Source organism: Amia ocellicauda, chromosome 2 (assembly GCF_036373705.1).
Source record: "Amia ocellicauda isolate fAmiCal2 chromosome 2, fAmiCal2.hap1, whole genome shotgun sequence".
In the NCBI taxonomy this organism is placed as follows: Eukaryota; Metazoa; Chordata; class Actinopteri; order Amiiformes; family Amiidae; genus Amia; species Amia ocellicauda.
This window is the reverse complement of record NC_089851.1, coordinates 59,711,683-59,783,771: the sequence shown is the minus strand read 5'-3', so window position 1 is coordinate 59,783,771 and position 72,089 is coordinate 59,711,683. Positions and strand designations below refer to the sequence as shown.

The window sequence follows — 72,089 nt, the reverse complement described above, 5'->3', positions numbered from 1 at the left end:
GATACATAGATAGATAGATGGATGGATGGATGGACGGCAAGGCAAGCATCTGATTGACAGTGGTCCGTGATCTGCTGTTATGCTACTATGCTACTGACCATTGGGGGAGCGATAGCAAGCAAGAGAGTTAGATATTGAGAGTCATAGATAGATAGATAGATTGATGGATGGACGGCAAGGCAAGCACCTGATTGACAGTGGTCCGTGATCTGCTATTATGCTACTATCAGCAGCAACAGTGGCAGGTTTGGCGCCGTGGCTTAGTTGGTTAAAGCGCCTGTCTAGTAAACAGGAGGTCCTGGGTTCAAATCCCAGCGGTGCCTTAGGCAGGGTTTGTGTGCTCCTTGTGAAGCTTGTGCTTCCGCTTTGTCGACCATCAGTTTTAGCAAGATAGGCTTATCGTAAAGCCATCAGAGGACGTAATGAACCGGAAAGCCAACTGGACAGACGCCGGTTTGTAAAGAAGAACCAGAACCCAAAGGACACGCGCTACGCGCACCTAACGGCCAACGTCCAATTCCCATTGCCGCCCCTGGACAGTCGCAACAGGGAGCTTGTTACTCCCGTCAACCTTACGTTTTCACCTCTGTGTGCTTCCTTTGTTGCAGCCTGCATCCAGATTTTGTTTTGTTTTGTTTTGTTTTGTTTTGTTTTGTTTTGTTTTGTGCCTTACGCCTGAGTATAGGCACTGGGGAACGGGAGAGTCCTGGCACCGTGTCTTAGTTGGTCAAAGCGCCTGTCTTGTAAACAGGAAACCATGGGCTTTACTCCCAGCATTGCTTTGGTTTACGTTGGCATAGGCAATGGAAAGGAAGTTTCTAAACGCTCAATACATTTTTGCAAGATGGCCGTCCGCAGCAAGCAGTTTAAGGTTACTGTAGCCGCAATCTGGCAAGCTGACCGCCAGAAGTAGAAACAATAACAAGGGGCGGGGGGAAAAGTGGGCCGTCCCTGGGTTGATTCGAACCACGATCCTTTTGGTTAATAGCCAAACACACTGACCGATTGCACCACAAAGACAGACTGAGGTGTTGTGGTTGCTGCAGTCGTGCAGTTCCTTCACAGTTGCCAGAAATCATTTCCAGCACACGATTTTCTTTGTCGTTGAATGCAACATACGTGACCATTGGGGGAGCGATTGCAAGCAAGAGAGTTAGATATCAAGAGACTTAGATACATAGATTGATAGATGGATGGATGGATGGACGGCAAGGCAAGCACCTGATTGACAGTGGTCCGTGATCTGCTGTTATGCTACAATGCTACTGACCATTGGGGGAGCGATAGCAAGCAAGAGAGTTAGATATCAAGAGTCATAGATAGATAGATAGATGGATGGATGGACGGCAAGGCAAGCACCTGATTGACAGTGGTCCGTGATCTGCTGTTATGCTACAATGCTACTGACCATTGGGGGAGCGATAGCAAGCAAGAGAGTTAGATATCAAGAGTCATAGATAGATAGATAGATAGATGGATGGATGGATGGACGGCAAGGCAAGCATCTGATTGACAGTGGTCCGTGATCTGCTGTTATGCTACTATGCTACTGACCATTGGGGGAGCGATAGCAAGCAAGAGAGTTAGATATCAAGAGTCATAGATAGATAGATAGATAGATAGATAGATGGACGGCAAGGCAAGCATCTGATTGACAGTGGTCCGTGATCTGCTGTTATGCTACTATGCTACTGACCATTGGGGGAGCAATAGCAAGCAAGAGAGTTAGATATCGAGAGTCATTGATAGATAGATAGATAGATGGATGGATGGATGGACGGCAAGGCATGCATCTGATTGACAGTGGTCCGTGATCTGCTGTTATGCTACTATGCTACTGACCATTGGGGGAGCGATAGCAAGCAAGAGAGTTAGATATCAAGAGACATAGATACATAGATAGATAGATGGATGGATGGATGGACGGCAAGGCAAGCATCTGATTGACAGTGGTCCGTGATCTGCTGTTATGCTACTATGCTACTGACCATTGGGGGAGCGATAGCAAGCAAGAGAGTTAGATATTGAGAGTCATAGATAGATAGATAGATTGATGGATGGACGGCAAGGCAAGCACCTGATTGACAGTGGTCCGTGATCTGCTATTATGCTACTATCAGCAGCAACAGTGGCAGGTTTGGCGCCGTGGCTTAGTTGGTTAAAGCGCCTGTCTAGTAAACAGGAGGTCCTGGGTTCAAATCCCAGCGGTGCCTTAGGCAGGCTTTGTGTGCTCCTTGTGAAGCTTGTGCTTCCGCTTTGTCGACCATCAGTTTTAGCAAGATAGGCTTATTGTAAAGCCATCAGAGGACGTAATGAACCGGAAAGCCAACTGGACAGACGCCGGTTTGTAAAGAAGAACCAGAACCCAAAGGACACGCGCTACGCGCACCTAACGGCCAACGTCCAATTCCCATTGCCGCCCCTGGACAGTCGCAACAGGGAGCTTGTTACTCCCGTCAACCTTACGTTTTCACCTCTGTGTGCTTCCTTTGTTGCAGCCTGCATCCAGATTTTGTTTTGTTTTTTTTTGTTTTGTTTTGTTTTGTTTTGTTATGTTTTGTTTTGTTTTGTGCCTTACGCCTGAGTATAGGCACTGGGGAACGGGAGAGTCCTGGCACCGTGTCTTAGTTGGTCAAAGCGCCTGTCTTGTAAACAGGAAACCATGGGTTTTACTCCCAGCAGTGCTTTGGTTTACGTTGGCATAGGCAATGGAAAGGAAGTTTCTAAACGCTCAATACATTTTTGCAAGATGGCCGTCCGCAGCAAGCAGTTTAAGGTTACTGTAGCCGCAATCTGGCAAGCTGACCGCCAGAAGTAGAAACAATAACAAGGGGCGGGGGGAAAAGTGGGCCTTCCCTGGGTTGATTCGAACCACCATCCTTTTGGTTAATAGCCAAACACACTGACCGATTGCACCACAAAGACAGACTGAGGTGTTGTGGTTGCTGCAGTCGTGCAGTTCCTTCACAGTTGCCAGAAATCATTTCCAGCACACGATTTTCTTTGTCGTTGAATGCCACATACGTGACCATTGGGGGAGCGATAGCAAGCAAGAGAGTTAGATATCGAGAGTCATAGATAGATAGCTAGCTAGATAGATAGATAGATGGATGGATGGACGGCAAGGCAAGCACCTGATTGACAGTGGTCCGTGATCTGCTGTTATGCTACAATGCTACTGACCATTGGGGGAGCGATAGCAAGCAAGAGAGTTAGATATCGAGAGTCATAGATAGATAGCTAGCTAGATAGATAGATAGATGGATGGATGGACGGCAAGGCAAGCACCTGATTGACAGTGGTCCGTGATCTGCTGTTATGCTACTATGCTACTGACCATTGAGGGAGCGATAGCAAGCAAGAGAGTTAGATATCAAGAGTCATAGATAGATAGATAGATAGATGGATGGATGGACGGCAAGGCAAGCATCTGATTGACAGTGGTCCGTGATCTGCTGTTATGCTACTATGCTACTGACCATTGGGGGAGCGATAGCAAGCAAGAGAGTTAGATATCAAGAGACATAGATACATAGATTGATAGATGGATGGATGGATGGACGGCAAGGCAAGCATCTGATTGACAGTGGTCCGTGATCTGCTGTTATGCTACTATGCTACTGACCATTGGGGGAGCGATAGCAAGCAAGAGAGTTAGATATCAGGAGTCATAGATAGATAGATAGATAGATGGATGGACGGCATGGCAAGCATCTGATTGACAGTGGTCCGTGATCTGCTGTTATGCTACTATGCTACTGACCATTGGGGGAGCAATAGCAAGCAAGAGAGTTAGATATCGAGAGTCATTGATAGATAGATAGATAGATGGATGGATGGATGGACGGCAAGGCAAGCATCTGATTGACAGTGGTCCGTGATCTGCTGTTATGCTACAATGCTACTGACCATTGGGGGAGCGATAGCAAGCAAGAGAGTTAGACATCAAGAGTCATAGATAGATAGATAGATAGATGGATGGATGGACGGCAAGGCAAGCATCTGATTGACAGTGGTCCGTGATCTGCTGTTATGCTACTATGCTACTGACCATTGGGGGAGCGATAGCAAGCAAGAGAGTTAGATATCAAGAGACATAGATACATAGATAGATAGATAGATGGATGGATGGACGGCAAGGCAAGAATCTGATTGACAGTGGTCCGTGATCTGCTGTTATGCTACTATGCTACTGACCATTGGGGGAGCGATAGCAAGCAAGAGAGTTAGATATCAAGAGACATAGATACATAGATAGATAGATGGATGGATGGATGGACGGCAAGGCAAGCATCTGATTGACAGTGGTCCGTGATCTGCTGTTATGCTACTATGCTACTGACCATTGGGGGAGCGATAGCAAGCATGAGAGTTAGATATCAAGAGACATAGACACATAGATAGATAGATGGATGGATGGATGGACGGCAAGGCAAGCATCTGATTGACAGTGGTCCGTGATCTGCTGTTATGCTACTATGCTACTGACCATTGGGGGAGCGATAGCAAGCAAGAGAGTTAGATATCAAGAGTCATAGATAGATAGATAGATAGATAGATGGATGGATGGATGGACGGCAAGGCAAGCACCTGATTGACAGTGGTCCGTGATCTGCTGTTATGCTACAATGCTACTGACCATTGGGGGAGCGATAGCAAGCAAGAGAGTTAGATATCGAGAGTCATAGATAGATAGCTAGCTAGATAGATAGATAGATGGATGGATGGACGGCAAGGCAAGCACCTGATTGACAGTGGTCCGTGATCTGCTGTTATGCTACTATGCTACTGACCATTGGGGGAGCGATAGCAAGCAAGACAGTTAGATATCAAGAGACATAGATACATGGATGGATGGATGGACGGCTAGGCAAGCATCTGATTGACAGTGGTCCGTGAACTGCTGTTATGCTACTATGCTACTGACCATTGGGGGAGCGATAGCAAGCAAGAGAGTTAGATATCAAGAGTCATAGATAAATAGATAGATAGATGGATGGACGGCAAGGCAAGCATCTGATTGACAGTGGTCCGTGATCTGCTGTTATGCTACTATGCTACTGACCATTGGGGGAGCGATAGCAAGCAAGAGAGTTAGATATCGAGAGTCATTGATAGATAGATAGATAGATGGATGGATGGATGGACGGCAAGGCAAGCATCTGATTGACAGTGGTCCATGATCTGCTGTTATGCTACAATGCTACAGACCATTGGGGGAGCGATAGCAAGCAAGAGAGTTAGATATCAAGAGTCATATATAGATAGATAGATAGATGGATGGATGGACGGCAAGGCAAGCATCTGATTGACAGTGGTCCGTGATCTGCTGTTATGCTACTATGCTACTGACCATTGGGGGAGCGATAGCAAGCAAGAGAGTTAGATATCAAGAGACATAGACACATGGATGGATGGATGGACGGCAAGGAAGCATCTGATTGACAGTGGTCCGTGATCTGCTGTTATGCTACTATGCTACTGACCATTGGGGGAGCGATAGCAAGCAAGAGAGTTAGATATCAAGAGTCATAGATAGATAGATAGATAGATGGATGGACGGCAAGGCAAGCATCTGATTGACAGTGGTCCGTGATCTGCTGTTATGCTACTATGCTACTGACCATTGGGGGAGCGATAGCAAGCAAGAGAGTTAGATATCGAGAGTCATTGATAGATAGATAGATAGATGGATGGATGGATGGACGGCAAGGCAAGCATCTGATTGACAGTGGTCCGTGATCTGCTGTTATGCTACAATGCTACTGACCATTGGGGGAGCGATAGCAAGCAAGAGAGTTAGATATCAAGAGTCATAGATAGATAGATAGATAGATGGATGGATGGACGGCAAGGCAAGCATCTGATTGACAGTGGTCCGTGATCTGCTGTTATGCTACTATGCTACTGACCATTGGGGGAGCGATAGCAAGCAAGAGAGTTAGATATCAAGAGACATAGATACATAGATAGATAGATGGATGGATGGATGGACGGCAAGGCAAGCATCTGATTGACAGTGGTCCGTGATCTGCTGTTATGCTACTATGCTACTGACCATTGGGGGAGCGATAGCAAGCAAGAGAGTTAGATATCAAGAGTCATAGATAGATAGATAGATAGATGGATGGACGGCAAGGCAAGCATCTGATTGACAGTGGTCCGTGATCTGCTGTTATGCTACTATGCTACTGACCATTGGGGGAGCAATAGCAAGCAAGAGAGTTAGATATCGAGAGTCATTGATAGATAGATAGATAGATGGATGGATGGATGGACGGCAAGGCAAGCATCTGATTGACAGTGGTCCGTGATCTGCTGTTATGCTACTATGCTACTGACCATTGGGGGAGCGATAGCAAGCAAGAGAGTTAGATATCAAGAGTCATAGATAGATAGATAGATAGATGGATGGACGGCAAGGCAAGCATCTGATTGACAGTGGTCCGTGATCTGCTGTTATGCTACTATGCTACTGACCATTGGGGGAGCGATAGCAAGCAAGAGAGTTAGATATCGAGAGTCATTGATAGATAGATAGATAGATGGATGGATGGATGGACGGCAAGGCAAGAATCTGACTGACAGTGGTCCGTGATCTGCTGTTATGCTACTATGCTACTGACCATTGGGGGAGCGATAGCAAGCAAGAGAGTTAGATATCAAGAGTCATAGATAAATAGATAGATAGATGGATGGACGGCAAGGTAAGCATCTGATTGACAGTGGTCCGTGATCTGCTGTTATGCTACTATGCTACTGACCATTGGGGGAGCGATAGCAAGCAAGAGAGTTAGATATCGAGAGTCATTGATAGATAGATAGATAGATGGATGGATGGATGGACGGCAAGGCAAGCATCTGATTGACAGTGGTCCGTGATCTGCTGTTATGCTAGAATGCTACAGACCATTGGGGGAGCGATAGCAAGCAAGAGAGTTAGATATCAAGAGTCATAGATAGATAGATAGATAGATGGATGGATGGACGGCAAGGCAAGCATCTGATTGACAGTGGTCCGTGATCTGCTGTTATGCTACTATGCTACTGACCATTGGGGGAGCGATAGCAAGCAAGAGAGTTAGATATCAAGAGACATAGATAGATGGATGGATGGATGGACGGCAAGGCAAGCATCTGATTGACAGTGGTCCGTGATCTGCTGTTATGCTACTATGCTACTGACCATTGGGGGAGCGATAGCAAGCAAGAGAGTTAGATATCAAGAGTCATAGATAGATAGATAGATAGATGGATGGATGGATGGACGGCAAGGCAAGCATCTGATTGACAGTGGTCCGTGATCTGCTGTTATGCTACTATGCTACTGACCATTGAGGGAGCGATAGCAAGCAAGAGAGTTAGATATCGAGAGTCATAGATAGATAGATAGATAGATAGATGGATGGATGGATGGACGGCAAGGCAAGCACCTGATTGACAGTGGTCCGTGATCTGCTGTTATGCTACTATGCTACTGACCATTGGGGGAGCGATAGCAAGCAAGAGAGTTAGATATCGAGAGTCATAGATAGATAGCTAGCTAGATAGATAGATAGATGGATGGATGGACGGCAAGGCAAGCACCTGATTGACAGTGGTCCGTGATCTGCTGTTATGCTACTATGCTACTGACCATTGGGGGAGCGATAGCAAGCAAGAGAGTTAGATATTGAGAGTCATAAATAGATAGATGGATGGATGGACGGCAAGGTAAGCACCTGATTGACAGTGGTCCGTGATCTGCTGTTATGCTACTATCAGCAGCAACAGTGGCAGATTTGGTGCCGTTGCTTAGTTGGTTAAAGCGCCTGTCTAGTAAACAGGAGTTCCTGGGTTCAAATCCCAGCGGTGCCTTAGGCGGGCTTTGTGTGCTCCTTGCGAAGCTTGTGGTTTCGCTTTGTCGACCATCAGTTTTAGCAAGATAGGCTTATCGTAAAGCCATCAGAGGACGTAATGAACCGGAAAGCCAACTGGACAGACGCCGGTCTGTAAAGAAGAACCAGAACCAAAAGGACACGCGCTACGCGCACCTAACGTCCACTTCCCATTGCCGCCCCTGGACAGTCGCAACAGGGAGCTTGTTGTTCCCGTCAACCTTACGTTTTCACCTCTGTGTGCTTCCTTTGTTGCAGCCTGCATCCAGATTTTGTTTTGTTTTGTTTTGTTTTGTTTTGTTCCTTACGCCTGAGTGTAGGCACTGGGGAATCAGAGAGTCCTGGCACCGAGGCTTAGTTGGTCAAAGCACCTGTCTTGTAAACAGGAAACCCTGGGTTTGACTCCCAGCAGTGCCTTGGTTTATGTTGGCCTAGGCAATGGAAAGGAAGTTTCTAAACGCTCAATACATTTTTGCAAGATGGCCGTCCGCAGCAAGCAGCTTAAGGTTACTGTAGCCGCAGTCTGGCAATCTGACCGCCAGAAGTAGAAACAATAACAAGGGGCGGGGGGAAAAGCGGGCCGCCCCTGGGTGGATTTGAACCACCATCCTTTCGGTTAACAGCCAAACACGCTGACCGATTGCGCCACAGAGACAGACAGAGGTTTTGTGGTTGCTGCAGTCGTGCTGTTCCTTCACAGTTGCCAGAAATCATTTCCAGCACACGATTTTCTTTTTCGTTGAATGCAACATACGTGACCATTGGGGGAGCGATAGCAAGCAAGAGAGTTAGATATCGAGAGTCATAGATAGATAGCTAGCTAGATAGATAGATAGATAGATGGATGGATGGACGGCAAGGCAAGCACCTGATTGACAGTGGTCCATGATCTGCTGTTATGCTACTATGCTACTGACCATTGGGGGAGCAATAAAAGCAAGAGAGTTAGATAGCGAGAGTCATTGATAGATAGATAGATAGATGGATGGATGGATGGACGGCAAGGCAAGCATCTGATTGACAGTGGTCCGTGATCTGCTGTCATGCTACAATGCTACTGACCATTGGGGGAGCGATAGCAAGCAAAAAAGTTAGATATTGAGAGTCATAGATAGATAGATAGATAGATGGATGGATGGATGGACGGCAAGGCAAGCACCTGATTGACAGTGGTCCGTGATTTGCTACTATGCTACTGACCATTGGGGGAGCGATAGCAAGCAAGAGAGTTAGATATCAAGAGTCATAGATAGATAGATAGATAGATGGATGGATGGACGGCAAGGCAAGCATCTGATTGACAGTGGTCCGTGATCTGCTGTTATGCTACTATGCTACTGACCATTGGGGGAGCGATAGCAAGCAAGAGAGTTAGATATCGAGAGTGATAGATAGATCGATAGATAGATGGATGGATGGACGGCAAGGCAAGCATCTGATTGACAGTGGTCCGTGATCTGCTGTTATGCTACTATGCTACTGACCATTGGGGGAGCGATAGCAAGCAAGAGAGTTAGATATCGAGAGTCATAGATAGATAGATAGATAGATGGATGGATGGATGGACGGCAAGGCAAGCACCTGATTGACAGTGGTCCGTGATCTGCTGTTATGCTACTATGCTACTGACCATTGGGGGAGCGATAGCAAGCAAGAGAGTTAGATATCGAGAGTCATAGATAGATAGATAGATAGATAGATAGACAGATAGATGGATGGATGGACGGCAAGGCAAGCATCTGATTGACAGTGGTCCGTGATCTGATGTTATGCTACTATGCTACTGACCATTGGGGGAGCGATAGGAAGCAAGATAGTTAGATATCGAGAGACATAGATACATAGATAGATAGATAGATAGATGGATGGATGGATGGACAGCAAGGCAAGCATTTGATTGACAGTGGTCCGTGATCTGCTGTTATGCTACTATGCTACTGACCATTGGGGGAGCGATAGCAAGCAAGAGAGTTAGATATCGAGAGTGATAGATAGATCGATAGATAGATGGATGGATGGACGGCAAGGCAAGCATCTGATTGACAGTGGTCCGTGATCTGCTGTTATGCTACTATGCTACTGACCATTGGGGGAGCGATAGCAAGCAAGAGAGTCAGATATCGAGAGTCATAGATAGATAGATAGATAGACGGATGGATGGGTGGACAGCAAGGCAAGCATCTGATTGACAGTGGTCCGTGATCTGCTGTTATGCTACTATGCTACTGACCATTGGGGGAGCGATAGCAAGTAAGAGAGTTGGATATCGAGAGTCATAGATAGATAGATAGATAGATGGATGGATGGATGGACGGCAAGGAAAGCACCTGATTGACAGTGGTCCGTGAAATAAACAATGTTAGAACAGTGTATGAATAACACTATAGACACTATAGAATGATAGAATAATGCTTGTGTGTATGTTTGTGTGTGTGCGTTTAAGCCTATTGATGTGGCATTCTCATATATGTAACGCCTGCTAACCTGATAATAAAATATTATATACACATGAATTATGTTTATATGTAGTTAATAAATCCATACATACAAACACCATTGTTTATCACGCGTTACATTTTTTATTCAGCACACACAAAAACCAAATAAACTAAAACAGTGAAACACCACTGATAATGTTCTTTGACATACAAACACAATAATAATAATAATAATAATAATAATAATAATAATAATAATAATAATAATACATTTTTTATTATCAGAATCACACAAGGATTTAACATTTTACAGATAACATTAATGTATGTATTTCTATAGCCTATATATAAACAAACAACAACCAAAATAATAATACAAAAAATAAAACCATGAGGACCCGCTTTACTGAGACAGCCATGGTAATTTCCCAAACAGCCGATGCTTTTTAGCTGGTTGGTCTCTTTTTGGTGTTTCGGGTGGGGCAGCCGCCCCCTCCATCGGAATATCAAAGTCTGGTTCAGGAGAAATAGGATTTCTCTGTATAGACATAGAACTGTCTCTAGTAGGTGTTGTTTTCAGTTTCTCCAACACCTCCCTGTTTATTCTGTTAGACAGTACCGAACCGGGGATGTTAATCACCGCCATCGCCATCATAAAACTGCCCCAGCCTTTGGGGGCTCTTCCTGTGGCCAGCGTGTGCGGCTGTGTGACAGCCCTAACCAGATCAATCACATGAGACCCACGAACAGGGCCCCCCTTGTACACAAATTCCCCATTCTCATTCCAGCTAGCTATAGAATTGTTGGACACCATTTCGGCATTTTTATTTTGCTTTTGTGGGATAGCGTCTAAAATATAATCGAAAACAGGCTCTGTGTGCGGTTTTTCGGCCGGGGTATCGGTGTCAGGCATCTGCAAAGTCAAAGTGGCTTTTTCAGATTCTGCCTGCCGCGTCAGGGCCAAGTACCTCTGCAGCGCTTTGTCATATTCACCCAATTGAGAGCTTTGCAGAATATCTTTCATTTCACCATCCAATTTATATGTGGCTATTTTTCTGATGTCATGTTCAACTGGAAAGTCCTCTTTAATTTGGCCCATCTGTTTCTGAGGTACTAGATACATTTTCTCAGTGAATTGCATTTTCATCTGGTCAGTAAGCCGGTAATGAGGGGAATGGCAATACTTAGCAAATTACCGATAAACCCCCCAGACTGATTCAATAGATTTCTCTTTCTCTTAACAGACACTGTCTTTTTACTAAGTGTTTTTATAATGTGGCCACTTTTCTTGAGTTTCTGAAATTGTTTAGCGCTCAAGCGGATGTTTCCTTTCAGTGTATTTAGAGCGATTTCTGACACGGCCTGTACCAGGTCGCTTCCAGCGGCGCACAGAATGGCCTTGTTGCGGCTTGGCTTTAACCAGCAGCTGCAGGAGAGACAGTTTTCTCTTCATACGCAGTGACATACTGACAGCCAGAGTCACAGACAGCAAATGTGCTCAACGCTGGAAAACCAGCGGCTTTTACTTTCTTTGTTTTTTAAACACATAAACCACCGGGATGTCAGGGGGGAAAAGACCCGTCCTTAAACGGTATTCATCAGGGGTCTTTGACATGACATCGACAAATAAGTATCCAAAATACTTCTTGGTGGCATCTTCAAAAGCTTCCAAAAAATATTGAGATTTGCCTGGATACATCTGTCGAGCTAACGTTGTAATCTGTAATTTATCTCTCGGTCTTTTACAGTATTCTCATCTCAAAGTGCCAGTCACGTTTAACACTTACTATCCCCGGTTGCCGCAGTGCAATATCTTTTATTTCACCATTTGCACCAGCCTACTTATCCGCATAGTCAAGTATCAAATCTTTTCGGCTATCGAAATTAATTTTCTCACTATTAGCCACGTTTAATGTGATACCCTTTACCTTGATACAGGCTTTCCCTCCTGAGAGCTTATATCCATAGGATTTAGGTCCTGTTGCAACAAACTCTGTAATGTGCTGATCCGGAGGCAGCTCACTTGTCAATTGACCCAGATAATCTCCTAACTTGGGGTCCCACTGTCCTGGCCTGCTTACATAAATGATTGAATCAGTGTCATAATACAAACAACGACCTTGTAATGAATCCAGAAGAGAGTACAGTTCTAACCTAGCATAGGCGGTGGTGAAACTGGCAATACAAATATTTACATTTGAAAGCTGTGTGTAGTGCTCTTTTCCCCGTTTCCAGGTGACACAGGCACATAAAATCATCGTCATCGTCAATAAAATCACAAGACGAGACCTCGTGGTATGGGGCAAACACGTATTTAAATAATTCGTTGGGGTCTCTCACAATACTGGTGTTTTGTAAATCTGGTCGTTGTCCAAATTTTCCCCATAAAGAATTCAAAAACAGTTTTGAAATCTGTCTTTTGGCCGGATTCTTAGTAATGTTGTAATGGTCCAAGTGTACCCCCTCTCTGTCATGATACTCTCTGATGTAGTGTTCACGGTCTGTGTCATTTTTGCACCACTGGGGGTAGCCTGAAGCTTCTTGTTTGCCGTTTAAATGCGTTTTAATATATTCACTAAACAACGTGTTGGTCGAGTGCTTAAAGTGCCAGATCTCGTATATTTCTGCTATTCTGTAACCCTTATCTGCAGCAGACAGCAGCTCTGGCGTGCACCAGACACCGGTAAGCGCTCTCTGCTCGTCGCTGTTTGTTCAGGGGGAGCCCTGCTGGGTGTCAGCGCACGTCCGACAGAGTGTAAAGAACAGTTTTTTACCAACCCTGGTCGGTAGCACAGGGAAAAACAACCTTCTAGGAGGGTAAACTTTGACTTTTGCGAGCACAAAGTAATTTTGTAAATCTTCAAAGCCCTCGCATATTATATCCGGGTGACCAACGGGGTACAATTTGGTTTTATTTACAAACGGGTACAGACTGGTGAAATCATAGTAACGGAGTTCCCAGCCAGGTTTTGGTTGATAATACAGGGTCACTGCATTCGTCCACCCACCGAATAGAGACTCCCTGGGGTCTAAAGGCGCTGGTAACTGTGATTCGGAAATAAATGCCCTAACATCCTGGTCTTCATTCAGCATTGTCTTCCATTTGTGTTCCCACATCACTTTAACATCAAACCCTTGTAATTTTAAGAATTCGGTTTTATACATTGTCTTTTGATATAGCCAGCCGAATGTTGTTTTGGTCACACTGTTAACGTCATTTTCGCTATAACAGGTTTCGCTACCATGAAAAAAACATCCATGGTACTCAAAAGCAGTGTACACACCGTTTATTACTGCAAAAACCATCTAGATAGTACGGGCCAAATTTATGCTCACCACCCAGCTTTAGTGCGTGTTGTATACTGATGTTGTCTGTGTGTTCAGTATACATGAGCCACTGAATAGCGGGGGTCGAGAACCGCTTTTTCTGGTTGTGATAATTGTCGTGCGGGACTAATGCTATGGTCTGCAGTCTGAGAAACATGTACCGGTACATGGTCATACACACAGAGGCTAATGTGATGTACTGAAACGGGTCAAGACTGACTTTAATCAGGTCTGAATCAGGGTCAGACGGACACTTCAGACGTATCTGCTCTGTCATACTTAAGATCTCGTTTCTAAATGTAGTACAAGCTTGTCTCAGTATGTCCACGTCCTGTCTACAATACCGCTTCAATTCATCGAGTTTGTGCTCATCGTACCATTCCTGAAACTGTGTTTTATCAGCACCCATCATGTAGTCTACCCCGTAAAATTGTTCAGCGGGTAAGGGTCCTACATAATTTTGGTTTGCGACCGTGTTAAAGAAGTGGGGGAAATGGCCTTTCTCACCCTCAAACCCCATTGCTTTTGGCATATTGCTCAGTTTCAGAGGCAAGAAATGTAATGAATCAATGAACCTGATGTTCAGAGCGGTCACTGTCATGCACATAATTTTACCTCCGTGTGTGATGAAGTGTGTAGCAACCTTTTCACGTATGAGCTCTCTAATGACCAAGTAGTTATCATAGCCTTTACCATTGTGTGAAATAAAAGTGTAGTTTTTAAAACACGTGTCAATGAAACATTTCACAAAGTCAGATAAGCAAGAATCCCCATAAAACTCCCATGTGCGTTTGTTGTTTATGTGTGAGGCATAAACATAATTTGGGATGTGTGTCCTGTTTCTTGCATGCATTCAAAATCAAAGAAAATGTATTTTTCCGATTGTTTGGGGATGTTTATTACGCTCATGTAGCATACATGATTGTCAGGTGTCTGGATAACACTTTTACAGCGCGGAAAGAGCTTTTCTTCGCAAGTGTGCATTATTGGGAGAAAAGTCCGGCACTCTGTACAGTAAAAGTGTTGAACACACTGAATCTCTTTGGTGGCAGCTATAGCCTTGTGTCTCCTGAGACAGACACCACCTCTACAGAATATTTTACATACATCGCATCTGGTGATGGTCTCTTTAACCTCAAAACAGTGGGGGTCTAAACACGCTCTGCACAAATTCCGACACGTGTGACTATTTTTATGCCCATATACTGCGTGGCAATAATCACAGAAATAGTTAACACCTATAAATGTTCTGATGTTTAAAACCCCGTAGTAATGCTGTTTGTGAAGTAAAACAAACATCTGTGCATTCTTTCCCTTTCCACAGGCGGTACACACTGGCGGCAAAATATAAATTGTTACCTTGGTTTTTGAAATCAGTGAGGCATGCCCTTTTCTTGTCTATTATCTTCTAAAACAAAATACCTTTTATACGTCTCCGTACCCCACCTTGCATATTAGGATTTCGGTGTGACTTTGCAGTAAATTAGCTATGCTCTCTAGGAAATCTGTTTCATCCAGCTCCCCCAAATGTTGCCTCCTCTAACAGAAAGCATTATTTAATGACCCCGAGCTCAGTCTAAGCTGTACAAAATCATTAGGACCCACATTGTGTGATATTTCATTTAACAGCCCTTGCACAGCACCAGTACGATTCTACCAGATCCAGATTCACAAACCTGAATTCTTCATAAAACTCCATTCCCCGGAACCTGTTAAGTTCCCGGTCATAGTGACGAATATGCTCCAAAAACACCCGAGGCGGGTCCCCGCCATCACCACACTCAACCATTTGTTCAGCATTTTCATTATTCACCTCTAACATTGCTACATCACCACCCCCAATCTGATTATCATTATTATTCGCTTCTAATGCTTACCCATCAGACACGTGCAAATCTATATATTCCTGAATTTCCAAGTCTGGTTGGTTATTATTATCAGCTTCTAATGCTAATTCATCAGACACAATCAAATCAATATATTCCTGAATTTCCAAGTTTGCTGGGTGGTCATCAACCGCCACTGTGCTGTAATGGTGTCTGTGATCCTGCTAATTGTGACACATCCATTCTAGATTTAAGCCTACGCAGCATTCTTTTGGCTACATTAATATTCTTTATCAGTACTGCCGTGATACGTGCAGACCGAGTGTCTTTGTGTCTTACTTGTTTCATTATTTGTTAATTGCGGTTTTCACTCACAGTGTGACGATTCAGCAAACTCGATGTTATACCCTTTTTGTTTTAACACATTTGTCAAAACATGTATTTTTCTATGAGCTGTGTGTAAATCTTCTACCAGTTGCCAACAAATGTGACATATTTTACTAAACAACAGGGCCATTGAATCATCAGAGGTCTGAATGCCTGTATAGGGTATTTGTTCACCTGACCTGTCTATCTCTTTATGCACACTCGGAGTGGGGTTAACTGTGCTATTTGTCTGCTTACCTCTTTTTACAGTAGCGGGCTGTCTTACTGCGTGCTTTTCTCTGAAACATGCACTCTACCTTCAAGATGGTTTAGTGACTTGTTAGAAAGTGTGGATGAGAAAGTAATGCAAATAGTTGAGAAGGTTATAAAAAACAAGGCTTATCAAGTGTTTTACAAACATAAATAAAATACTGTTTGTGCCTGCTCTGCTTTTCTGTGCAATAAGACATTATATTAATTCATATATTTTTTCAGATGTTTGCATATGTTTGAGGAATCTATGTTTGAAGATGTCATCCTCACTCTAATAGCTCACAAGTTTGGTGATTTGTATGATACTGGTAATTCTGATGTGAAATCGCTAGTTGCTGATGTTGAAAAAACAGTGGCGTCCCTCCCCAATGTGCTCAAGAGAATGCTGTATAAAGAGACACATCCTGGTGAATCTGCTTTTACATCTGTCCAAAAAGTTCTGCACAGTTCTTTTGGAAATACTATCCCTATCATGACCAAACCCAATTTCTACACTGTGCTAGACAGAATAGTGTCACTGCCCTGGCCAATAAACAAGTAGAGGGAGTAGCTAGTGCAGTACAGTTCAGTTGTTTCTTCCTGGCTGCTGTAGGTGTTGGGGAAGCGGGATCATTGGTCACCCGAGTCAGTATCTAATCTCACTGTCTACATCTGACTTGATGCCTTGTTGTCATTTTTAGAGCTGTCACAATAAAATATTGACATTGAAATATATTTTACTGAGTCTCATATTTTGAATGTCTATACCTTTTCTTTCTCTTTTATTTTTCCAACACTGTACCACCCCAAAAATAATCATAAAATATATAACCTAAAATCATCACACGCACATCACTAAACACAGTTTAAAATACTTTTTTATTAAAACTTTATGTTGTTGTTCTCTTTTTATTTTAATGTATTTTATTTTGCTAACAACTTATCATAACAAACCTAATCATAAAACATAACCTAACACAAATAATAATAAGTTTAAACTCTTAAACATTACACACACACACACACATACACCATCAGGGTGAGATGGCAGTAAACACTTGTCAAGATGACCTGTGCCCTTTCCAAAATGCCTGTCATCCTAACAAGATGGAGGTCATCCAAACAAGATGGCTGTCATCCTAACAAGATTACGGTCATCCAAACAAGATGGCTGACAGGAGAGGGTCAAAGGGTAAAACCTGTATCCTAACAAGTTGGCTGACTGGAGAGGATCAAAGGGTACAGGGTAAGGAGGGGCTTCCTGGCCCGTGGGGCTTCTGGGTAAGGAGGGGCTTCCTGGCCCGTGGGGCTTCTGGGTAAGGCGGGGCTTCCCAGCCCATGGGGCTTCTGGGTAGGGGTGGGGCCACCTGACACTTTGACATAAAGTGCCATCATTACTACTCATAAGCGCAATATGTACAATATCTTTCCCGTTCCTGAGAAAACTATGTTTGAAAACTGTAATTTTTTGCCTGGACTACAATCAAGATGGCTACCAAACCATGTGACATTATGCCGCCATTTTGCGATCTAGTGACCATGCCATAGACCCCTACATCCATTCAAAGTCTGGTGACTTTTTAGACTGCGGTTCAAAAGTTATAGGCATTTGAACATATTCTGGTGGAAGAGAAGAAAAAATAAGTATAATAATAATAATAATGACCAGTGACCATCACATTGCTTATGGGATCAATTCTGTCAAGTAACAATCAGTCCAATACATTCTAACATAGTTCCATACTGCACCATATGCATTTATTTGCAACTTGACCATCTCTGAAATTTGATTGGCTCATGGCGGCCATTTTGTTTTCTCAATCAACTTGCCTTGAACAAATCTGATAGAGGAGCTAGCCAAGGTCATGTGTACAAAATTTCATATCAATCAGACCAACCATTTCGGAGATGAAGATCTTTGAAGATTCTTGGCCAATCCAATATGGCTGCCAAACCATATGACTTATTGACTTGTTTTGAACAAATCTGAATTGAGGCCATAACATAACATCACACACCAAGTTTCACATCTGTCCCGTCTGCGGTTTCGGAGAAGAAGATTTTTGTATATTTTCCAAAATGTGTCACTTAAGCCACTATGGCCACCAGACCATGTGACATATGGCCTCCATATTGAATATGGCATAGTACTACATAGCCATCTATCACTGTATGAAGTTTCATGAGTTTTCATCAAGCATTGGTTTTTATAGGCTTTTGAAAAGATACTGCTGAAAAATAATAATCCTAACAATAACAATAGGGTTCCAGCAACTTCGTTGCTTGGCCCCCAACTTTTGAGGCTTCCAGGTGCTTGGAGTCGAGAAATGTATGGCTTTAGACTCATAAAAATATGAATCAGATGAAGACACATGTTGACAACAATTGTTGCTTAAAGGTTTTGATAAGTAGAGTATTCAAGGTCAAGTTCCCCCTCTTGTGGTCTAATATTTTAAGGAACAAGCCATTTCAATCTCAATAAACCAACTACACTTATTTGATTGAAATGTATCAATTTAATTACATTAGTAGTACCATCAATACTTCTAATATCATAATATAGTAGTAAACACTTTATTCTCTAAGTTTAATTTTGTGTACTTTAAAACACAATCTAACCATTTAAGTAGCTTTAGATTGCTGCTGCTCTCCATTTTTCCATTTACCTTCTCAAGCTTATTTAGTTGCATACCTGGTGTTTCATATAGTTATCACGTTGATTTCTGATGTATGCGTTATATATATTTACAGCTGGAAAAGCAAAGTATATCACTAAGGAGCAAATAGCTCCAATTAGTTTTTACTATTGCGCCTGACCGAGTATGTCTGTATGTCCGTATGTTGTCTTATGTTCAACTCTTTAGATCCAGCGATTAAATTATCCATTACAGAAATTATCCATTAGGACAAGGCACATCAGGAGGTCTGTGCAATAGGAACAGTCTGGACACCATTTTAAGTTCCGAACGGAATTAACGTCTTTACTATCTACATATTTATTTATTTATTTATACATTGTTTTTTTTTTTTGTTTTTTTTTTACATTTTGGCACAAATTATCCTCCATACTATCCATGACAAAATTAAAAATAAATACATGGAGAAAATAATAAATACATGAATTAATGTGGAAATAAATAGATGGATAAATAAACAGATTTTGAATTAAATACAATAATAAATAAATCTCCATGTATTTATTAGAACATGTATTTATTTATTTCAACATTTATTTATTATTTTCACTGTGAATTTGTTTAAAATTTTAATTACAGTGAAAATAATCAATACATTAATACATAAATACATGTTCAAATGGACATTTATTTATGTCAACACTACTACATTTATTCATTTATTTATGTAATGTGAAGCGATTCAAGTAATGAATAAACAATGTATTTGCTAAAATAAGTTTTGCTTAAACTTTAAGGGGAACTGCACCACAGTTTTATCTTAATTCTGTTATTTGTATAAATTGTTTTAAATATAGCAATGTCACAAATGTCTGAAGTGAAAATATATTTATTAATATGATTTTCTTAAGGAATAGGTGGCCATTTTCTCTCCACCAGACCCTCGGTAACAGTCTGTACTAGTATGTGTAAGACCTGTAGGCAATACAAAGTAAAAGCATAATAATAATGATGATATTATTTATAACTAGAATGCTAAAGTTCCATGAGAAACATTGTGGAAGTACAGTAAGCAGTATGTTTCAGTGTACATGTAATATATTAAGTACTATAGTACATCACAAGGTACTACAGTAAACTATAGTATACAACAGGGTAGTTCAATATTTGTCTAAGTACCGTAGGAGGCACTATAGTACATTACAAGATACTATAGTATATCACGTAACAAGAGTATACTATAGTATAACAGTGTACTATCGTATGTCACACATTATTCAGTATACCATAGTATAAAAATTTAGTGTGGTATACAACAGTGTCCTACAGTATTTGTTGTACTACTGTAGTAAGTACTATAGTATAATTGTATTGTTTTATTGTCTATCTTAATTGTAGTTTTAATATTTAATTAACTATATTTTCTTGTAAAGAGCTTTGCGATACACTATGACATTTCCATGGAATCCGAATGTGTTCAATTTCGTTGGATTTCATGAAATCCGAATGCATGAAATTGCATGATTTAATCAGGTGAATACAGATTAAATCGTGATGCAATTGCATGCTATATAAAGGGTGTTTGGGAGCGAGACTACATGGTGAAGTTTTGAGTTTTGAAAGAGAAAAGCAAGATCAAGAGTGTAAATATGTATAGGAATATTTAGTTATGGCAGCTTCTGCCATGCTGTACATTGGCAAAAAGAAGATGGCTTCACTCACATCTATGCAAGTGTACACTCAGTATTTGTTGCAGAAATTAATGAAAGCAATACTAGTTTCAGTACTGTACTTCGCAAAAACATATTTGCATATTTGTTCAAAACTTGTACTTTAATATTTTTGCGATATCTAACACTGATAGTCCTACATTGTTTCATGTGTGCATGTATTTAAACAAAACAAAAACAAACAAAAAACAACATTGTTCTCTTTTCTTTGCTAAAACTATTTTTGTTACATTGAATCAGGGGTATGCATACATCTGGAAGGCACACTATATGTAATGGTTAGTTACAACAACATAAATGACACAGTATATATATATATAATCATCACAGTATAGTTCTTAAAAGATCATTTATCAAGCAGATTTAAACAAATTAAAAATGTCTATTATAATGACTGGCTAGTATACAGTACACACTAGAAGCACCGACATTTCAAATTACCTACAAGAGCCAAAACTATAGTATAATAATGATCAAATAAAAAACTTTATTTGCGTTTATGCAGCTAAAATGCTGTAGGCATATTTAATACATATATTTAGGAAAAGTCAGGAATTGGTATCCATAGTGTATTCAGGAACACATAGTAATTCAAATTAAATCAGTCAAACTGACCAGCCGTGCACTTCTAGAGTTAAATTATAAAGGCAAATCATGCAAAAGATCACATCACGTGTACAGTATCAGCACACAAACTACAGGGTCACAAGCCGCTAATGGGAAACTAAACTTTGGATTCAAACTCGATTTGTAAGGAAATATTGAAGACAAAAAAAAGGTTTTCTGTTTCATTTGCATGCAATGCTTTTCTTACAAGAGCAGTGTAGTTTACAGTATAATTTGTGAGCACCCATTTGCTGTAGCAATTATAATTTAGTTTGCTTATTATAATGATTTGGTGTTTTTTAAATATATATTCCTATATATATATATATATATATATTTTACCATTCATGTTACAGCGTTGTTTTTATTTTAATAAGTGCCCGATTAATCAGCAATTGCCCATTGATTAACCGATCAAATATTTGAATGGACTGACAGCCTTAATATATATGTGTGTGTGTTATTGTAATGAAATGTATGGTTTGTATTATTATTAGCAACTGTACGCTATCCAAAACAGAGGTATGGAATATTTTGCTTTTGACAGCTTAAAATGAAAAATATGTGAACAAAGACCAATCAAGGCTAACTTACCAGTATACAAAATAACATTTATAAATATAAATGTAAAACTTTTTGAAGAGCCGGTATTAATGTTTTGTATAAACTGTATAATGTTTTATATTAATGATTGAAAAACATGTCAACAGAGCCAATTGTATTAATTGTCAAGCAAGCAAATTTTAGCAAGGCTGTTCTGACACTCCCAGCATCTCCTTCAAGATTTCTGTGGCTGATCTGTGGCTGGAGAGGTCACCTCATCATTATTGATCAACAGTTGCTTTGAGAACTATGAGACCAGACCTCTGCCAGTAGATCAAAGGAAGCCATCTTGATATGTTTATTCATTTATTTACAGTAGTTTACAATTAAGATTAAACATAAATTAGTACATTTTGTGCACCCCCAATTCCTAATATGAGGGGCAAAGCTAACGAACTGAGCTTCCGTCCCTCAGTCCCAACAGCTTTCATATGATATTATTTTAATATAGTGATACAACATTTTGTGACATTCCTGTTTTGGATGCCCTATTTTTCAAGTTTGATTGTAATACATGAGTGTTATTAAAGTTTTAACTTAGAGTTACAGACTACATTTGCTGGGCACATCTAAAGACTAGCAAAAATTTATATTTGGATTTCGTTTTGTGAAAATTACTTCACGCTGGGGAATGATTTATTGCAGGATTTACATATGGTAAGAACAGTATAATTATTAATACTATGTATGTGTAACAATGGAGATAAAGTGCTCAGTTTAATTTATTTAAAAATGTGTTATGCTAATTTAGGTAAGGTAGCTGGGGTTTATTAGGGTGTGTGCAGGGGTTTTAGAGTTGGTGACCACGTGTGCGGAGCAACACCTGGAACTGTGTGAACTTCTTCTGGGCAAGAGGCGCGTAGTTTTTTTCTTCAATAAATCTAGCAGCAAGTAAGCAAGCGATTTGTGGGCTACTTGTTTTCCCCCGCTGAAAATACTACATTGGCATCAGAAATGAGGATGGACACTTACGGCTCCTGGCCAGCAGACAGGGGAGGAGGGGGCGCAGGCCAGAGACTCCAGCTCTTCAGGCAGTGCCTCGCAGCCAAGCGTGAGCGGCAGATAAACCGGCAGTGTGTACAGTGTCGGTCTGCTGTGTATCGCTGTTTCAATAATTAAATTATTATTATTATTTATCTCTTGGCAGACACCCTTATCCTTACAATACAAAATAATAAATAATAATTCATAATAACCAATAAAATGCCCCCCCAATGCTACAGTATGTAAGTTACTATAAGTACATGTAAGTTATTGTTAACAGTAGTAAGCTACTAGTAGTAGTTTTTGAAAATAATCGAAACGTTAAACGATTTGAAAAAGGTGTTTAAGGAAAATAAGCTAAGGCTATTAGATAAGGATAATATAGGGAATTAATTGGCTGGTATGTATACTATGTTTCTACCAAAGTTGTAACAGGAGTTGGAATTTTGGGGGTAGAAGAAAAGCTGTAAAAATCCTCAGATTAAACTTAATGGATAATTATTTACTGAATATTGGCATATATCATTTGTTTGTACATTTTCTTATCTTGAAAATTATCAAAAAGAAATATAACAAACATTAGAATTAGAGTTACCCTGTGTTAGACTTGTGTCCTTAATTAGAGATAATTAGAGTTGCCTTGTGATAGACTGGTGTTGCTGCAGGGTTGGGCTTCGGAACACTTTAATTTTGTTAAAAAGTAAACAAAATTGGAAACATATATATACACACACATTTAATTGCATGTAATTAACTTAATTAAAAAAAAGTAAATTAAAAACTAAAACAGTAAAATATGTGTATACAAAAAAACAAATCAGTCTGTTACTATTTTTATATTATACATACTTATTTAAAATAACACATCATCCAATAGGCTTCTGGTTTGGAGCCAAACAATAGCACTAAATGCTACTCCTCATTGCTAATTGCAATAGATTGATTGCATTTTTTTTTTACTTTGGATAGTTATGTCTGCTACTACAGGGAGAAGCTGTTCGATCTCCTCCACAGTCTTCAATCCCATCTGCCGTAGAAGGTCCTCCACTGGGGCAAGCAATTGCTCCCCTTTCTCTGTGAACAGTAGGAAACCTTCTTCGGTGTCACAGAACCTCAGGATGGTTTTCTGTTTCTTTTCTGTTTTTTATGTTGACTCCTGAATGAGAATTAATTAGATGCTTTTCTGGTTTTACCCAATTTATCCTGATTTCTAAAGGAATTAACGGAATGTAAAAAAGATTTGGAGAGGTTGAGCTTGAGGTGGTGTGAGTGCATCCAGGCAGAGATAGCAGACAAGCAGGAAGAGATGCAAGAGGGGATGAGAATGTCGGAGGAGGGAAAAGACAGGAAGATCTGGGCATCATCGGTGTAAAAATGGTAAGAGAAACCATGGGATGCAATGAGGGGGCCCAGGGAGTGAGTGTAGAGAGAGGACAAGAGGGGACCCAGAATGGAGCCTTGGGTTACACCTGTGAGGAGAGGTTGGGGGGTGGATGAGGAACCTCGCCATGTCACTTGGTAGGTCCCGTCGCTGAGGTAGGAGTAGAACCAGGTGAGAGCAGTTCAGAGATTCCAAGGTCAGCGAGGCAGGAGAGGAGGATGGAGTGATCGACAGTGTCAAATTCTGCAGAGAGATTGAGGAGGATGAGGACTGAGGAGAAGAAGGCCACCCAAGCACAGCTGAGGGAGTCAGTGACTGTAATTACATAAAATCCATTACCAGTAAAAACATGGAATATGCATACCTTACAAGTCCTTACAAAGGTTACAGATTTTTTTTTATCATTCTTGCCTCACAGAATTACAGACCAGTTTGCAGCAGTGAAGTTGAAACTCAAGAACCTTCTTGTTTGTTTAGATTTGCACTCTTCTCACAGAACTGGTAACTGAAGTGCCCATAGGAAACCCACACAGACAGAGGTAGATCATGTGAACTCCACACAGACAAGCCCCCAAGCCAGGACTCAAACCCCAGACCCCTGTATTGGTGAGGCAGCAGTGCTAACCACCATGCCACCATGCTGCCCTACTAGGTCCACATTATTTTATACAGCTCTGGAAAGAATTAAGAGACCACTGCACATTTTTCTTAAATCAGCATCTCGACATGTATGGCAGTCATTCCATGCCAGTGTCTGTTGAATTCCAACACAGACACACCTCATTCTACTCAATGAGGTACTAATTAGGTGATAACCTGAACCAAATCATATTTAAGGAAGAAAAGTATATCACTATCCTCTTGCATTAGGACCAGCTGGATGGCAAAAACAGTGCTAGTAGAACCTCAAAAGTAATTGGAATCAGAAAATAACTATTGACCATGCCAAAAGAGTTGAAAAGGAAAGTTTTGAGAAAATTAGGTTTCAATTCTGGCTTTACTGGCAGAGGGATACAGTGAGCATTGCTTCCATTCTTAAAATGTCAAAGATGGCGGTTCATAAGAACAAGGTCAAGCAGCAGACATTGGGGACAACAAAGCTACAAAGCTACCAGCAGAAGACAAAAACGACTCTCCACTGACCGGGATGACCGCCAACTCATTGGAATGTCACTCAACAACCGTAGGATGACATCAAGTGACCTACAAAAAGAATGGCAAACGACAGCTGGGGTGAAGTGCACTGCGAGGATGGTTCGAAACAGGCTCCTAGGGGCAGGGCTGAAGTCTTGCAAAGCTAGAAAAAAGCGAGAAGCAAAGAAGAGCCAGGCTGAGGTTTGCAAAAGACCATAAGGTTTGGACCGTAGAGGACTGGAGTAAGGTCATCTTCTCTGATGAGTCAAATTTTCATCTTTGCCCAACACCTGGTCATCTAATGGTTAGACGGAGACCTGGAGAGGCCTACAAGCCACAGTGTCTCGCACCCACTGTGGAATTTGGTGAAGGATCAGTGATAATCTGGGGGTGCTTCAGCAAGGCTGGAATCGGGCAGATTTGTCTTTGTGAAGGACGCATCAATCAAAGCCGAGTTGCTTGAATTTGTGCGCCAGGAGTGGCATAAAGTCACCCAACAGCGATGTGAAAGACTGGTGGAGAGCATGCCAAGACGCATGAATGCTGTGATTGAAAATCACCAAATATTAATTTCTGAACTCTTTGTAAGTTAAAACATTAGTATTATGTTGTTTAAAAATTAATATGAACTTATTTTCTTTGCATTATTTGAGGTCTGACAACACTGCATCTTTTTTGTAATTTTGTCCAGTTGTAAATTTCTGCAAATAAATGCTCTAAATGACAATATTTTTATTTGGAATTTGGGAAAAATGTTTTCAGCAGTTTATAGAATAAAACAAAAATGTTCATTTTACCAAAACATATACCTATAAATAGTAAAACCAGAGAAACTGATAATTGTGCACTGGTCTCTTAATTTTTTCCAGAGCTGTATACACCTTTATATGCGCTGCCATATCAAACATTTAACACTAAAGCATGTTGTGAATAAATGTTATGCTTTGGAATTTTAATATTGACATGAATAGACAATCCATGCAAGTAAACTCAAACACACAATAACAAGTGGTATTGTCACTGTTGTATCCCACACATCCCGCAATTCACGAGCTCCCCTGCAGAGGTCAGCATCACCGGAATTCTAAACCCTCACATTCCCCAGCAATCAGCCACTTAACATTCCTCGGCACCATGTGCACTTGTTCTATCATCCTCGAACTCCCATTGTACCAGCACTCTCCTTCACCGTCCTCTGCTCCTCTCTGCTACACATATAAACCCCTCTGTGACTTTAATTCACTGCTAAGTCTTGTATCCTTTTGTTATTGATTGTTTACAACCTCCACGTGTTCCTCCACCAATTCCCGTATTCTCCCTACCAGCCTGTTTGCCTGATCATTGACCCCCTGCTTGTCTTATCGACCAGGACTTGTGGATTTCCCTGGACATTACGGTTTGCCGGCATTGACCACAGCCTGTTTCTGACCACCTCTCACTCCGCACCTGGGTTCCCCGCCATGGCAGTCCTTCTTTACAGGTATACAGTCCGGTCCATAAATATTTGGACAGACCCAATTGTCAATTTGGCTCTGTACACCATCACAATGGATTGGAAAGGAAACAATCAAGATGTGCTTTAAGTGTAGACTTTCATCTTTAATTGGAGGGTAGTTACATCCAAATCGGGTGAATGGTGTAGGAATTAAACCAATTTTTATGTGGTCCCCCCAATTTTAGGGGCTCAAAAGTATTTGGACAAACTAACATAATCATTAATTAAATTGTGAGTTTCAATACTTGGTTGTGATGCGGGACAGTGGCCTGTCCGAATGCCAAATATATTTGCACCATTGTTGCAGTAAGATTGTGTAACCCATGTATGAATTTAAGCTTTGTGTATTGCTCCGCAGAGGACAGGTGCAGTAGTTCTGTGTAGCTGATTTTTAGAAAAACATTTTCATCCAAGGCTATAGAGAAAACAGAAGACAAAGGAGAAGTCTGTGATCAAGTTTGGGGTACATCATTGACGTCATCCAGTTGCCCAGCAACCAAAGGGAGTCATCTTGTATATGATAGCATGTTCTTTAGAAAAACCTTAGATGTGTCTTGCTGACTGACCATCTCCAGAGCACTTAGTTGTAGCTGAATAAACTATTTTGGTATTATTTCAGTTAAATCGGGTCCTGAGTATTCCTTGTCCGCCTGTTTATTGAGGGAGTAAAATTTCTCCCTATCAGTTGCAAATCCTTTGCAGTCAATGACTGCCTGAAGTCTGGAACCCATAGACATCACCAGATGCTGGGTTTCTTCCCTGGTGATGCTATGCCAGGCCTGCACTACAGCTGTCTTTAGATCCTGCTTGTTCTTGGGGTGTTTTGCCTTAGATATCAAAACAAACCAATCAGAGAGCAAAAACATTAGGTGGGGCCAAATCCACTAATAAGAACGTACTGGTGAGCGCAGGAACACCAAAAGGCCAGGAACACCACGGAAAACAACTGTGGTGGATGACAGAATTTTTTCCCTGGTGAGGAAAACCCCTTCACAACAGTTGGCCAGATCAAGAATACCCTCCAGGAGGTAGGCGTATCTGTGTCAATGTCAACAATCAAGAGAACACTTCACCAGAGTACATCTTGTGGTAAACCCTGTGTATTTAAACAGGAAATGGGAAGACCATATTAGAGTTTGGCAAAAAACATCTAAAGAACCCTGTACAGTTCTGGAACAACATCTTATGTACAGATGAGACAAAGATCAACTTGTACCAGAATGATGGGAAGAGAAGAGTATGGAGAAAGGAAGGAACTGCTCATGATCTGAAGCATACCACCTCATCTGTGAAACATGGTGAAGGTAGTGTTATGGTAAGGGCATGTATGGCTGTCAAGAGAACTGGTTGACTTTTCACAAAAGCAGCAGGATGAATTCTGAAATGTTTAGGGCTATGTTATCTGCTCCGATTCAGCCAAATGATTCAAAACTCATTTAACAGCACTTCACAGTGCAGATGAACAATAATGCGAAAGCAGGTAGAGGAAAGCAACCCCAAGAAGACTACCGTCACCAGCAACGAAACCAGACAGCTTCATGCCCTAGGGCTCGTTCAGGAGTTCAACACAGGACCTCTCGCACACTAAGTGAGAATCATACTCCTAGACCAATGGGCCAACTGAACAAGTGGCTTCACAAAGTTCTCCTCCTCAACAACACACTACATGTCCTCCTCCTCCTCCTCCTCCTCCTCAACAACCACAACAAACTTGCATAATACACATTTGTTTTATAGAAAAACACACAGATGACAGTCTGATTTCCCTTCAGCTGCACAGGCAACAGCATCTGAGGTCAAAAGCCCTCTTGTGCAGAGGAGCCCAAAAGCTGGCTTTTGACAGAGAGCACACTGTTCAGTGACCACTTAATAAGTAGGCCTAATCATTTCTTATTTTTTACAGAATAGGACACAGAAATAACTTATGATTACTTATTTGTTATCTACATTTTACTTTTCATAGTATTTCCAAACGTTTTTTATCGATGTATGAACAAACACAACCATTGAGACACACACTATTAGAGATTTTTCGTTTTATTTTCTTTATGAATGTAATGCAAAACAATATAGAGTAACAGTGACAAAAAGTGCCAGGGGTTTATGACAATACAGAAAGCACATTATAGAAAAGACCTGAAAAACACACAAGCACTACATCAGAGATACCACGCATTAAGTCCCTTCCCTGCGCTGTAGGCTCCATAGCGCTGCATCACTGCTGCCTCTCGCTAATCTCAAGATGGAGCTGGGGGTAGGTGTTCCATGGCCAGGCTGTCGTTCCCTCTGCCAAGTGTGTACAGGCCAAGATACCTCCATTACTTCAATCACTACATCTTCCGCTGACTTCTATAGGGGGCTGCGTGAACTACTGAAGTAATGCTGTAGAGATAAGTGTCCTTAAACTGGGAAATGGAAATAAGGATTAAGTAAGCATCACTCATTGAATAAATGCATCACAGTGTCTCTGTCAGCCTGTACAGCAGCGCATGTTTGCCGTAGCCAACATTTATTCAGTGCCAAATTTCCTTGCACAAAGCCATAGCAGATTCTCAAGCCCTCCCATGTTGTTGATTATCTTGTATCCATGTATTAAGAATAATGGTAATGCTTTATTTTAAGTGTCCATTATAAACAATCTATTAACATGTTATGTTATTATTATATGATTAATTTTACAAATTATAAATATATTAGACATTTTTAAACTTTTTTGCTATAATATGTTTTAAGGTATTTAATAACATATTCAATAAAGGGTATAATAACATGACATTTGCACACCGATATCAATCTATTATCATTAACTGCCATGCCAGTTAATTGCTGCTATTATCCATCCATTTTTGAAACCAGTTATCCTGGCGAAGGTCGCCGAGCACTGATCCCGGCAGGCAAAGGGCACAAGGCAGGAATACACCCAGGACGGGACCCCAGTCCATCGCTGGGCAACACACACACACACACACACACGCAGACACACCCACATACAGGGCAATTTAGAGAAGCCAATTAACCTAACCCACATGTCTTTGGACGGTGGGAGGAAACCCACGTGGACACGGGGAGAACATGCAAACTACATAGTATAGCAAAAATGTTTAAATAAAAATGTCTAATATATGTATAATTTGTAATAATCATATAACAATAACATAATCAATAATTTGTTAATAGATTGTTTATAATGGACACTTGTTAGCATAATAACTAATGTATGTTATCTATCTGTATGTAATGCTGTTGTCCTATAAGTCCTTACATTTGTAAACAGGGATTTTTGAAATAACCATTACTTATTTTGTGAAAAAACAGGGAAACAGAAATAAGGAATGAGTAACTATTACTTATTTCTCCAGAAATAAATAAGTAAACTTTACTTATTTTGCAGAAAAAAATAAAACAGTTTATTATTAATATATTGAGGAAACAGTGAAAAAAATAACCATTACTTATTTTTTGAAAAATAAGGAATCTACTTCATAGAGGTTCTGAAATCAGCATACTTCTCATGGCAGGAAAGGAAACTGGAAGCCTTTTGACACATTTCTTGACTTTGATTGAAGATTTTCCAGTATTTTAATCAGACCTCCTGCCAGAATATATTCTGCAGTGGGTTTCAGAATGGGCTGCCAAAACTGCGTAATCTCCTCCACCAACCTTTCCTGGTTTTCCTTTGTTTGGTAAAACTGCATTTATGGAAGATACCCTTACAAAAATAAAATATTTAAAAATATATATTATTCTGAAATATGAAATGTATTTTAATGTATTAATATGTTTTATAAATGTGCATACCATTTTATAATATATGGTGAAAATATACTTTTAAATATCAATTGCAGTTTTAGTATGTCACTTGATACAGAAATATGGTCAAATACACTATATTATACAATACAAATATTGCTTAATATAACTTAAGTATATTCAGAATTATATGTAAACTTGTTTTTAATATATCTATAATTATATGCAAATATACTGTAACATCTACACATGTATTTTATACTAAATATATAAAAATGCATACATATATGTCCCCTTATAATATACATTTAGTATACTGCTAAATACACAACAATCTCATATTGCATGTATTGTATACTGTGAATATATTAGACTGCAAAAATGTTGCATTCTAAATATACTGGTAGAATATATTTGGATAAACTTCCAAACACATGTATACATGAAGTGTAACTTAAAACATTGGGATACTTCAATACTTTAATAGATTTCACTTGGTACTCACTTGGTGTTTGACCCCCTTTTGCCTTCAGAACTGCCTTAATTCTACGTGGCATTGATTCAACAAAGTGCTGAAAGCATTCTTTAGAAATGTTGGCCCATATTGATAGGATAGCATCTTGCAATTGATGGAGATTTGTGGGATGCACATCCAGGGCACAAAGCTCCCGTTCCACCACATCCCAAAGATGCTCTATTGGGTTGAGATCTGGTGACTGTGGGGGCCAGTTTAGTACAGTGAACTCATTGTCATGTTCAAGAAACCAATTTGAAATGATTCGACCTTTGTGACATGGTGCATTATCCTGCTGGAAGTAGCCATCAGAGGATGGGTACATGGTGGTCATAAAGGGATGGACATGGTCAGAAACAATGCTCAGGTAGGCCATGGCATTTAAACGATGCCCAATTGGCACTAAGGGGCATAAAGTGTGCCAAGAAAACATCCCCCACACCATTACACCACCACCACCAGCCTGCACAGTGGTAACAAGGCATGATGGATCCATGTTCTCATTCTGTTTACGCCAAATTCTGACTCTACCATCTGAATGTCTCAACAGAAATCGAGACTCATCAGACCAGGCTTGTGCAAATTGTAGCCTCTTTTTCCTATTTGTAGTGGAGATGAGTGGTACCCGGTGGGGTCTTCTGCTGTTGTAGCCCATCCGCCTCAAGGTTGTACGTGTTGTGGCTTCACAAATGCTTTGCTGCATACCTCGGTTGTAACGAGTGGTTATTTCAGTCAAAGTTGCTCTTCTATCAGCTTGAATCAGTCGGCCCATTCTCCTCTGACCTCTAGCATCAACAAGGCATTTTCGCCCACAGGACTGCCGCATACTGGATGTTTTTCCCTTTTCACACCATTCTTTGTAAACCCTAGACATGGTTGTGCGTGAAAATCCCAGTAACTGAGCAGATTGTGAAATACTCAGACCGGCCCGTCTGGCACCAACAACCATGCCACGCTCAAAATGGCTTAAATCACCTTTCTTTCCCATTCAGACATTCAGTTTGGAGTTCAGGAGATTGTCTTGACCAGGACCACACCCCTAAATGCATTGAAGCAACTGCCATGTGATTGGTTGGTTAGATAATTGCATTAATGAGAAATTGAACAGGTGTTCCTAATAATCCTTTAGGTGAGTGTATAGGGCATGTATTACAGATTCATTCAAAAAGGTCTCACTTTAGATTTGAGGAAACACTATTTACTTGTATCAGCGGTCATTCATTTGTCATTAATAGTTCTTCCAATTTCCGACCTTTTAGTTCCAGAGACCAATGTTTTGGTACCAGCTAAAAAAAACAAAAACAAATGTACATTAATTGGACAAATATGAAATAAATAGTTACATGTAAAATACGGCCCAATATACAACGCTACAATTATTACAATTTACTTGCACTGTAATTACACGGTAACAAGAGTGAATTGACCAAGTAGGTTGTGTATAGTTAATTCAATTATTAAATACTAGTATGGATGATGTATGATTACAGAACGAGCTTACATACACTAAACAAGTAGTATGGCTTATTTACATGTAGTGTGTGTTTTTTACTTTACATATTCATGTAAAATGCTGCCAACCTTTGTGATGTTACCGATGACCTTAAACTCACCCCTTCTTAAAGTGTAACCACATGTGGTGATCAGGTGAGGGTCTGCCTCAAGCAGTTGTTTTGTTTCTTACGCCTGGGTGTAGGTACTGGGGAATGCGAGAGTCCTGGCACCGTGGCTTAGTTGGTCAAAGCGCCTGCCTTGTAAACAGGAAACCCTGGGTTTGACTCCCAGCAGTGCTTTGGTTTACGTTGGCATAGGCAATGGAAAGGAAGTTTCTAAACGCTCAATACATTTTTGCAAGATGGCCGTCCGCAGCAAGCAGCTTAAGGTTACTGTAGCCGCAGTCTGGCAAGCTGACCGCCAGAAGTAGAAACAATAACAAGGGGCGGGGGGAAAAGTGGGCCGTCCCTGGGTGGATTCGAACCACCATCCTTTTGGTTAATAGCCAAACACGCTGACCGATTGCGCCACAGAGACAGACGGAGGTGTTGTGGTTGCTGCAGTCGTGCAGTTCCTTCACAGTTGCCAGAAATCATTTCCAGCACACGATTTTCTTTGTCGTTGAATGCAACATACGTGACCATTGGGGGAGCGATAGCAAGCAAGAGAGTTAGATATCGAGAGTCATAGATAGATAGCTAGATAGATAGATAGATAGATGGATGGATGGACGGCAAGGCAAGCATCTGATTGACAGTGGTCCGTGATCTGCTGTTATGCTACTATGCTACTGACCATTGGGGGAGCGATAGCAAGCAAGAGAGTTAGATATCAAGAGTCATATATATAGATAGATAGATAGATGGATGGATGGCAAGGCAAGCATCTGATTGACAGTGGTCCGTGATCTGCTGTTATGCTACTATGCTACTGACCATTGGGGGAGCGATAGCAAGCAAGAGAGTTAGATATCGAGACTCATTGATAGATAGATAGATAGATGGATGGACGGCAAGGCAAGCATCTGATTGACAGTGGTCCGTGATCTGCTGTTATGCTACTATGCTACTGACCATTGGGGGAGCGATAGCAAGCAAGAGAGTTAGATATCGAGAGTCATAGATGGATAGCTAGCTAGATAGATAGATAGATGGATGGATGGACGGCAAGGCAAGCATCTGATTGACAGTGGTCCGTGATCTGCTGTTATGCTACTATGCTACTGACCATTGGGGGAGCGATAGCAAGCAAGAGAGTTAGATATCGAGAGTCATAGATAGATAGCTAGCTAGATAGATAGATAGATGGATGGATGGACGGCAAGGCAAGCATCTGATTGACAGTGGTCTGTGATCTGCTGTTATGCTACTATGCTACTGACCATTGGGGGAGCGATAGCAAGCAAGAGAGTTAGATATCAAGAGTCATCGATAGATAGATAGATAGATGGATGGATGGACGGCAAGGCAAGCATCTGATTGACAGTGGTCCGTGATCTGCTGTTATGCTACTATGCTACTGACCATTGAGGGAGCGATAGCAAGCAAGAGAGTTAGATATCGAGAGTCATAGATAGATAGATAGAAAGATAGATGGATGGATGGATGGACGGCAAGGCAAGCACCTGATTGACAGTGGTCCGTGATCTGCTGTTATGCTACTATGCTACTGACCATTGGGGGAGCGATAGCAAGCAAGAGAGTTAGATATCGAGAGTCATAGATAGATAGATAGATAGATAGCTAGCTAGATAGATAGATAGATGGATGGATGGACGGCAAGGCAAGCATCTGATTGACAGTGGTCCGTGATCTGCTGTTATGCTACTATCAGCAGCAACAGTGGCAGATTTGGCGCCGTGGCTTAGTTGGTTAAAGCGCCTGTCTAGTAAACAGGAGGTCCTGGGTTCAAATCCCAGCGGTGCCTTAGACGGGCTTTCTGTGCTCCTTGCGAAGCTTGTGCTTCCGCTTTGTCGACCATCAGTTTTAGCAAGATAGGCTTATCGTAAAGCCATCAGAGGACGTAATGAACCGGAAAGCCAACTGGACAGACGCCGGTTTGTAAAGAAGAACCAGAACCCAAAGGACACGCGCTACGCGCACCTAACGGCCAACGTCCAATTCCCATTGCCGCCCCTGGACAGTCGCAACAGGGAGCTTGTTACTCCCGTCAACCTTACGTTTTCACCTCTGTGTGCTTCCTTTGTTGCAGCCTGCATCCAGATTTTGTTTTGTTTTGTTTTGTTTTGTTTTGTTTTGTTTTGTTTTGTTTTGTTTTGTTTTGTTTTGTTTTGTTTTGTTTTGTTTTGTTTTGTTTTGTTTTGTTTTGTTTTGTTTTGTTTTGTTTTGTTTTGTTTTGTGCCTTACTCCTGAGTGTAGGCACTGGGGAATGGGAGAGTCCTGGCACCGTGGCTTAGTTGGTCAAAGCGCCTGTCTTGTAAACAGGAAACCCTGGGTTCGACTCCCAGCAGTGCTTTGGTTTACGTTGGCATAGGCAATGGAAAGGAAGTTTCTAAACGCTCAATACATTTTTGCAAGATGGCCGTCCGCAGCAAGCAGCTTAAGGTTACTGTAGCCGCAATATGGCAAGCTGACCGCCAGAAGTAGAAACAATAACAAGGGGCGGGGGGAAAAGTGGGCCGTCCCTGGGAGGATTCGAACCACCATCCTTTCGGTTAATAGCCAAACACGCTGACCGATTGCGCCACAGAGACAGACAGAGGTGTTGTGGTTGCTGCAGTCGTGCAGTTCCTTCACAGTTGCCAGAAATCATTTCCAGCACACGATTTTCTTTGTCGTTGAATGCAACATACGTGACCATTGGGGGAGCAATAGCAAGCAAAAGAGTTAGATATCGAGAGTCATAGATAGATAGCTAGCTAGATAGATAGATAGATGGATGGATGGACGGCAAGGCAAGCATCTGATTGACAGTGGTCCGTGATCTGCTGTTATGCTACTATGCTACTGACCATTGGGGGAGCGATAGCAAGCAAGAGAGTTAGATATCGAGAGACATTGATAGATAGATAGATAGATGGATGGATGGATGGATGGCAAGGCAAGCATCTGATTGACAGTGGTCCGTGATCTGCTGTTATGCTACTATGCTACTGACCATTGGGGGAGCGATAGCAAGCAAGAGAGTTAGATATCAAGAGACATAGATACATAGATAGATAGATGGATGGATGGATGGACGGCAAGGCAAGCATCTGATTGACAGTGGTTCGTGATCTGCTGTTATGCTACAATGCTACTGACCATTGGGGGAGCGATAGCAAGCAAGAGAGTTAGATATCAAGAGTCATAGATAGATAGATAGATAGATGGATGGACGGCAAGGCAAGCATCTGATTGACAGTGGTCCGTGATCTGCTGTTATGCTACTATGCTACTGACCATTGGGGGAGCGATAGCAAGCAAGAGAGTTAGATATCAAGAGTCATCGATAGATAGATAGATAGATGGATGGATGGACGGCAAGGCAAGCATCTGATTGACAGTGGTCCGTGATCTGCTGTTATGCTACTATGCTACTGACCATTGAGGGAGCGATAGCAAGCAAGAGAGTTAGATATCGAGAGTCATAGATAGATAGATAGATAGATGGATGGATGGATGGACGACAAGGCAAGCACCTGATTGACAGTGGTCCGTGATCTGCTGTTATGCTACTATGCTACTGACCATTGGGGGAGCGATAGCAAGCAAGAGAGTTAGATATCAAGAGTCATAGATAGATAGATAGATAGATAGATGGATGGACTGCAAGGCAAGCATCTGATTGACAGTGGTCCGTGATCTGCTGTTATGCTACTATGCTACTGACCATAGGGGGAGCGATAGCAAGCAAGAGAGTTAGATATCAAGAGTCATCGATAGATAGATAGATAGATGGATGGATGGACGGCAAGGCAAGCATCTGATTGACAGTGGTCCGTGATCTGCTGTTATGCTACTATGCTACTGACCATTGAGGGAGCGATAGCAAACAAGAGAGTTAGATATCGAGAGTCATAGATAGATAGATAGATAGATGGATGGATGGATGGACGGCAAGGCAAGCACCTGATTGACAGTGGTCCGTGATCTGCTGTTATGCTACTATGCTACTGACCATTGGGGGATCGATAGCAAGCAAGAGAGTTAGATATCGAGAGTCATAGATAGATAGCTAGCTAGATAGATAGATAGATGGATGGATGGACGGCAAGGCAAGCATCTGATTGACAGTGGTCCGTGATCTGCTGTTATGCTACTATGCTACTGACCATTGGGGGAGCGATAGCAAGCAAGAGAGTTAGATATCAAGAGTCATAGATAGATAGATAGATAGATAGATGGATGGACGGCAAGGCAAGCATCTGATTGACAGTGGTCCGTGATCTGCTGTTATGCTACTATGCTACTGACCATTGGGGGAGCGATAGCAAGCAAGAGAGTTAGATATCAAGAGACATAGATACATAGATAGATAGATGGATGGATGGATGGACGGCAAGGCAAGCATCTGATTGACAGTGGTCCGTGATCTGCTGTTATGCTACTATGCTACTGACCATTGGGGGAGCGATAGCAAGCAAGAGAGTTAGATATCAAGAGTCATAGATAGATAGATAGATAGATGGATGGACGGCAAGGCAAGCATCTGATTGACAGTAGTCCGTGATCTGCTGTTATGCTACTATGCTACTGACCATTGGGGGAGCGATAGCAAGCAAGAGAGTTAGATATCGAGAGACATTGATAGATAGATAGATAGATGGATGGATGGATGGACGGCAAGGCAAGCATCTGATTGACAGTGGTCCGTGATCTGCTGTTATGCTACTATGCTACTGACCATTGGGGGAGCGATAGCAAGCAAGAGAGTTAGATATCGAGAGACATAGATACATAGATAGATAGATGGATGGACGGCAAGGCAAGCATCTGATTGACAGTGGTCCGTGATCTGCTGTTATGCTACAATGCTACTGACCATTGGGGAAGCGATAGCAAGCAAGAGAGTTAGATATCGAGAGTCATAGATAGATAGATAGATGGATGGATGGACGGCAAGGCAAGCATCTGATTGACAGTGGTTCTTGATCTGCTGTTATGCTACTATGCTACTGACCATTGGGGGAGCGATAGCAAGCAAGAGAGTTAGATATCGAGAGTCATAGATAGATAGATGGATGGATGGATGGACGGCAAGGCAAGCATCTGATTGACAGTGGTCCGTGATCTGCTGTTATGCTACTGACCATTGGGGGAGCGATAGCAAGCAAGAGAGTTAGATATCGAGAGTCATAGATAGATTGATAGATAGATGGATGGATGGACGGCAAGGCAAGCATCTGATTGACAGTGGTTCCTGATCTCCTGTTATGCTACTATGCTACTGACCATTGGGGGAGCGATAGCAAGCAAGAGAGTTAGATATCGAGAGTCATAGATAGATAGATAGAAAGATAGATAGATAGATAGATAGATAGATAGATAGATAGATGGATGGATGGACGGCAAGGCAAGCATCTGATTGACAGTGGTCCGTGATCAGCTGTTATGCTACAATGCTACTGACCATAGGGGGAGCGATAGCAAGCAAGAGAGTTAGATATCGAGAGTCATAGATAGATGGATGGATGGATGGATGGCAAGGCAAGCATCTGATTGACAGTGGTCCGTGATCTGCTGTTATGCTACTATGCTACTGACCATTGGGGGAGCGATAGCAAGCAAGAGAGTTAGATATCAAGAGTCATAGATAGATAGATAGATGGATGGATGGACGGCAAGGCAAGCATCTGATTGACAGTGGTCCGTGATCTGCTGTTATGCTACTATGCTACTGACCATTGGGGGAGCGATAGCAAGCAAGAGAGTTAGATATCGAGAGTCATAGATAGATAGATGGATGGATGGATGGACGGCAAGGCAAGCATCTGATTGACAGTGGTCCGTGATCTGCTGTTATGCTACTGACCATTGGGGGAGCGATAGCAAGCAAGAGAGTTAGATATCGAGAGTCATAGATAGATTGATAGATAGATGGATGGATGGACGGCAAGGCAAGCATCTGATTGACAGTGGTTCCTGATCTCCTGTTATGCTACTATGCTACTGACCATTGGGGGAGCGATAGCAAGCAAGAGAGTTAGATATCGAGAGTCATAGATAGATAGATAGATAGATAGATAGATAGATAGATAGATAGATAGATAGATAGATAGATAGATAGATAGATAGATAGATGGATGGATGGATGGACGGCAAGGCAAGCATCTGATTGACAGTGGTCCGTGATCTGCTGTTATGCTACTATGCTACTGACCATTGGGGTAGCGATAGCAAGCAAGAGAGTTAGATATCAAGAGTCATAGATAGATAGATGGATGGATGGATGGACGGCAAGGCAAGCACCTGATTGACAGTGGTCCGTGATCTGCTGTTATGCTACTATGCTACTGACCATTGGGGGAGCGATAGCAAGCAAGAGAGTTAGATATCAAGAGACATAGATACATAGATAGATAGATGGATGGATGGATGGACGGCAAGGCAAGCATCTGATTGACAGTGGTCCGTGATCTGCTGTTATGCTACTATGCTACTGACCATTGGGGGAGCGATAGCAAGCAAGAGAGTTAGATATCAAGAGTCATAGATAGATAGATAGATAGATGGATGGACGGCAAGGCAAGCATCTGATTGACAGTAGTCCGTGATCTGCTGTTATGCTACTATGCTACTGACCATTGGGGGAGCGATAGCAAGCAAGAGAGTTAGATATCGAGAGACATTGATAGATAGATAGATAGATGGATGGATGGATGGACGGCAAGGCAAGCATCTGATTGACAGTGGTCCGTGATCTGCTGTTATGCTACTATGCTACTGACCATTGGGGGAGCGATAGCAAGCAAGAGAGTTAGATATCGAGAGACATAGATACATAGATAGATAGATGGATGGACGGCAAGGCAAGCATCTGATTGACAGTGGTCCGTGATCTGCTGTTATGCTACAATGCTACTGACCATTGGGGAAGCGATAGCAAGCAAGAGAGTTAGATATCGAGAGTCATAGATAGATAGATAGATGGATGGATGGACGGCAAGGCAAGCATCTGATTGACAGTGGTTCTTGATCTGCTGTTATGCTACTATGCTACTGACCATTGGGGGAGCGATAGCAAGCAAGAGAGTTAGATATCGAGAGTCATAGATAGATAGATGGATGGATGGATGGACGGCAAGGCAAGCATCTGATTGACAGTGGTCCGTGATCTGCTGTTATGCTACTGACCATTGGGGGAGCGATAGCAAGCAAGAGAGTTAGATATCGAGAGTCATAGATAGATTGATAGATAGATGGATGGATGGACGGCAAGGCAAGCATCTGATTGACAGTGGTTCCTGATCTCCTGTTATGCTACTATGCTACTGACCATTGGGGGAGCGATAGCAAGCAAGAGAGTTAGATATCGAGAGTCATAGATAGATAGATAGAAAGATAGATAGATAGATAGATAGATAGATAGATAGATAGATGGATGGATGGATGGACGGCAAGGCAAGCATCTGATTGACAGTGGTCCGTGATCAGCTGTTATGCTACAATGCTACTGACCATAGGGGGAGCGATAGCAAGCAAGAGAGTTAGATATCGAGAGTCATAGATAGATGGATGGATGGATGGATGGCAAGGCAAGCATCTGATTGACAGTGGTCCGTGATCTGCTGTTATGCTACTATGCTACTGACCATTGGGGGAGCGATAGCAAGCAAGAGAGTTAGATATCAAGAGTCATAGATAGATAGATAGATGGATGGATGGACGGCAAGGCAAGCATCTGATTGACAGTGGTCCGTGATCTGCTGTTATGCTACTATGCTACTGACCATTGGGGGAGCGATAGCAAGCAAGAGAGTTAGATATCGAGAGTCATAGATAGATAGATGGATGGATGGATGGACGGCAAGGCAAGCATCTGATTGACAGTGGTCCGTGATCTGCTGTTATGCTACTGACCATTGGGGGAGCGATAGCAAGCAAGAGAGTTAGATATCGAGAGTCATAGATAGATTGATAGATAGATGGATGGATGGACGGCAAGGCAAGCATCTGATTGACAGTGGTTCCTGATCTCCTGTTATGCTACTATGCTACTGACCATTGGGGGAGCGATAGCAAGCAAGAGAGTTAGATATCGAGAGTCATAGATAGATAGATAGATAGATAGATAGATAGATAGATAGATAGATAGATAGATAGATAGATAGATAGATAGATAGATAGATGGATGGATGGATGGACGGCAAGGCAAGCATCTGATTGACAGTGGTCCGTGATCTGCTGTTATGCTACTATGCTACTGACCATTGGGGTAGCGATAGCAAGCAAGAGAGTTAGATATCAAGAGTCATAGATAGATAGATGGATGGATGGATGGACGGCAAGGCAAGCACCTGATTGACAGTGGTCCGTGATCCTAACCCTAACCCTAACCCTAACCCTAACCCCTAACCCCTAACCCTAACCCTAAAATATAATTAGCCCACAATTTAACTAGGCACTCAAACCAACCTCTAAACCCAATCCCTAAACCTAACCATTATTCAAATGTAACCCTCAATCCTATCCCCAATAATCAATTTCACAACTTAGCCTTAAATTTATTCCCCATAACTTATTTCCCCCCCAAAACAAAACCCAGACTCCCTTAAAAACCTAGGTAATAGACTTCCAGACTCTATAATTAAATTTTAATCCCAATTCCATACATTCCCCTTACTTTTAAGACGTATTCTTGTACATACAAACTTCACATCATTCAATTACACCACATCTCATCCCACTGAATTACCTTAACAAAACAGACTATAGAACGAATACTTTCGGATGCATCTTTTAAGGACACAACAATAGCCTCAACACCTGTGAGTGCCAGTGCACTTGAGGATGTCAGAGGAACCAAAGGTTTGATTCACCTGACAACCTCAATAACCTATTTTTTTAAACCTAACCCTAACCCTAACCCTAACCCTAATGACCTGTGGCCCCATGCCATGCAGAAGTCCACAGCTATGCGTGTCAGCATGCCCTGCTCCTCATCCCCAATGTGTCACTTGTAAGAACTGTGTAAAAATCGACAGAGAACGTGATCAGCAAAGAAACACAATTCTCCTGAGAACGACAATCATCGTGCCGATCGTAATCTCAGTGCATACCTGGATGCCCAACAAGCCAAGCCAGTGGTTCCCAAGCGTTGTAATGCCACCGCACACTTTGCTGGGACCAAAAACCTTTGCGGCGCACCAACATGAAAAAAAAAAAGGATTTACTAGGTATTGTCTAACCTGAATGGCAACAGGGTGCTAAAACTATTATCACACATTGCACATTGCATGTTAAAGTATGTCAGTAAGGGAGTAATTAAAAGTGCAAATGTGTGAAGTGCAAGGAGTGACCTTTAGTGGTTAGGTAAAAAAGTAGACAGACAAACTAAATAATTACTTGATACAAAACATTTATTTAGTGCAGACAGACCAAGACCAGACACAATAAACTATTCGCAGTAAATATAAATTCACAGCGAAATAGGTTCAGTTCACAATATCCTATAACAAGCTCTATTCAACGAAGTGGTTAAACGTTACAAAGGGCATTACAATTGTTGAAAAACAATAGCACACGGATCAAACATGAGTTCACAATATCCTATAACAAGCTCTATTCAACGAAGTGGTTAAACGTTACAAAGGGCATTACAATTGTTGAAAAACAATAGCACACGGATCAAACATGCTATCCCCGCCGTTTTATTCGATTTGATTAGACGTTTCGCGACCGAAATGTTTTGTGTTCGGACTGAACGCACACCTGAGCCGAGCACGATCACAATACATATCCACAGTTAATCTAAGCAGTATCATATTGTAATCGTTTCGGGGTGTTATCAACCCTTCCGGATCCAAAACCAGGAGTCAGACACCCTTTTTGGTGGACACTCTGTTGACTTCTCACAAGCACCATCCGCCTTCACAAAGGCAGCGGTAGCAGTGGAAAGAACGAAGAACTGCAGGAGAAATGCCGGGGCTATTTAGAGCCCGATTATTCATCAAAGAGGGGGGAAACCAAAGCCAAATGAGACTTAGAGGAACAGGAGACATCCAACAACAGTACACAACGGTACAGTACACAATCAATACATAACAATGAACAGGCCCTTAATTCACTCTTTACAGTCCTTTCTCTTATCTCCCAGCAGCCCCTACGGAGATGGCCGCATATTAATCGAGAGGGGCGGTGCTGCCTCTCCATCTCCGTTACAGTATCAAAAAAATAAGCCTACCAAAAGGGCAAGAACAAACACATTGAATAATATTGATAAAATAGATTTCGTTCACCAGTCCAACTTAGAAAAAGGACAAGCAGAGTGCAAGACAAAAAGGAATTCACCATCTGTCCCTTTCATCAATTGCCTTTCAGTACCACTGATAGCACTGCAACTCAGTGTAGGTGTGCGTTCAGTCCGGCAAACACAACATTTCAGTTATGAAACGCTTTCTACAGGTGATGTATAAATGTAACATTTTCACAAATTTGAATAAGTTTGATTTGACACAAGATTTATGAAGTTGACCTAAAGAAATGACATAATATTTTTGAGGGGATAAAAATCTCAAGACACAATTGGGTAGTCCTCAAGGCACACGGGTTGCAAACCACTGAGCTAAGCCACGGTGCTTCTTGGATTTGCACGGCCACTGAGACTGCCAGGGGAAGGGGGTGAAAGGCTTCCCTCCGATAGCTCAGTTGTTAGAGCGGAGGACTGTAGGTTTCAGGCAGCGGGCATCCTTAGGTCGCTGGTTCAAGGAAGCCGTGCTTATGGTTTGACGTCGGTTTTGGACGAGCTCCCAAATGTCAAGCCGTTGGAATTGCATGAGGACAAGGAGAAAACCCCGGAAATTCGGATTTGTAGTCGAGAACTCGCATTGCCCAAACATCTCATATGCATGTGACCCTTTTCACCGTGAGCCCAGTTTTCTGAACCGACCAGAAAGCGGTCTGGAACAATCATGAAGCCAACACATTGTGACATGCTTCTCTGAAGCCCGGGTAGCTCAGCTGGTAGAGCATCAGACTTTTAATCTAAGGGTCCAGGGTTCCAGTCCCTGTTCGGGTGCTGTTTTGGGACCTTGTTGACCGAGGGCCATGGCGGTGAAAAGCCTGGATGGCCTTCCTGGTGACAATGAGATACGCAGTTGCGGCTAGGAAAGGTGTCCTGTCCTCTTTGCTTCTTTCGGCAAATATCCAGCCTGGGCAAGTGTTGTCTTCCAGAGGCAAGTCAAGCCAGGAACTGTGAGAGATGTTTTTGCTGTTGACGACGTGTCACTTTAGAACAGGACAACATGCATCTCTACTTGACTTGGCACAATCTGTGAGGGTTGGGCCAACACAACCTACACAATGTGTCCACACATTTGCTGGCGTCTTGAAATACTTGGAATGACCTGTGGCCCCATGCCATGCAGAAGTCCACAGCTATGCGTGTCAGCATGCCCTGCTCCTCATCCCCAATGTGCCACTTGTAAGAACTGTGTAAAAAGCGACAGAGAACGTGATCAGCAAAGAAACACAATTCTCCTGAGAACGACAATCATCGTGCCGATCGTAATCTCAGTGCATACCTGGATGCCCAACAAGCCAAGCCAGTGGTTCCCAAGCGTTGTAATGCCACCGCACACTTTGCTGAGACCAAAAACCTTCGCGGCGCACCAACATGAAAAAAAATAAGGATTTACTAGGTATTGTCTCACCTGAATGGCAACAGGGTGCTAAAACTATTATCACACATTGCACATTGCATGTTAAAGTATGTCAGTAAGGGAGTAATTAAAAGGGCAAATGTGTGAAATGCAAGGAGTGACCTTTAGTGGTTAGGTAAAAAAGTAGACAGACAAACTAAATAATTACTTGATACAAATCATTTATTTAGTGCAGACAGATCAAGACCAGACACAATAAACTATTCGCAGTAAATATAAATTCACAGCGAAATAGGTTCAGTTCACAATATCCTATAACAAGCTCTATTCAACGAAGTGGTTAAACGTTACAAAGGGCATTACAATTGTTGAAAAACAATAGCACACGGATCAAACATGAGTTCACAATATCCTATAACAAGCTCTATTCAACGAAGTGGTTAAACGTTACAAAGGGCATTACAATTGTTGAAAAACAATAGCACACGGATCAAACATGAGTTCACAATATCCTATAACAAGCTCTATTCAACGAAGTGGTTAAACGTTACAAAGGGCATTACAATTGTTGAAAAACAATAGCACATGGATCAAACATGCTATCCCCGCCGTTTTATTCGATTTGATTAGACGTTTCGCGACCGAAATGTTTTGTGTTCGGACTGAATGCACACCTGAGCCGAGCACGATCACAATACATATCCACAGTTAATCTAAGCAGTGTCATATTGTAATCGTTTCGGTTTGTTATCAACCCTTTCGGATCCAAAACCAGGAGTCAGATACCCTTTTCGGTGGACACGCTGTTGACTTCTCACAAGCACCATCCGCCTTCACAAAGGCAGCGCTAGCAGTGGAAAGAACGAAGAACTGCAGGAGAAACGCCGGGGCTATTTAGAGCCCGATTATTCATCAAAGAGGGGGGAAACCAAAGCCAAATGAGACTTAGAGGAACAGGAGACATCCAACAACAGTACACAACGGTACAGTACACAATCAATACATAACAATGAACAGGCCCTTAATTCACTCTTTACAGTCCTTTCTCTTATCTCCCAGCAGCCCCTACGGAGATGGCCGCATATTAATCGAGAGGGGCGGTGCTGCCTCTCCATCTCCGTTACAGTATCAAAAAAATAAGCCTACCAAAAGGGCAAGAACAAACACATTGAATAATATTGATAAAATAGATTTCGTTCACCAGTCCAACTTAGAAAAAGGACAAGCAGAGTGCAAGACAAAAAGGAATTCACCATCTGTCCCTTTCATCAATTGCCTTTCAGTACCACTGATAGCACTGCAACTCAGTGTAGGTGTGCGTTCAGTCCGGCAAACACAACATTTCAGTTATGAAATGCTTTCTACAGGTGATGTATAAATGTAACATTTTCACAAATTTGAATAAGTTTGATTTGACACAAGATTTATGAAGTTGACCTAAAGAAATGACATAATATTTTTGAGGGGATAAAAATCTCAAGACACAATTGGGTAGTCCTCAAGGCACACGGGTTGCAAACCACTGAGCTTCTTGGATTTGCACGGCCACTGAGACTGCCAGGGGAAGGGGGTGAAAGGCTTCCCTCCGATAGCTCAGTTGTTAGAGCGGAGGACTGTAGGTTTCAGGCAGCGGGCATCCTTAGGTCGCTGGTTCAATTCCGGCTCGAAGGAAGCCGTGCTTATGGTTTGACGTCGGTTTTGGACGAGCTCCCAAATGTCAAGCCGTTGGAATTGCATGAGGACAAGGAGAAAACCCCGGAAATTCGGATTTGTAGTCGAGAACTCGCATTGCCCAAACATCTCATATGCATGTGACCCTTTTCACCGTGAGCCCAGTTTTCTGAACCGACCAGAAAGCGGTCTGGAACAATCATGAAGCCAACACATTGTGACATGCTTCTCTGAAGCCCGGGTAGCTCAGCTGGTAGAGCATCAGACTTTTAATCTAAGGGTCCAGGGTTCCAGTCCCTGTTCGGGTGCTGTTTTGGGACCTTGTTGACCGAGGGCCATGGCGGTGAAAAGCCTGGATGGCCTTCCTGGTGACAATGAGATACGCAGTTGCGGCTAGGAAAGGTGTCCTGTCCTCTTTGCTTCTTTCGGCAAATATCCAGCCTGGGCAAGTGTTGTCTTCCAGAGGCAAGTCAAGCCAGGAACTGTGAGAGATGTTTTTGCTGTTGACGACGTGTCACTTTAGAACAGGACAACATGCATCTCTACTTGACTTGGCACAATCTGTGAGGGTTGGGCCAACACAACCTACACAATGTGTCCACACATTTGCTGGCGTCTTGAAATACTTGGAATGACCTGTGGCCCCATGCCATGCAGAAGTCCACAGCTATGCGTGTCAGCATGCCCTGCTCCTCATCCCCAATGTGCCACTTGTAAGAACTGTGTAAAAAGCGACAGAGAACGTGATCAGCAAAGAAACACAATTCTCCTGAGAACGACAATCATCGTGCCGATCGTAATCTCAGTGCATACCTGGATGCCCAACAAGCCAAGCCAGTGGTTCCCAAGCGTTGTAATGCCACCGCACACTTTGCTGAGACCAAAAACCTTCGCGGCGCACCAACATGAAAAAAAATAAGGATTTACTAGGTATTGTCTCACCTGAATGGCAACAGGGTGCTAAAACTATTATCACACATTGCACATTGCATGTTAAAGTATGTCAGTAAGGGAGTAATTAAAAGGGCAAATGTGTGAAATGCAAGGAGTGACCTTTAGTGGTTAGGTAAAAAAGTAGACAGACAAACTAAATAATTACTTGATACAAATCATTTATTTAGTGCAGACAGATCAAGACCAGACACAATAAACTATTCGCAGTAAATATAAATTCACAGCGAAATAGGTTCAGTTCACAATATCCTATAACAAGCTCTATTCAACGAAGTGGTTAAACGTTACAAAGGGCATTACAATTGTTGAAAAACAATAGCACACGGATCAAACATGAGTTCACCATATCCTATAACAAGCTCTATTCAACGAAGTGGTTAAACGTTACAAAGGGCATTACAATTGTTGAAAAACAATAGCACACGGATCAAACATGAGTTCACAATATCCTATAACAAGCTCTATTCAACGAAGTGGTTAAACGTTACAAAGGGCATTACAATTGTTGAAAAACAATAGCACATGGATCAAACATGCTATCCCCGCCGTTTTATTCGATTTGATTAGACGTTTCGCGACCGAAATGTTTTGTGTTCGGACTGAATGCACACCTGAGCCGAGCACGATCACAATACATATCCACAGTTAATCTAAGCAGTGTCATATTGTAATCGTTTCGGTTTGTTATCAACCCTTTCGGATCCAAAACCAGGAGTCAGATACCCTTTTCGGTGGACACGCTGTTGACTTCTCACAAGCACCATCCGCCTTCACAAAGGCAGCGCTAGCAGTGGAAAGAACGAAGAACTGCAGGAGAAACGCCGGGGCTATTTAGAGCCCGATTATTCATCAAAGAGGGGGGAAACCAAAGCCAAATGAGACTTAGAGGAACAGGAGACATCCAACAACAGTACACAACGGTACAGTACACAATCAATACATAACAATGAACAGGCCCTTAATTCACTCTTTACAGTCCTTTCTCTTATCTCCCAGCAGCCCCTACGGAGATGGCCGCATATTAATCGAGAGGGGCGGTGCTGCCTCTCCATCTCCGTTACAGTATCAAAAAAATAAGCCTACCAAAAGGGCAAGAACAAACACATTGAATAATATTGATAAAATAGATTTCGTTCACCAGTCCAACTTAGAAAAAGGACAAGCAGTGTGCAAGACAAAAAGGAATTCACCATCTGTCCCTTTCATCAATTGCCTTTCAGTACCACTGATAGCACTGCAAGCCAAGCCACGGTGCTTCTTGGATTTGCACGGCCACTGAGACTGCCAGGGGAAGGGGGTGAAAGTCTTCCCTTCGAAAGCTCAGTTGTTAGAGCGGAGGACTGTAGGTTTCAGGCAGCGGGCATCCTTAGGTCGCTGGTTCAATTCCGGCTTGAAGGATGCCGTGCTTATGGTTTGACGTCGGTTTTGGACGAGCTCCCAAATGTCAAGCCATTGGAATTGCATGAGGACAAGGAGAAAACCCCGGAAATTCGGATTTGTAGTCGAGAACTCGCATTGCCCAAACATCTCATATGCATGTGACCCTTTTCACCCTGAGCCCAGGGTGTCTGCTAAGAAAGAAGTAGTGAGAAATGACAATCGGTCGTCTGCACGCCTCCCCCCCCCGAAAAAAAAAAAAAAAAAGGAAAAAACGGCGGGAAAATTCGCCTGCATCGAAAGGGGTCGATAGATCCGCTGCGACGCAGGAGTGCGAGAGGACTCAACGCCACCGAGCACGGGCGCGAGAGGGAGAGCTGCCGCAGTGCGACAAACCGCCCGCGACGCAAGCACCAGATGTCCGCGATGCCAAGGGGAACCGGCGCGCTGCGGAGAACCTGACCAAAATATGGAACGCTTCAAGAATTTGCGTGTCATCCTTGCGCCCAGATAGGCTGAATGTGCTCTGTATCGACATACTAAAATGTAACCAATGGGAACGACTGCTTTTTCTAAAATTCCACTGAAATTGGCAGCCTCAGCCTGCATTTATTGCTTACAATTGCCGCTGGAACAACCCCCGATTTCCCACGCCACTCAATGTGTTTTCTTTCAGCTGGTTGGCTACATGACCCGGAGAGGCGGGCTTTGCGGGTGGACTTCTAATAGTAAATACGTGTTTTGTCAGACGTTGCCTAGGGAGTGAAAAGAATCTTTGAGACATACAGACAGACATCAATATCTCTCTCTCTGTCTCTATCTATATATATATTCTATCAATCTAGCTTTATCTTTATCTATCGATCTATTTTTCTATCTATGCCTCCCTCCATCCCTCCCTCCCTCCCTCCTTCTTTCCTTCCTTCCTTCCTTCCTTCCTTCCTTCCTATTATTTTATTTTTTTGCTATCGATCCACGTAAGTAAGCATTTTCTTAATTGATCAATCGGTCTGTCGATTAATGTGTTAATACGATCTGTTTTTATGACCTGCTGTGTTTGCGGTGTTATTTCATGCTTTTTATACATTTGATAATAACCCTGGTGTTTTGTGTAAGGTATGTGTCTTCTATACTGTTGAGAGAGAAGTTTTTTGAACCGTAAAAAAGTCAAAGAAACGTATAGTGTTTCACTGCGTCACATAATGATAAGAATAAGAATAGTATTAATAATAATGATGATGATGATGATGATTATTATTATTATTATTATTATTATTATTATTATTATTATTATTATTATTATTATTCCATCCATCCATCCATCCATCCATCCATTCATTTTCGAAACTGCTTATCCTGGTGAGGGTCGTGGGGAAGCCGGAGACGATATTATTATTATTATTATTATTATTATTAGTCATTGTGTCACATCATCATCATAATAGTATTAATAATGGTATTAAAATACTATTTAGTAGTAGTAGTAGTAGTAGTAGTAGTAGTAGTATGTGCTGCATTGAAACATAAAACAGAAAAAATCGTGTAGCGTTTCCACGCGTCACATCATCATCATCATAATAATAGTAATAATAATGAGGATGATGATAATAGTACTAGTACGAATCATAATACGAATAATTGTAGCAGTGATACAAGGTATATGATGAATTATAACATATCTTGTATTATTTGTTGTCATTTAATTGATAGTATTGTTATTTTTTAATATTATTATTATTATTATTATTATTATTACTATTATTATTACTATTCATAATAAAAATAAAACATACTAATTGTAATGATCTCCTTATTCAATATTGTTTGTCAGTGACTTCCTGACTATTTGTACCTGCTGTACAGGAACATGAAGGCCACCCCACAGTTCCGCTGTGGGGTGGCCAGCAGGACCAGCAGGGAGCTGGTCCTGCAAGCCACAACTGAAGCTAAAAGCGTCGCGTCTGCCACCAAGTCCTCCAGCGATCCATTTGTCCCCCTCACACCTCGTGAGGTCCGGAAGGATGCTGTGGCCCGCATCCTGTCTCAGGGGGGTGACCCCGGGAACGCCAAACTGGTACTCAGCCAGAGTACCCTGCAGTTTGGCAGGTACCGGGGTCAGACATTCAAGTGGATCCTGGAGAACGACGGTGGGTACGCCGTGTCTCTCGTGGCCGCTCATCAGAAGGAGCGGGAGATGGACATGTCTGACACGGTGTACATGGCCAACAAGGACGCGCTGGCCAGCTACGCCTGTGGCTTCCCAAAAGTCACCATCGCTGTGGGTGACCGGAGGGCCAGGAATGCCACCCACGCCATGGCGTCCCAGAGTGGCCGGGAGGACCAGCAGGTGGTGGGCTTCGGGGCCCACAAGGGCCAGACCTGGCAGGAGCTCTACGAGGCCACAGACAAGGAGAGGAGAGGGTGTGTATTAATCTATTCTAATAACTATTGCCTACTCTAGTTTATGTATGTTTCAGGGAATTAAGAGCACCCTGGCCTGCAGTTGTATAGTCAGTGTAGTTGTAGTTAGACAGAGAACCTGGGTTTATTACAGGTATGTGAGATGGATAAGGAGGCAGACTCCCCAGCCCGGAACGCAGATGGCCAAATTCCTGGCATACATCCTGCGGCGGGACAGGGAGTCACAGGCCCAGAAGCCAGCAGCACAGCCTGCCTCCTCCCAGCCCACACCCTCGGTGCCTGCACCCTGCCAGCCTCCCAGGACGAGTGCCTCGCAGTCGACTCCCACCTTCTCCTCGTCTGCCACCAAGTCCAGAGCTCCAGTGGCAAAAGGTTCATTTTGTGGAAGTGTGTGATTTGAGCAATTAGAATTAAATGTAGTTTATTAAGGCAGCAATTAGGTAAACAGTTATACCAGGGCTATCACACAATTTAAAGTTCACACTTAAAACAGACCGACGGCAAACACACGATAATCGCACACATTTTGTGATTTCAAAAACAAAATACACCAGTTACCATGACCCCTGTACCAAATGCCCACCGTTACAGCGCACGTTTACTCCTCCTTCCAACGGTGTCCAGGAAGGAGCGCCCGTCACTGGCCTTCAGCAACGATGCACTCACTGACGCTGAGCTGCTGGCAGCTGTGGAGGACATGGCCCCCCCGCGTAAGTCTTCACGCAGCTGTTACAAATATCAGCCTATTTCAATACATGTCTAAATGTCATTCATTTCAGGTTCAAGATGGAATTCTTGCCATTTGGCACAAACTAACTTGTATTGTTGTATTTTGTTAGCTTAAGATGGATGGATCTCCCAGTGTAAGGTAAGTGAGATGGACCCGGGGTCCACACGGTGCTTTGGCTACATATCGCTTTACAGTCACCTCGTCTGCCCTGCCTCGACACCCCCAAGTATCTGTGACCCTTGGCTTTATGCGCTGAGCTGCATGTTTGCTATGCGTTGCATCCTCACCGTGTGCTGTGCATGTGGAGTGGCACGCTGTGATATAGTGTAGTGGCATGGCGTGATGTAGTGGCATGGTGTGATATGATGTAGTGGCACAGTAACATGGTTGATTGAATGATAAGGCTTCATAGACCTAGTCACCTTGGAATTAACATAGATTTGGATAATTTCACCATTAGTTACATCTCTGTTGTTGCGAGATTTTGAATCTCCCGTTTTATCTCTAGTGTCTTCAGTACAGGAGCCGGGGGCAGCGGCCATGGCTAGCTCAGCTCAGCAGCCGACACCGCTCGGTTCAGCGGAGCAGCCTGGTGGGGGTAAGAGTGGTGTGTGTGTGTGTGTGTGTGTGTGTGAGTGTGTCTTTGTGTGTTTGTTAAATCTGGGTGCAGTATCCGTAGTGTCCTGGCAACTCCTGTCACTGTCTGTCTGTCTGTCTGTCCCTGTGTTTCTGCAGGTCCTGCTTCCTGAGGGCTGGAAGCAGACGCTGCCCGCTGAGCAGCTGCAGTGGGTCTCCAAGGCCCTGTTCACTAGGAGCAGGTTTGGGAAGCTGGAGCTGACCTCGGACCTGCGTCTGTGGTTGTTCCCTCCCTAGCCCTGCCCGGTGTATCGGCAGCCCCCGGCCTCTCCCAGCCTGCACTTCGCTCGGCCGCTGTTCCTGTGGATGCCCTACCGCATTTGGGCTGTGAAGCTCACCTGCATCCAGCCCCAGTGTGAGGGACACAGGCTCAAAGAAGTATGCAGGCTGGTCCGGAGACGTGCTGCAGCAGCTGGATGTGGCTCATCGGAGCCAGTTCCCGGCCATCCTCACCTACCCGTATGGAGACAATTCACCACACAGCATCTGTGCTTTCCCTCCCCCCCTCCCTCTCTGCTGAAATGTTTCCTGAACTCTAACTGCTGTACTGCTGTGTCTTGGGCAGGCTGTCCTGCGACTACACGGTGCTGAGTCTCATGAGGGAGCACACCCTGGGGAACAGCGCCACCCGGCTGTGCAAACAGCTGCAGGAGCAGCACAGCGAGGCGTGGCAGCGTAAAAACCCTGCGGTACCTCGCAGACTGCGAGCCCTTTGTGACCTCTGCACCTGTAGTCCCGAGCTTCCGGCCACCGCCACCCATGCCACCGGTGCCTGGACCCAAGTGGCTGCTGGCAGTGTATGACCTCGACGTGCTGGAGCAGCTGGCCGAGGTAAAGGCCCAGGTCACATCTGTGTTCGGGTCCATTTTAAAACTGGACTCGACAAAGAAGGTGAGTATCGTCAGTCAGATTTTTTGTGCTGCTGTCTCAGCGGCCACTTGGTGCATCGTGGTGCCGCTCAGCTGAACGCATTACAATTAAAGACCTAATAACTTAATGTGTCTCATACATTTTTCAGTTGACCGGAAGCTCGCAGGAGCAGCCACTGGCACGGCAGCGTGGGCCACCAACGTCGGCAATGAGTTCGGGTAGGTCTTGAACTCGGTGCTAACATGCGGAGAGGGTGAGGGGCTGCAGCCCATGGCTGCTGGGCTGGTGGAGTGGTACCGCTTGGCCGGAGAGGCTCCCCCTCAGATCCTGTATGTGGACTGGGACTGCTGCTCTGTGGCTGGACGGTCGAAGGTGGCCGGGGGGCACAGGATACGGAGCGGCTCATCCAGGAGCTGCTGGACATTTTTGACAGCAGGAGGGGGCTGGACACCATGGGCGTGCCGCTGCTGGACCACAAGCAGATCCAGGCCATCTGGAAGACACAACGGCCCCACCTCGCCTGCATTCAGGACCCCGAGGGGGTGCAGCTGTATACCCAGACAGTCAGGTATGCCCTCCCGGCAGTAGTGGGAGAGCCGCAGGTCCTCAGGAGACGAGAGTCGGCGCCAGTGTCCTTTCCCAGAAAGACATCAGGGACGTGATGGCAAGGTCACTGGCGCTGGGGGAGGAGGCCTGCGGCGGCAGACAGCCGGGAAGGGAGAGACCACCCCCTCCCCCACCATTAGTTAAAAGAACGACTAGCGGGGTCTATACAGTTTTCTCCCCAGTTGTACATAAAGCCTCTGCCCTGCCATCTGTTCGTCGGGCCTCGGCCTCAAAGGAACCAGGGAGAACCTCCAGCACCACGGGCCCTGAGCCCAGTGGAGTTTTGCCCGCCTTACCGGGTGGCGGGAGCCGAGCCCCCCCCATAGTCTTCCTAGAGGATCAAGCGGTGAGGCAAATGATTGAAATGATGGGTGCTAGCGCTAAGCTAGGTGAGGGAGAAGAGAGGAGTGGGGAAGAGAAAGGTTTCTTTACATGATTGTTACGGAGCGGGTAATTGCCCTCACAGCCATTATGGCATTAACCATTATTTCAATTAATGTGAGGAGCATTGCTGAGGTGAAAAAGAGGACCGATGTTTTAAACTCTCTGGCTGGAATGAAGGCGGATATTATCTGTTTGCAGGAGTGCGGCATCCCGTTCCAAAAAGAATACAAAGATCTCCGGGACACTTGGACCCTAGGAGAATCCTTCTGGTCGGGGTCCAATGTGTCCCGAGCGGACGGGATTGCCGTACTCCTGAAAAACCCCTTCTTAATAGTTAAAACATTCAAGGTTATAGAGGCGGGCAGACTGGCCAGCCTCGATTTTAAATACAAGGGGGCTGTATTGAGGCTGGTCAATGTCTATGCCCCCACCAGCCAGAGAGAGAGAGTCCTCTTTCTCCCTCAGCTACGCCCGCTCCTGATCGGCACCTTGCCAGTTATCATTTCAGGTGATTTCAACTGTGCTCTGAGGGATGTAGACCGGAGCAAGCCCCGCAACGATAGATCCAGCAGGGACCTCGCTGCGTTCGTGGAGGACTTTGAACTCTGCGACGCAGGTCGGGACCTGGTCCCCTTGTTCACCTGGGTGAGTTCTTCTGGCTCCTCCTTCTCCAGGATAGATCTCGTCCTCCTCAGCAAGCCACTGGAGAGGACCGCCATGTCTTCGGAGGCGGTCTTCTTTTCAGACCACAGGCTCCTGACGACAGAGGTGCTCATTCCGAGCACACGGGAGTCGGGGCCTGGGGTCTGGAAGCTCAACACCTCGATGACCCTCGTGTGATTAAGACCTTTAGCAGACGCCTCGAGGAGTGGAGGACCCTGAAGGACCTTTTTGATTCTCCCATAGAGTGGTGGGAGATGATGAAGAAAAGAACCAAGGGCTACTTCATTCAGCTGGGGAAACGGAAAGCTCGCGAGAGGCGGGCGAGATATTCCCATCTAAACGCCCGCCTCCAGCGCCTGAGTCTTTTACAGCTCAGAGGCTTCGACCTAGCTGAGGAGGTGGCCCGGGTCAAACTGAGTCTCTCCGCCCTCTATCGGGAGGAGCAAGAGAAGATCAAGGTCCTTTCCAGGGTCCGCATCATGGAGGACGATGAGAAATGCAGCCGCTTCTTCTTCAAGAAAACGAAGGAGAGGCGGCCTGCAATGTCCTCCATGATCGACTCCTCGGGGCAAGAGGTGGAGGGCAGAGAGGCTGTTGAGACAGTGGTGCGGGATTTCTACAGGGAGTTGTACGACCAGAAGGTGGTGGATCAAAATCTGATCCATCACTTTCTGTCCCTGTTGGAGTCCCGCAATGAGGGGGACGAGGAGGAGGAGGAGGATCCAGAGATCACCACCACTGAACTCTCCCAGGTGATAAAGAGTCTTAACTCTGGAAGGACACCGGGTCCCGACGGGATCCCTGCTGAGTTCTATAAGATCTTTTGGGAGGTGCTTAAGGAAGATCTGGGCCAGGTCCTGGGGTCGATGTACAGAGAGGGCAGATTGGCCCCTTCGATGAAGAAGAGTATCCTCTCCCTTCTTCACAAGAAGGGAGACACGAAAGATCTGAGGAACTGGCGGCCAGTCAGCCTCCTGTGCACCGACTACAAGATACTGGCCAAAGCACTGACGCTCCGGCTGCAGCGGCCACTCCCTCAAGTCGTGGGTCCCGACCAGGTCTGTGGTGCCCGGGGGAGATCGGCGGCCGACAACGCCATGCTGCTCAGGGATGTCGTGGCCTACTCGAACGAGAGAGGGCTTCCCCTGGTCCTAATCAGCTTGGACCAGGAGAAAGCCTTCGACAGAGTGGGCCACGAATACCTGCAGCTTGTTATGGAGAGGATGGGTCTCGCTCTTGGCCTGAGGAAGTGGGTCAAGATCATCTACAGCGGCCTAAGCAGCAGGGTCCTTGTGAACCGCCACCTGACCGAACCATTTCCGGTCAGGTCGGGGGTCCGGCAGGGTTGTCCCCTGTCGGCCCTGCTGTACGTCCTCTGCTTGGAGCCGTTCATGCAGGCGATCCGCCGGGACGTCCGGGTGACAGGTTTCCATCTCCCGGGTTCCGGCGGAGAGCAACTGAAGGCCCTGGCCTATATGGACGACGTGGCCGTGGTCTGCACGGACGCTCCGTCCGTGGCCAGGGTCGAGGAACTGCTGGACGGCTTCTGCAGGGCGACGGGGGCCGCTGTGAATAAGGCCAAGAGCGAGGTCTACCTCTCCAGGGCATGGCCTGTCGGCCGGGGCCCGCCGACCGTGTTCCCTGTGAAGCCGTTTATCAAGGTTCTGGGGATCACGATCGACGGGACCAACACGGGCGCCCGGAGCTGGGAGGAGGCCATAGCAAAGGTCCAAAGGAAGATCCACGGCTGGAGCACAAGGACCTTGACGATGGCTGGTAAGGTGCTGGTCGTAAAGGCCATCCTCTTCCCGATACTCCTCTACGTAGGAATGATCTTCCCCCCAGACAAGGGTATCGCAAAACTAGTGACCCGAATTATATTTCGGTTTGTCTGGGGGAGCAAAATGGAGAGGCTGAAAAGAGTGCAGATGGTGAAGGGTACCCTGGATGGAGGCAGGGGGGTCCCGGACGTTGTGCGGCTGATAAAGGCGCAGGGGCTGGCCTATGTGGTCAAGAACATCCAGGCTGCTGGCAAGAAAGTGAGTTTCATGAACCGCTTTTATTTTGCCAGCAGCCTGAGACCATTCGGCCTCTGCGCCATGGACAACACCAGGCCGCACTCGTGGGATCCCCCGCCGTTCTACAGGGCGCTCCGAGCCTTTGCGCTCGAAGTAGGCCTCCATAAAGTCGTGCTGGCCTCCTGGGATTATAAGACCATCTGTAGTCAGATGAGATCTGCCCAGGAGACCAGCCGGATAGAAGATTTCCCTCCCGAAACCTGCCGGTTTATCTGGGCTAACGCTACGCACGTTTGCCTCACGAACACGCAGAAAGATGTCTCCTGGATGGCTGTGAGTCGGTGTCTCCCCACCCGAGTGTTCATGCACAGAAGGGGCATAGCTCCTTATGACACCTGCCCCTATAAGGGTTGCTTGGGGAAGGAGACGGAGGCTCACATCTTTAGTGAGTGCCCCTCCGCCCACAGGGTCTGGCTCCTGTTTTCCCCGTTCCTCCACAGGTTCGCCGTTCCTGCGCGGGCGACCGCCCAGCAGATCCTATACGGTCCAGCCAAGGGAATTTCTACATCTACCTTGAGGTGCTGGTGGCGTGTCGTCTGCGCAGTGAAGCAGGCACTGTGGGAGGGACGGAACATCTGTTTGTTCAATAAGCAGGAGCTGGACCCGATCGTCATCGCGCGGAGGGGCATGGTGTTTGTGAAAGACTACGTCAATCTGGAGGTCCATCAGAGGGGCAAGGAGGAAGCCTTTAAGAACTGGCGCATACAAGATCTGGGGGAGCTCAGGATCCCGTGATGGGACCCACCTCCGGGGACGGTTAGTTCCCCCTGCTGGAGCCCGAGTCCAAGATCTTTTAAAGATTTTATGAATGATTGGTTTTAAAAGAAGATTTTAAATAATGATTCTTAATTGTTTTTAAAGATTAAGTTGTTTTTAAATCACACTGTTTAGGGTTTTTTAGGTATAGTTTTGTTATATTTAGTTGTCAAATACATTGACCGTTTTTGGGTTTAATTTAAAATGCATTAGACTTTTTTTGTTTGTTTTTTATTTTTTCCTTTTAATTGTTTCTTTATTTTGTCTAATGCATTTTCTGTTATTTTCAATGTATTTGACTCTTTTGTTGGTGTGCAGTTTTTGCTTTTATCACGTTTTGTTTATTTGATTTGAGCACATTTATTTTAAAGTTAATTGTTTTAGTTTTGTTAAAATCACAAAGTTTTTAAAATTTTTAAGTGATTTTAAGGATTGATATGTCAATGTTTTTAATCATAAGTATTAAAAATTGAATTGTTTTTATTGATGAAAAGAAAATACTAAATCCAATAAAAAAAAAATAGTATACCCAGACAGGGCAGCTGCGGAAGGGGGGTGTGCTGCTGCCAGTATAGCGCTGCGCCCGTGGATCGATCTCCTTGGAGTCTTTCCACCTCCACCTGGCCCTTTTCATCCCAGGTTAGTGCCAGCTGCACCGCAAATAAAGACGCCAGATTCTGTTATGCTTTTTGAACCCAGTGGATCAGTAGACTAGTTTTTTTTTCTGTAATTGTTACAGTACGTGTATATTTATATACTATGGCTTTGTGAAGAGTATATTTTGAACTGTATTGAAGTGTGTGTTTCTGTTTCCTCCTGCTCTGCTCAGGCACCAGTGCCAGCGATGTGCACTTCCTGGCATTTCTGCTGGAGGGCCTGGTGAGGTGGAAAGCGGACCGTACAGTGGCGGCCGTGGAGGATGCTGGCAAGCTTCTGTGCTCCTACAGTGGCTCCTTGCAGAACGCCCTGGGCACCCTGAGCCAGAAGGTGCTGGCCAGGGACCTGTCGGAGGGGTTCGTGAAGTCAGGCGTGTACACGCGTCAGTGAGCGTGTCAGTGTGGGGGGTTGATTTGTAAGGTGCTCTTTAGCAGTGTTATGAAAATAATAAAAGCGGTGAACCCATGCTTCTGTTATGATTGTGTTGAAGGGGAGCTCATTGGGATCAAGTACCTGTACTCACAGACAGGGAAAGAGCTCCAACGTGTGCACAGCGACCCCAACGTCCCGGACGAGGCAGCTGGCCAAGACTCAGACAGGGAGGAGAGTGACGACGAGGGCTTTGAGGAAGACGATGACCCCACCATCTCCAACCCCTTCGCCCCGTCTCCTGCCCGACTGCCCCCGTCTCCTGCGCGGTCAACGGCCTGACTGCCCCCGTCTCCTGCACGGTCAATGGCCCGACTGCCCCCGTCTCCCGAGATGGAGCCCCCCTGCGCTGCAGGAGACGCCCCCCCGTTGCTAATCCCGAGGTGAGGAGGCAGTGATGGCGCTCAGCTCGTCTCTTACATTGTAGTGCACAAAACCCTGGAATGATAGCTATTTCCAGAACATGGTCCTGTAACTGACTGTCGTCTGTATCCTGTTGTTTCAGGAATCGTGCGGCCCTGATGGCGTTCCTGGGCTCCAGCACGTCCAGCAGTTGGCCAGCTGTCTGGTGGACCTGAGAGCCCAGGCATTCCTGACCAATCGCCAGGTGGCGGAGCTGGTACACCTGTGGCAGCAGCTCCCCGAGGGAGACAAGCAGCGCCTCTTTTACCCGTCCCGTCACAAGGACAGGCTGACTCAGGGGCGCTTCAAAGCTGGGAGGAGGTCTTCAGTCGCTCCGGGAGTGGACAGCTTGAAGAGGTGTGATATAAAGACACATTTTAAATCACTGCCGAGAAGCAGATGAATACGAGTATGTGCCTGTAAGTAGTGACTGTGAGGTGTGAAGGATGCTTCCTAACACAGATCTCTTACCTGGTTGCAGGTGCATGGTGGCCGGACACGAGCCGCTTGGTAGAGGCCATCTGACACCAAGCTCAAGCATTTTCCTTACCTTCTCTGTGATAGCGACCTTCCCTGGGCAGGGTTGCTGTTCCCAGTTTTCTTTTGTGATGTTGAGGAGGCCTCGCGATCTGTGGGGAAAAAAAAGCTCAAAAGGTGAAAAACCTGTGGAAGATTGGGGTACTTCCCAGATGGTGAATATGAGAAAAGGGAGCAGTTGATCCCAGTTACGCCCATCTCTTTCCATCGTCCTCCTCAGCATGCTTTTTAACGTTTTGTTAAACTGCTCCACTAGCCCGTCCGTCTGTTGAATGTAAACAGAAGTGTGAAGACTTAATTCGGAGAAGATGGCACACATCTTTCATTACCTTGGACATGAACGGTGTACCAAAATTTCTTTGGGCAGCCCGACTCTGGAAAACATTTGGATTAGCTCTTGGGCTATATTTTTTGTGGTGGCATACGCAAAGGCATGGCCTCAGAGTACCTTTTGGCATAGTCCACTACCACCAGGATGTGCTGGAAACCTTTGGCCGACTTGGGTAAAGGTCCAATTAAATCCATGCCTATTCTCTCAAAAGGTATGCCTATTACCGGAATCGGTATGAGAGGGTTGCGGAACGATGGCATGGGGGCCGTACGCTGGCATTCTGGACAGCTTTGACAGTAACGTATAACCTCAGCATATACCTCTGGCCAAAAGAATCTTTGCAGCAGCCTCTCCAGGGTTTTCGCTCTTCCCAGGTGTCCCCCAAGCAGGTGGCTATGGGAGAGATTCAGAACAGTGTGCCTGAAAGGGGTGGGTACAAGGAGCTGTGCATAGACAACATTATTTTTCTTTGTCATTTGATACAACAGGTTAGGGCGCATGGCGAAATGAGGATATGAAAGTGGTCGGGTGGGGTCCACAGCCGTCCCATTTATTACCTGCACATTCCGCCGGGCGTTTTGAAGTGTAAGGTCTTCCATCTGGGCAGTCCCAAATCTCCCACAGTACTGGGTCAGATCTGGTGGAAATCACGCATCGTCCTTTCGGTGTGTAGATCCTCATTTGGGCAAAGGGGTATCTTTTCATGTCCCCATGTATGCAGGTGATTGAAATAGGAGCAAGCCGCTTCCTCTGGGTTTTGGGCATGATGTCAGGGATCACCAAGGTGACCATGCTACCTGAATCCAGCAGGGCATCAACTCTGCGGCCCCCTATGTTGACCGGGCTGAGATGGGGAGGTTCATTACTGGAACTCCCATGGGTGGATCTCACATGACCGGGTTTGGTGGAGGCCATGCCCACCTGCATGGGTTCCTCTCTCTTGGGGCAGTTCCATGATACATGTCCTTTGTCCCCACAGATGAAACATTCCCGTCCATCTCTGTCCACTAGTCCCCTGGGGTTCTGGGTGGGTGTTGCTTCCCTGGCGCTGGTGATCGCTCCTGGTCATCCAGTTTAGGGGCGGGGGCTGGGGTTCTTCTTCTCCCCAGGTTTCTCAATCCTCTGGCTTCAACAGTTCGTTTGAGGTGTGACATCGCTCCACCAAGTCCACAACCGCTTCAGCTGTGGTAGGGCTGCACTGGCGGATTATTTTTTTGAGTTCATAAGGCAGTCCCCTAATGAACCGGTCCACCACGGTTCGTTCCACCATAGCCCCCAGGTTGAGGCTAGCCGGTTCTAACCATTTCTTGGCCAAGTGGTCAAACATTTGCGATCGAGGTGCTTGCTCAGTTTGAAATGTCCAAGCATGAAACCGCTGAGCCCGTAACGCTGGGGTGACCCCTATCCGAGCAAGAATTTCTCTTTAATTTCTTATAGTCATTGGCATCAGCAGCCTCCAAGTCGGAGCAGGCTTTTTGTGCTTCCCCACAGAGAAACGGTGCAAGGATTCCGGCCCACTTGTCCTCCGTCCAGCCTTCACGCTCAGCCGTCCGCTCGAACGTCTTCAGGAAGGCTTCCACGTCATCAGCCAGAGTTATTTTTTTGGAGGGATCGTGTAGCAACGATGGGGACTGAGGCTGCTTGGAAGTTGACCTTGGCAACAGCTAGTTCAGCAGACATCATCTGCATGTCCAGCTCCATCTTCTGCTGACATCTTTGTTGTTCTTCCAACAGGAGGCGGTTGGTCTCCTGTTGAGCCTGATTGGCAGTAACAAGTTGTTTCAGCAGATCGTCCATGTTCTCCTTTCTGGTTCTATGTTGTGAAATCTGAACCTGCCTGCATTCTTCACCACTGTAACGAGGTGCGGGGTTGGGTTACTGCAGCCAAATGATTTTAGGCGGGGAATAAATGTCAAAACACAAGACAAACCAAGGAAGAGGATAATAAAGCCCACGCTGTTGGTTTATTTTAGTTCTGTCGTGGATATTGAAACTTGAAAACAAAAACCTAGCTCTTTGTACAGAGCACTTTCTGTAGCAGGAATGGTCTGCTACACAAAAACAAAATCCCTGACTAGCCTTGGAAAGCTAAGCTGTTTCCCAGGGTTAACAAAACAAAGACAGACAAACTAAACAGTCTTGAGGGGTTAGGCAGTCTCGTGGTCAAAAAGGGTTTCAGGGGTCTTCACCAGGGTCGTAGTCTTCCAAAACAATCCAAACGCCTTTCAAGGTCCTCAGCCAGTCCAACTTGTCATCTAGTTTCCAATCCAGTCACTTTGTCCTTTCTTTTGCTCCTCTGTTCACCCTCCTTGTCTTTCCGTCCACCCCCCACTTCTAAGACAAAGAAGAAACCACAGTGTGAGTTTAAATAGTCTGTACTGATCAGCCACACCTGCTTGCAGTCTGGGTGATTTGTAATCAAAGGCAGGTGCGGCTGTTCTGCTGCCTCGCCAGTGTTTTTCCATTGGGCTGTCCATGGTCCTGATCCATGGAGTGTCTGGCTCTGCTGTCCATGGTCCTGTCTATGGCAAAAGAGAGCATTAGGGCAGGCACATAGCGGTGATCGAAGACCCGCCCCCTCAACTCGTTACAATGTATAAGAACATAAGAAAGTTTACAAACGAGAGGAGGCCATTCGACCCATCATGCTCATTTGGTGTCCATTAATAACTAAGTGATCCTATCCAGTCTGTTTTTGAATATTCCCAAACTTTCATCTTCTACCACATTGCTGGGGAGTTTGTTCAGATTGTGACGCCTCTCTGTGTGAAGAAGTGTCTTGAATGCCTTGGGGCCTCCTTGCTTTCCTCTGAATTGCCTCTATAGCAGCGATATCTTTCTTGAAGTGTGGAGCCCAGAACTGTACACAGTATTCCAGATGAGCTCTAACTAGTGCATTGTACAGTCTCAACATTACTGCCCTTGTTCTCAATTCTACACTTTTGACAATATACCCTAACATTCTGTTTGCCTTTTTTATTGCTTCCACAGATTGCTTGGATGGAGAAAGTGAGGAGTCCACATAGACTCCTAGGTCTTTCTCATGCATTACTTCTATTCCTCCCATAGAGTAATTATAGTGGACATTTTTGTTACCTGTATGTATTACCTTGCACTTGTCCACATTGAATTTCATCTGCCAGGTGTCGGCCCTTTGAAGTCCCTTTGAATAGCCTGTGCTGCCGAGATTGTATCTGCTGAGCCACCTATTTTAGTATCATCTGCAAATTTGACAAGTTTGCTAACTATCCCAGAGTCCAGATCATTAATATAGATTAGAAAAAGCACAGGCCCTAGTACTGATCACCGTGGAACTCCACTAACAACCTCACTCCAGTTAGAAGCAACTCCTCTAATCGACACCCTCTGCTTCCTATACATCAACCAGTTCATAATCCATCTATTTACATTACCCTGAATGCCTACAGCTTCCAATTTGAGGTGGTCTTTGGTGTGGAAACTTATCAAAAGCTTTCAGAAAATTGAAGTATATCATATATGCTTTCACATGATCTACAGCTGCAGTTGCGTGTTCAAAAAATTTGAATAAATTAGTAAGACACGATCTGCCTCCATAGAATATGGTTTTCGTTAAGATGCCCCTCTATTTTCTGTCTAATCATTTTTTACAAAAATGTATAAGTGATGCAGGTGAGACTGATTGATCTGTAATTTCCTGGCTCAAAAAGCCAAGGCAATTAAAAAAAAGTTAAAATCCACAACCTTGTCAGAAAGAAACTTAGTCTCTGCAGCAAAACATAAAAGCTTGTCCAATCCACTGCTAGAGCGATGTCTGTAGAGTTGACTGGTATCCAGGTACAGATGCAGTCTTTAAAACTAGTAGTCCAAAAGTGCATCCAGTGTTCATGGAGAGCTTAAAAAGTTCTTAAAAGAGAACAAAGTTCAAATCCAGTTTATAATAAATACAGCAGCAGCCGGGAGATATAAAAAACACACACAAAAGATACAAATTAAAGTACACAAATGTGCGTTCTTGCAGGGATAAAGTCCCTTTATATGTCTTATTTTCAGTTTCTCTTTCTTTCTTTCATTCATTCTTCCTTTCTCTCATCTCTTCCCCTCTCATTTCTCTGTTTTTCCCTTTCCTGCTCTCTGCTACTCACTCTTTCAGTTCTGATCCCCGTCCTCTCGTTTCAGTTATACAAGCCTTATTTTTTTGTCAGTAATTACAATCTATCATTAAAGACATGAGAATGCTTGGAATGGAATGCGGTGTGTAGCGTTATGTTGGGTGTATTTGGATAAGAGCATTTGGGCTCTGAGCTGAAGCACTGATCTAAAGAAGACCTCTCCCCCCCAAAGTTATCAGATTTCCTTAGCTCATCAGCTTGGAACTGGTTTGCATCAAAGTGACAGTTTTGGGCAGGATGGCACCGAGAATGGGCCGAATGGTTTAGAGTCCTGCTGTGAAATGTCTGGAGAAAGGGGCCTGTAGATGATAAAAACTCTTTGAAGTGGATGAGAGTCGAAATCCCGACATAGAGCTACGAACCCAGGCCAACCGGCATTTCCAAAAGATGGCATGGATTGACATCAGTCATAAATCAAGCCCCCCTCCAATAGGACACTGGGGGGCTGAAACCGAAATCCAATCTCAAGAACTCAGGGACCAATCACCTATTGATCTGACAGACTATAAGGAACAGCAGACAGTCTCTCTCTCTCTCTCTCTCTCTCTCTCTCCTGCACCAGTAACTCGCTGCCACAGTTCAACCTGTAGCTCTGTTGCCAGAACCGGAACCAGAAACCAACCAAGTCTTTGCCGGCAACAGAAGAGTTAAACTGGGAGAAGGAGATTGAGCCGTACGAAGAATTCTTTTAAAGGACTTTATTAAATAAAGAACTTTACAGACTGCGCTGCCCGCCTGTGCCCACCTGATCAGTGGAGTTTTACAGCTGGACAATTGACTAAGTCGACTGTATACGAAAGTGTCAGTCGTTTAAATAGCTATTTGAGTCTTAAGAAACTTGATCCTTGGAACGAACAGGGCCCTGCTTTCCTCAAAGACTTTGTCTTCAAATAAGTACGGTGAGAGACCCTGCTTGCCAAGAAGATTTTGTACACAACCTTGGAGCCTTCAAACCAGTGGAAAATCTGTTTGGAAACTACTCTACTTTCGCGACACCCCAACTTCCAGGTGCATCGACTGAGTGGAAGTTCTTGGACAAAGCCGAACCGGACTGCCTTTGTTCCAAACCACACGGACCTCGTGCCATGTGCTGTTATCTGAGCCCGAAGACAGAGAGGCCTCTCTGCGACGAAGTTCAGATAAGTTTAACAGTTTGGAGTTCATGATTCATGACATTTGAGAAATCAATTAGAAATGTTAATCTGTGATTCATAACTCTAGAATGTGTAATATCATTTAGTTTTCTTAAATATAAATGTGTGTTGCATTAAACTGTTTTGTTGATAATTTTAGAAATAAAATCTGCCAACGCCGAGAAATATCTTCTCATTTCTATTTAACTGTTTAGTCTGAAATTGACACAAGTTAATAGACATTAGATTATTGGTGGCCCTGCCTATCCTTAATCATTGAATAATAATCAGTTAAGGGAAATTGTGGTAACAAGCAATGATAGGATCTTTCTCGGCACCGAAACGTAAATGAGACTGATATATATATAACGAGAAGTTACCTGACATAAATACTAACCTGCGTAGTTATTTAATGTCTGACTAATAATACTAATGAGAGACTCCCCTTCGTCTTACTAACCGGTATTGTAGTCAATGTGTTTATAACCTTTTTTTTGTTTAACGATTTGTGTTATCATATGCGATCCCATGGTCTTTGATTTGGTCACGGAAGTGATTTGTCTTTGATTTATTGATCTAGAGTTGAATTTTAATTAGTTTTTCCCTTTTGTATAATTAGTGTAGTGCTACATTTAGTCTTTGTTTTGAATACATTTGACAATTTATATCTTTGGAATTGGTGTCTGCGTCCAATTATTACAGAAATTGAGTTCTACAAGATTCCAGGATTCGTGATAAGGTGATACTATAAATTCACTTCTTTAATTGAATTTTATAAGTGTACCTTACGCTACAGGTGCTCAATGCTCATTAGCTAGATAATCAGTTGTAAAAAAAAAAACAATACATTTGAGCAAAACCCAAAAATCATAAGTGTATAAATCACAAAATCAAGTGTCAAAAATAAATAAATCAAACAAGCAAGTGTATGTATTTAAATGTATATATGTATATAAACAAATATGTGTAATAAATATAAACCCAATAAAAAAGGCAAATTAAGTATCAATGTCCCATGGGTGGCAGCCAAATAAATTGTCATATCCAACAATATCACTTTTACTCACGAAACCTCAAACGGGGTATTCCTCTATTCTCTCGAGTTGAGCGCCTCAAACCATCCTCTTGATCAAGTTCGGGAACTAGGGCTAGCTGTGGGGCTAGAGCGGGTTCAGGGGCTGGTTCTAGGGCAAGAGTGGGGTTAGGTGCTGGCTGTGGGGCCAGTACGGGTCTCCACACAAGGGATCGCCAAATCTCAGTTTCAGCAACTCTCTCTGGAGGGGCTTCCACCTGTACAGATTGAGGGAGAGAAAACCTACATACTTTCAGGTTATTTCGGTGTATGGTCCGAATAGGACCATCTTTCCCTTTTGGCCTGATCTTGTAAACAGGGTGATTGGGCAAAGGGGCAGTAGGGGGGCAACTTTGTTGCTTCTCTGAAAGTTATGGACAAGGTCTCGTGCACCTGGTAATAAGGGGGCCTCTTTACTCTGATGGTCATACAGTCACTTTCCTTTTTCTTGACTGTCTAGAAGCCTTCTCAACTTATTCGTAGGCCCAAGCTAATCTCTTATAGTGAGTATGTACCCAATTCTGCACTCCCCAACCACCAGCACCATTCTGCAAAGCAGGAACGGTCGCCATCATCATGTCTACTGGGAGGCGTGAACGTCTACCAAACTTGACAAAAAATGGAGCATAACCAGTACTACTATGGCCAACATTATTGTAGGCATGTACTACTTCTGATAAGTGTTCCTCCCACTTATGCTGCTTTTCTTCCTCCAAAGTGTTTTATAAAGCGTTCACACATCCCATTCCCTTGGGGGTGATAGCCAGTAGTACAGCTTTAAGTACAGCCGTAGAGCCCACACAGATTCTTTACCAAGGCAGACTCAAACCCAGCGCCAGTCAATATCCTCTCTGGACAAAGGGCAGGATGAGAGTATGCCACAAAACTCTGGCTGTGGTGAGCGCCGTCTGATCTCGTGTGGGAACAGCACATGTGAATCTAGAAAATAAATCAGGCATCACTAGCACACAAGGCTTAGAATCATTCGGGCAAGCTTAGAAAAAATAATCTAGTGCCACCACTTCCATAGTGGAAGAGCATCTAATGGTCTTACAAAGGCTACAGCGAGGGCACTCTCGAGTATTGCGTACCTCGGCACAGTGGTCCAAGTAGTGGTCTGGACCTCGGCACAGTGGTCCGCGGAGTGGTCCAGATCACGTAGCGCAAACTGAGATGTTTTTTTCTTTTCTTTTCTTTGGACATATCGTCTAAAACCCGTTTACTGTAAAATACGTGGTCGACATATGTGGAAACTACAAACATAATAATACAAATCATAAACATATAATATTATAGTTATCAACCCTACTGTATAATAATAATAATAATAATGTTTACTGTTATTATCCCGTGCAATAACGGGGAAGGCATTAAGTATGTTAACCACTAAGTAGCTGATATAGTTATGCCTTTTAAAAACAAAAACACAAATCAGAAACAAAATGAGAAAGTGGTCACATGCGCACAGTGTCCGGTCCGGAGCGCCGAGAGCTCTAGTGCTGCAGCCCCGACACTGTCACTGCGCTGCCATTGCTTTAGTTTTCTAAACTCCTAAAAACTATCCAGACTACAGTGATAATAATCACACACGTTCATATTGTCCTGTCATCACATTGATATGTTATGCCTTGGTCTGCGTACAATTTCCGAGGTCCGCACTGCACTGCACTGCTCTGCTCTGCGGCCTGGTCCGGACCACTGCACCTCGGACCACAAAATGCTACAACCCCTACTGCGATTGTGCAGTTTTTGCTTGAACATCTTTTTTGTATTTAATGTATGTAATTTAATTGATGTTTCAGTTAATTTTACGGCTGACACATTCTCTCCAAAGTTTCGTCTGCTCCTTACAAAGCAGGCTTTTTCGTCTAAAAACAAATGTTGTTTGCTTCTCGGTGTAGGATACAAAACTTCGGGAATAATCTGGAGTACTGGAAGGAGATTTATAATAATAGTCTGTGTTAAACTCATGTCTGCACAGCGAAATACAAGACACGTCCGTTTCCCAGCGGGAATTTTCGTACTTTTGTGTGAGAAGAACTCTTCCGCAATCTTTAATCCTGTGTTCCTTAATACCATATCAAGCCATTCTGTACATTTACAGCGGCTCCCTGATGATGCATTTCATTTATAAGAATAAAGAGTCAATACTCAAATACTCTGTACAACGCTGTACTATTCTATGCAGTGATATGTGGACTTTATATCAGATACAGAAATTACAAAAATCGATCATATATTTATTTGTACATAACAACAAGGATTACGTTGCATAATACAGCATCAGAATTTATAGAAATGTGGCCAATGTAAAACATCCTTTATTAAATTAACGATAGTGATACATTTAAATCGAGAAAATAATTTAGATTCACCGTTAGTTACATGTATTAAATACCATAAGATGTTCTATGCCATTGCATGTATTATTAATACTTTATTAATCAAAAGGAAGGCAGGGTGGGGTGCGTTATTTTCAGCCATTATTATGGCTACTGACAGGCATGTGGAAAGTATGGGTAGATTCTGTAATGTATTCATATTAAAGATCACATTGTATGCGTACATTCATATTTGCATTGACTAAACCTTAACAAATATCACTCTTTTACACCTCATATACACATCACATATAATTTTAATTTGAAGCTGTTTGAATTGAACCGTTGAGAATTCTGCCTGCTGAACACATCGTTTAAATACACGTCTGGGCTATTATTGGTGCCTGTATTTTCTATGCATTGCGAGCAGCGGCGTTTCCTTTGAACCCGCACAGTTTGAGTCTGGGTCTTGAGTGCCGTCACGGCGATCACATTGACAGACAGGCCGCCCTCGACCGCCTTGAAAAACGTGTGTAAGTTTTCGATCGGTCACATATGTGTTAAGGCGGCTTTGGGCCACATGTGTCCTGTGCATGTGGAGGTCATGTGATCATGTGAAGAAACGCGAGCAGTCCAACGGACATTTAAGTTGCAAGCATTGCCATTGCAGCACTGTAACGTCACCTGGCTCCCGAGTTCTATGCCAACCTTCTTATGCCAGGCTCATTATTGAGCACACCTGGAAGACACTACACATTCGTTCAATCTCTCAGCTGCGAGGTTTGACACTGTGGTAAGGACTATACCCATTGAGAGAGAGAGATACAGAGAAGATGCAACTGAAGTCGTTTTTGAGTAGGAGCTTGCGGAAAGCCTACGTGTTTCCTACAGTGATGGCGCTGATGAGCTTGTATTGGTGCAAGTCTCAGAAGAAAAATGCCAACCGTGGCACGGGGGATGGTGCCGGAGTGGAGCCGAATGACTCCGGACCTCCAGACAAGCTCATTGTCCCGCAGCCAAATGACCCTGAACGTCCAGAGGAGGGCAATGTCCCGCAGACACCTCCAAGGTACTTTTGAAGTGTTTTAACTCCATTCTGACACTTTCTAATATCACAAGAATGTCAGGATATTATATATTAATATCTTAATATATATGTTAATATTAATATCTTGTATGTTAAAATGAATTAGCACTTCAATCTCTTCAGCTTTACTTAAAAAATTGAATGGAGTGCAGCACACCTCATGGGTTTGGCAAGAGCTCCTCGAGGAAAGACATTCTAATAGTCCAAATACATTCCAGATGTTCCTGTGATTTTAAAGCAAATTCTGAATGTCAAAACACAAGGTCAGGAGTAACAACATAGAAACCCTTGGGATTATTCAAGTGAATTGTCATGTACTTGAGCAAAGGCTGAATTTAACATTCTTGATTAACTGATTTTGTGCCTCGCTCTCTCTCCTGCAGGGCGCAGCGTCACTTTCCTGAAGGCCTCAATGACTTTGAACGTGTGGCTGTCCTTGGCCGAGGTGGGTTTGGAAAGGTATATCCCAGTTATATGAGTCGCTTCTCCACAATCGAGTAGTCGGTATATGGTTCTGGTGGGGGGGCAGCTCCAATCGATCAGTCATTCAGCCGAGGATGTGGTGATGAGATATTTGCTCAATACCACTTTTCCTAAAACAGATTTGTGAATACTTGAAATGACTTCCGTTTTTTTAAACTTGAACACAAACATTGTCTGCAACTTATTTAGATGTAGCAATAGTGAGGACATATGACTAAATGCTCATGATGTGAAAGAAGACCCTGGGGTTGAGAGTGGAGTTGGCTCATTTTGAATCTGTCTTGCTTTGACAGGTGCTGCTTGCCGAGGATAAGAACAGCAAGGAAAAGGTCGCCATCAAGGCCTTGAAAAAAGGAGAAATCATAGACCGTGGTGGGATTGACAGGTATGTTTTAGTTTCTGTTCTAGTCAGGCTTCTAGGTTTGAAGGCAGAGCAAAGACACATAAACCTACTCAAGCTGTCTCTAAACGTACATTCACACGCTGTCTGCCTCTTGTCTCACCTCAGTGTCATTTGTGAAAAGAGGATCCTGGAGGCGGTGAACAGCCAGCCCTTTCTGGTGAACGGCTTTGGCTATTTCCAGACCAAAGACCACATCTGTTTTGTCATGGAGTTCGCTGCAGGGGGGGAGCTCACAATGGACAGCGATGGAGTTGCCTTTCCGGAGTCCCGGGCCGTGTGAGTGAAATACTGAGTTGCATGACGGGAGCTTAAAAACCTTAAACAGGACACATATTTTAACTGTGCTTTTTAATTCTTGGTCTCTATTCTTGAACAGATTTTCTGCAGCCTGCGTGGTGCTCGGCTTGGAGTACCTTCAAAGTCGAAGCATTGCACACAGGTATCACTCGACAGCCGTTCTTACAACATACAAAGAAGGACAAATCTACAGTCTCACCGAGATCAAACCCCACCTCAACTATTCACCCGTTTCATGTCATTTCTTAGATTGTTTCATTTCAAGTGCGTGAAGCCCTGTCCTAAAATCAGTGTAGACATACTATATTCTCTGTATTCTGCAGTCCAAGTGATTCTTCTTTATTTTTATTTCAGGGATTTAAAGCTGCAGAACCTTCTGCTAGATAGAGAAGGCTTCGTGAAAATCGCAGACTTTGGTCTGTGTAAAGAAGGTACATTTAAAAAAAATAGAATTGATTTCTTTATGTATAATTTGCATTTTGACTACAATGCGTTTTTTCCCCAACTGTCCTTAATTGCTCTTGCTAGGCATGGGTGCAAATGATCGGACCACGACGTTTTGCGGGACTCCAGCATTCATGGCTCCTGAAATCCTGACCAAGACTCCATACACCAGGGCCGTGGATTGGTGGGCATTGGGGGTGCTGCTCTTCCAGATGCTGGTTGGCCAGGTGGGTGTTCTCAACACAACTTCTACAATATTTGTGTCTGTGTGGCTTTTGCATTCCTGGGCTCCTGGTGAATAATTCAGAGGTTCGGTCCGGAGTGACCCTTTAATGCTCTCTCCTCTCTTTCTCATTGTTGCCATAGCATCCTTTCTCCGGAGAAAGCCTGGAGAGGCTGTACCACAGCATCATCCACGACAGGATGCCAGTCCCCCGCTTCCTGTCAATAGAGGCCATCTGCATCGTGACAGAGGTTTGTTTGCCGGGTTGTTTTAAAAAGTTTGTCCCTTGCTATCCTGCCGGCCAACCCAAATGAAATAATGTCACTGTGATTTAAATGTTACGGAACTGGAGAAAGACCCTGTGACAGTGTGGCAGAGCAGTGAGGGTCACAGGAACAACACATCTCTAGCATCCTGTTTCAACTTTAAGTCCATTGATGGAGAATAATGTGCGTCTCCCTCTTGTTCCGAGTCACCTGCAGCTTCTGGAGAAAGACCCGGAGTACCGCCTGGGCAGCGGTGCACAAGGCGTGGTGGAGGTGAAGGAGAAGTCTTTCTTCAGGTTACGTGGGGCACACAACCGTTTCAAGGCCGCTCTTTCCCATGGAGGCGGGACCACCTCATGTTGACCGTCCTTCTTCTCTCCTCTCTCGTTTCAGGGCGTGGATTGGCCTGGGCTGCTAGAGAAGAATGTGAGGCCTCCCTTCATTCTCGCCATCGAAGAGCATGAGGAGCTCCATACCGCAGCAGCCACAGCCCTCACCCTGCCTCGCCAGCCCAGGGTCCTCAGCCCGGAGGA

The 72,089-nt window shown here is 43.9% G+C and overlaps 12 non-coding genes across 12 annotated transcripts; 9 read left to right on the top strand and 3 right to left on the bottom strand.

Annotated features, from left to right (window-relative positions):
• The first annotated feature begins 249 nt into the window (after nucleotides 1-249).
• Nucleotides 250-323, top strand: trnat-agu (transfer RNA threonine (anticodon AGU)). Its single transcript has one exon. It is a non-coding gene; the product is annotated as a tRNA-Thr (tRNA).
• A 1,816-nt stretch (nucleotides 324-2,139) lies between these two features.
• trnat-agu (transfer RNA threonine (anticodon AGU)) lies at nucleotides 2,140-2,213 on the top strand. The gene has a single exon. It is a non-coding gene; the product is annotated as a tRNA-Thr (tRNA).
• A 5,570-nt stretch (nucleotides 2,214-7,783) lies between these two features.
• On the top strand, nucleotides 7,784-7,857 carry trnat-agu (transfer RNA threonine (anticodon AGU)). Its single transcript has one exon. It is a non-coding gene; the product is annotated as a tRNA-Thr (tRNA).
• Nucleotides 7,858-8,458: 601 nt separating this feature from the next.
• trnan-guu (transfer RNA asparagine (anticodon GUU)) lies at nucleotides 8,459-8,532 on the bottom strand. Its single transcript has one exon. It is a non-coding gene; the product is annotated as a tRNA-Asn (tRNA).
• Nucleotides 8,533-32,876: 24,344 nt separating this feature from the next.
• Nucleotides 32,877-32,950, bottom strand: trnan-auu (transfer RNA asparagine (anticodon AUU)). Its single transcript has one exon. It is a non-coding gene; the product is annotated as a tRNA-Asn (tRNA).
• Nucleotides 32,951-34,265: 1,315 nt separating this feature from the next.
• Nucleotides 34,266-34,339, top strand: trnat-agu (transfer RNA threonine (anticodon AGU)). The gene has a single exon. It is a non-coding gene; the product is annotated as a tRNA-Thr (tRNA).
• Nucleotides 34,340-34,814: 475 nt separating this feature from the next.
• On the top strand, nucleotides 34,815-34,888 carry trnat-ugu (transfer RNA threonine (anticodon UGU)). The gene has a single exon. It is a non-coding gene; the product is annotated as a tRNA-Thr (tRNA).
• A 164-nt stretch (nucleotides 34,889-35,052) lies between these two features.
• Nucleotides 35,053-35,126, bottom strand: trnan-auu (transfer RNA asparagine (anticodon AUU)). The gene has a single exon. It is a non-coding gene; the product is annotated as a tRNA-Asn (tRNA).
• Nucleotides 35,127-43,518: 8,392 nt separating this feature from the next.
• Nucleotides 43,519-43,591, top strand: trnak-uuu (transfer RNA lysine (anticodon UUU)). The gene has a single exon. It is a non-coding gene; the product is annotated as a tRNA-Lys (tRNA).
• A 2,165-nt stretch (nucleotides 43,592-45,756) lies between these two features.
• On the top strand, nucleotides 45,757-45,845 carry trnay-gua (transfer RNA tyrosine (anticodon GUA)). Its single transcript is given in 2 exon segments — nucleotides 45,757-45,793; nucleotides 45,810-45,845. It is a non-coding gene; the product is annotated as a tRNA-Tyr (tRNA).
• Nucleotides 45,846-46,080: 235 nt separating this feature from the next.
• trnak-uuu (transfer RNA lysine (anticodon UUU)) lies at nucleotides 46,081-46,153 on the top strand. Its single transcript has one exon. It is a non-coding gene; the product is annotated as a tRNA-Lys (tRNA).
• Nucleotides 46,154-48,108: 1,955 nt separating this feature from the next.
• On the top strand, nucleotides 48,109-48,197 carry trnay-gua (transfer RNA tyrosine (anticodon GUA)). Its single transcript is given in 2 exon segments — nucleotides 48,109-48,145; nucleotides 48,162-48,197. It is a non-coding gene; the product is annotated as a tRNA-Tyr (tRNA).
• The last annotated feature ends 23,892 nt before the right edge of the window (nucleotides 48,198-72,089 follow it).